Here is a 52,510-nt window from a genome sequence, read left to right on the forward strand (position 1 = left end):
GTAGCTGGGACCACAGGCGCCCGCCACAACGCCTGGCCATTTTTTGGTTGCAGCCGTCATTGTTGTTTGGCGGGTCTGGGCTGGGGATTCGAACCCGCCACCCTAGGTGTACATGGCTGGCACCTCAGCCGGCCGAGCTATAGGCGCCGAGCCGAGTTTCTTATTTTTTATCATGTTCATCCGCAGCAAATCCTTATTATTGCCAATTTAGCATTATACAGGAGGATAGTGCTAAACAAACACACAAAAGCCCTTCCAAATTAGTTTCTAAATGGTTCTGGTCAAAATGCCTTTAATTATTTGTTGTAAAGCCTTTAAGTTTTTTCTTTTGTAATAATCGTTAATGGCCATGGAAAGATGCTGACGATTCATTATATACAAAAAGCAGCTGAGAATCCCATATGCATAGTATCATCTATCTTATTGTAAATAAATGTATCTGAGAAGTCTGGAAATGTGTATGCAAATCGATTAAATGGTTGGCTCTGGTAGTAGGTTTTTAAAAAATCACCTACAATTCAAATTTTTCAATGAATATGCAACATCTATAAAATAAAACATAAAGTTTATTCTCATAATTTTTTAAGAGATGGGGTCTTGCTATGTTGTCCAGGCTGGAGTGTGTCATCATGGGACATTTCATCCTCCAACTCCCCAGCCCTGCAATCCTCCCAAGTAGCTGGGTTTATAAGCAGACACCACTGTGCTTAACCTAATAAAGTTTTATTCTAACCCAGGTACCTCATTTTCCCCACTACCTTTAACATAAGGCATGTTTAAGGAGTGTGAAAATACACAAATTAGAAAACTAAAATTTTGCTACCTGGGATCCACCTTGGGTATTTATCCACCAAGTGAATAAAGAAGATCTGCTTCTGTCACTAACCCACAGTTAGCAGCTTTTGCTTTAGTTTCCTCTATCTCAGGACCCACCCAAGAAAAACATGTCACAGGACAAAGTTTCATTTTGCCCTGTCAGACTGGAGCATGCTGTTTTCTCCCTTAAATCCCTAATCTCTCAATACAAATGAAAAGTTTCAAATATATATAATGCTCTGTGACTGTGTTGTTTTTAAAGAGGGGTATTAAAAGAACCAATTAAACTGATCAAAACACCTTTAATTCAGAATGCCAAAAAATTACTAAATTCAACATTTTTTTTTTTGGAGACAGAGTCAGTCTCACTTGTCACCCTTGGTAGAGTGCCATGACATCACAGCTCACAGCAACCTCAGCCTCTTGGGCTCAAACAATTCTGTCTTAGCTTCCTGAGTAGCTGTGTCTACAGGTGCCTGCCACAATGTCCAGCTATTTTTAGAGACAAGGTCTTGCTCTAGCTCAGGCTAGTATTGAACTTGTGAGCTTAGGCGATCCACCCACCTTGGCCACCTGGAGTGCTGGGATTACAGGCATGAGCCACCCCAGCCTTAAATTCAAGATTTAAAAAATATCATTCAATGTGTCCTTCTCCTCCCCCAGTTAGGTATTTCAGTGGCCTGAAAACAATGAGGCAGAAGCATGGGCATCTTCTGCAAGGTACAGCTAACTCAGGTATAAACAGATAACCAAACTGTGGTATATATGCTGAACTGATTCAGCCACACACACACAAAGAAAATGTAGTGATACATGCAACAGTGTGAATGAATCTTGAAGCTTTGAAAACATCATGCTAAGTTAAAGTAGTTACAAAATGCTGCATATTGAATGAGTCTAATTAAATAAAATGTCTAGAATAGAAAATCCAGAAAGATAGAAAAATTATGCTTGTTAAAGGGTGAGAGGTTTGGGGAATGAGGAGTGACTGCTAATGGGATTCTTTTGGGGGTGACGACAATGTTCTAGAATTAGATCATAGTGATGGGCATAGAACTCTATGAATTTACTGAAAGCCACTGAATTGTATATTTTATTTTATTTTATTTTGAGACAGAGCCTCAAGCTATCGCCCTGGGTAGAGTGCCGTAGCATCACTGTTCAGAGCAACTTCCAACTCCTGGGCTTAAGCAATTCTCTTGCCTCAGCCTCCTGAGTAGCTGGGATTACAGGTGCCCACCACCATGCCTGGCTATTTTTTTTTTGGGGGGGGGGGTTGTAGTTGTCATTATTGTTTGGCAGGCCCAGGCTGGATTCAAACCCACCAGCTCTGGTCTATGTGGCTGGTGCCTTAGCCACTTGAGCTACAGGCATTGACCCTGAATTATATATTTTAAAAGAATACATTTTATGATATGAATTATTGGGCTCAAGAGAACCTCCTGCCTCAACCTCCCAAAGTGGTAGAATTACTGGTGTGAGTCATAGCACCTAGCCTTAATAAATGGTGGTTTTATTTTTATTTATTTATTTTTGAGACAGAGTCCCATTATGCCACCCTTAGTAGAGTGCTGTAGTGTCATAGCTCACAGCAACCTCAAACTCTTGGGCTTAAGTGATTCTCTTGCCTCAGCCTCCTGAGTAGCTGGGACTACAGGTGCCCACCACAACGCCTGGCTATTTTTAGTTGCAGTTGTTTAGCTGGTCTGGGCATGAACCCACCACCCTCAGTGTATGTGGCTGGCGCCGTAACCACTGTGCTATGGGTGCTGAGCCAAATGGTGGTTTTAGAAGGCAATGAAGCTAATGTTTGCTGGGTCAGCTGGTATGCTGAGCATCCTTCATGCTCTTTTTCACTGATTCCCCATGAAACAACTACCAAGTTGGTTATTAACCTCATTTTCTAGATTAAAAACAAAAATTAAACTCAACCAGGGTAAATGTACATAAGACAACACCAAGGGGCAGCATGGAGATTCATACCAAAATCTAAGAAACTTTAAAATCCATGCCCTTTCATTATACCAGTCTGTAAATGGGCAAAAGGTACACAATTTGCAAAGTTACAGAACTTCAAATTTTATAAGCACAAGTTTACTTTTGATGATTGAATCTTTATTCCCAAACTGAATTGTATATGGGTTTCTTCAAAACAGACAAACAGAGACTAGTTTAAAACAATTACTTTATTAAAAATAGCAAATCTCACAAATACAGATTTAACCTTTTGTTGTCACTGGCCACTGGAAAACCCACCGGTGTGTGTACTGATTGTCTAACGTAAACTGAAGCTGGGCTGCCACGAGGAGCCTGTGCATCACCGACTTGTGATCAACACTGGAGTACGTCTGGTGAGCTCAGGAAGGATAAATCCTTCAGCCCTGTCAAGAACATCAGCACAATGCACTTCAAGTATAACCCCGTAAGGCAACAAAATATAAAGCATAGGCATAGCAGCACAACCTCTGCCCACGTTTCCTGATTAAGCCTTCAACAAGACCAAGGCCTGCAGTTACAGTAAATTACAGCGAGTCAAATTGACTAAAAGCAGGATGTGAAAAGAATCATTGCACTTGCACTTTAATTACTTCAATTCCTTATTGTGGAAGGTGATTCTGCTACTAGATTTGGCTGAAGTAAAGACTGCTGCTTCTCTTCAACTCACGAGAAGGCAAACTGCATTTCACTTTAGCTGGTAGAAGTATTTGGAACATCTTGTGCATCTGCCAAATGAAGTTTCTGTCTGAATTCATAGGTTAAGAAAATTTTCATTCCGTAAGGAGTTTTTGTTTTGTTGTTGTTGTTATCCTGTTTTTGTTTTGTGTGGGGTTTTTTTTTTTTTTTTTTTGAGATAGGGTCTTGCTCTGTCGCCCAGGCTAGAGTGCAGTGGCATCATCCTAGCTCATTGCAACCTTGAACTCCTGGTCTCAAGTGATCCTCCAACCTCAGCCTCCCCAGTAGCTGGGACTACAAGCAGCAAGTGCCTCCATGCCAGGCTAATTTTTAAATTTTTCTATAGAGACAGGATCTTGCTGTGTTGCTTAGGCTGGTCTCAAACTTCAGGCCTCAAGTGATCCTCCTACCTCAGCCTCCTAAAATGCTGGGATTATAGGCATGAGCCATGGTGCCTGGCCAGGAGTACTCCTTTAAACTTCCAATAATCACACTTAGGAGCTAAGAGATGGAGGTATTTTAAAAAAGAAAAAAGAAAAAAACAAAAAATGAAAAAAAAAAAAAGAAAGAAAGAAAAGGAAAAAATTATGCTGAAAGGGAAAGCTACTGTGTTGCTTGAGTTGCTTGACTGGGGGAAGACAATTTTTAAATGTAGTGAATTACACTGTCTAGAATTTAAAGACTATTTTTTAAAAAATCACTGACTATTTTCGAGGTTCCAAGAGAGCACAGAGTTATTTTCAATGCACCATGAAGCATTTTCGTGGTAAGGAGCTGATCAGAGACAAGTATGAAAAGAGAATGGATTAAAGAAATCATTTGAGAAGATAACAATTTTATCATCTTAGGGAAAACGATTCTTTGTAAAAGTCCAAAAATAAAATAAAGTCATCACAGCTCTAAAATCTTTTCTATAATCTTAATTATTCCTCAAGGCGACTGACAATAAGATGGACATTGTCCATATATGATTATCTTCTTTTTCCATCAACAACGCCTTTCATTTTCTTCTTGCGCCTGTATTTATCCACCTGTAACCTATTTTTCAAAACCCAATTCAAGCAATGATATAAATACATTAATGGCACCTAAATGCTACCAATACATGCATGGCAGAGGTTGCAAAAATGTACAGATATAAGGGGAACCATCAAAGACATTCTCAGTCAGAAAGCTGAAATTTAATATACGTAAAAATCAACAGATCGAGCCTGAGGTACAAATGAAATGCTTTATGGAAGTGGGCAACTTGAGTGTAATTTGATAAGGAGAAGAGGGAGGGCAGAGCAACTCTACAGAGGAAGCACAACCTGAACAAAGGCATTAAGGCGAGAATGAATGTGCTATGTTCTTGAGCATCTAGAAAACCAGCCTGGGGAGAATGAGAAATAATAAAAGCTGTGACAAGATGGATAGGTTGAGACCAAATTAGTGAGTCTTTAAAAGGTTTGACATGATTCAAAAAATCAGTAAGAAATAGGAATGGCAAGAAGAAAGTGATGTTTTAGGAAGATTAAGTAGCAATATCTAAAGTCTAGAATAATATATCTAATAGGAATATAATGCAAGCCACAGATAGAATTTTTTATTTCTGGTTGCCACATTAAAAAAGGAAAAAGAGGTGAAACTAATGTGTTTTTTTTTGAGACAGAGCCTAAAGCTGTCGCCCTGGGTCGAGTGCCGTAGCATCACGGCTCACAGCAACCTCCAACTCCTGGGTTCAAGCAATTCTCCTGCCTCTGCCTCCCAAGTAGCTGGGACTACAGGCACCTGCCATACGCCCAGCTATTTTTTGGTTGCAGCCATCGTTGTTTGGCGGGCCCAGGCTGGATTCAAACCCACCAGCTCAGGTGTATGTGGCTGGTGCCTTAGCCACTTGAGCCACAGGCACCGAGCCAGAGGTAAAACTAATATTAATAATATATATTTAACCCAATATATTTAAAATAATCGTTTTAAGATGTACTCATCATACAAATGGAGATATGGTAGAACCTCTATAGTTGACCATCTCCCCTATACTGACCACCTCCTTGAGTTAACCTAACTTTCAGAGACTGGACATGCATCACATGTACGTATCAGTACAGTAGGCCTAGTCCCTTATGTTGACTACCTCTGTGTGTTGACCAGTTTGTCACAGTCCCTTGGGTAGTTACCTTTACATTCTTGTTTAATATTAAGTCTCTGAAACAGATGTGCCTATCACATTCATAGCACACTCCAGATTAGCCACATTTCATGTGCTTAGTAGCCACGTGGCTAGTGGCTGCTACATTGAACAGGACAGCTCTAGAGCTGGAATAGAAAATTGAGAAGTTACAGAATCAGGTGACAAGGGCCTGTATTATCATGTAGAGAATGAAGGAAGAATAAAAGCAGAACTGATGATGCCTGACTAGTGTACTAAGGAGAAGGAAAATAAATTTCATGTCCATATCCAGTCTCAACGGCAGAAAGTGCCATGACTGCTGAGCAATGTCTGCCATGGTCATAGCAGGAATTTATATATAATCTTGGAGACTGAAATAACAGAGGCAATAATGACCGAGAAGGAAATTAGCAGGGGAAAGTTTAAGTACAGAGAGAACATTTATTAAAGATGAGGAAACTAGGGTTGCCAGGCTTTGTTCAAGGTTACACAGTTGCTTGCCAAGATTTAAAACCAAGCATTCAAAAACCTACACTCTTTCCTGCATTATTTCGGGGTACCATGTTGCTTTGTGGTGGATAAATTCTACCACAGGTTTAATCATGGAAAGTGTGAACAAATCTTAATGTTTAACAAAACTTAAGAAGATAGAAGATACTATGTGTCACAGAACAGAAAGAAAATAAAGCATATAATATAAAACATTGAAGGAATGTAACAGAAAGAACAAAGAATCAAGAACTACTTCTAGGAAAAATTCCCAGATTAACTCAAATCTTAACCCCCTTCTTTCTTAACAATAATATATTACATTAATCTCTCCCCAGATTATATAGCTTCTCAATATATTTCCTTCATCTGAGAAATGAGGGAGCATACCACAACCTACTTCCCAGGGTTAGATCAAATGAGATATACAGTGCACGTATTATCCTTCCCACAGTGCTTGGCAAATGGTAAGTATTCCTAAAGATTAGCTATTCATTGCTATTACTGGATTTATGTATGCCTCCCTATTTCTTAATTATTGTTACTGCACAATTCAGCAATTAACAATAGCATGTACATGTATAGCAATAATAGTAGTTTTTATATATAGTATAGTTTACAAAATTTCATATTCACATTATTATTTATAGCAATTACCCTATATTACAGAGGACACTCCAAGACGTTAAACAAATTTGCCCGAGGTTATATTATCAAAATGTAGAATCAAATATCAAAAATCTAATCTCTAGACTCTTTATAATCAGTATCCCTTCTATCTCAGTAACTGGCTCAAAGAGGATGTCCTACTTCTCAAATTAAATTATTTTTTTATAGGCAGGATTATCTTTTATTGTTCTTATGTACCTCACTATTATATCTATCATTATGTGCAAAAGTACATTTTGAAAAGTTACTAAAATAATTGCTCTAAATTGAAATGTCAAAACCTGAATATTCTATATGTGCCATTGTAATTCCCTTTAAGCTAATCTTATAATATACCAAGTATACTTAAGTGTGAAACGTCACTTCACAAGCTACCTTTGAAGGCTGCATTTAAATGATGTTTAATTTTTAATTTTATGCATTTAAAATATTCTATAAGATGATATTAAGCATATTATCTCTGAATATCTAACTGCCAGTTAGCCTCAAAATCCTCAGATTTTGGCCAGGTGTGGTGGCTCACCCCTATAATCCTAGCATTTGGGAGACCAAGGTAGGTGGACTGCCTGAGCTCACAGGTTCAAGATCAGCCTACGCCAGAGCAAGACTTCATCTTTAAAAATAGGCAGGCAGGCGTTAAGGCAGGCGCCTATAGTGCCAGCTACTTGGGAGGCTGAGGCAAGAGAATCACTTGAATCCCAGAGTTTGAAGTTGCTATAAGCTGGGACACCAGGGCACTCTACCAAGGGCAACAAAATGAGCCTCTGTCTCAAAAAAATAATACATATGTATAATTTATATGTATATAAATAAATATATGCTCTTAACCTGAATCATATACATAAATCCTAAGATTCAAAATAATTTATATAACAAAATAATTTGTATAACAACTTAGTCCTTAATTCTCAGATTAATAATAAATTTGTTTTAAAAATCCAAAAATAATACAAAGTAAGGCAGGAAAAAACCTGAAATAAACAGAATTTCAGCATACAAAACAATGAGAAAATTGTACTTGAAAACCAAAAGAAAGGCGTTATAGCCCCAGCAAATACTACATATGTCTTTCTTTACTATATCTAAATAATACTAGTTTCTAAAACTTGATTGGGACTCTTCACCAGAAATGGTAAGTTGTAAACTTCAGTGCTGAAAAGTAGTAGGCAAAGGATACATGGAAGAATTCAATTCTTCTAACTGTAACACAAAGAAACAAATTCAATTTTAATTTTTATAAGATATATACAGAGTTAGGTGTATGTTTTCAAATAAATTATTTTTCATATAAGCTTTTTTAAAATGAAAAGAAAAATATTAAACATTTTCAAAACATTTCCAGGCTAAGAAATTTCTTTTTACAAAATAATTATAAAGTAACTTTAACACTTATGAAATAAGAATACAAGGAAAGAAGGCCAGGCACAGTGGTGCATGCCTGTAATCTTAGTGGGAGGCTAAGGCGGGTGGATCACTTCAACTCCTTAGTTAGAGACCAGCCTATGCAAGAGTGAGACCCTGTTCTCACTAAATGGAAAAAAAAAAAAATCTGAAGCAAGAGGATTGCTTGAGCCTAAGAGTTTGAGGTTGCTGTGAGCTATGACACCATAGTACTCTACCAAAGAGTGACAAAGTGAGACTGTCTCAAAAAAAAAAAAAAAAAAAAAGAATATAAGGAAAGAATGAAATCAGGTGATAAAGACTAACATTTTTTTAGTATTCCATAATTACAAACATCTCCAATAACAATTTTTTGTTTTGTATTTTTAGAGACAGGGTCCACTCTATCATCCAGACTAGAGTGCAGTGGCCGAGTCATAGCTCAGTGTAACCTCAAATTTCTGGGTTCCAGTGGTCCTCCTGCCTTAGCCTCCAAAGTAGCTGGAACTACAGGCATGTGCTATTATGCCAGGCTAATTTATTTTTAAATTTTTTTTTGTAAGTGGGGGTCTCACTCTGTTGCCCAGGCTGGTTTTAGACTCCAGGCCTCCAGGGATTCTCCTGTCCCAGGTTCTCATAGTGTTGGGATTACAGGCAGGAACCATTGCACCTAGCCTCTAGTAACAGTTTCAAAGAAAAAAGTTGCCATTTTAGTGAACAAAATCTTTAAAACCTTTATGGATTACAAAAAAGTTTTACATATCATTTAGTTTTCTGTCTGAGGTAGAATTTATCACCCCTTATCTTAGTCTGTTTGGGCTTCTATAACAAAATATCATGAACTGGTAGCTTATTATGAACAGAAATTTATTTCTCACAGTTATGGAGATTGGTTAGTCCAGGATTAGGTGCCAACAGGTTTGGTGTGTGGGGAGGGCCCACCTCCTCATTCTTAGAATGGTTCTTCTCACTGTGTCTTCAGGGAAGACGGGGTAAGGGCTCTCTCTAGGGCCATCTTCATAAGAGCCCTAGTCATACTCTTAACCTGATCACCTCCCAAAGATTCCATTTCCTACTACCATTACCTTCAAGGTTAGGATTTTAACATATGATTTCTGGGAGGACACAACAATTCAGACCACAGCACTCCTGCTTCACAGAAGAAAAATTCTGAATTATAGAAATGGGAAAACTAGGCTCAGCGCCTGTAGCACAGTGGTGACATTGCCAGCCGCATACACCGAAGGCAGCGGATTCAAACTTGACCCAGGCCAGCTAAACAACAATGACAACTGCAACCAAAAAACAGCCAGGCGTGTGGCGGGCACCTGTAGTCCCAGCTACTTGGGAGTCCGAGGCAAGAGAATTGCTTAAGCCCAAGAGTTTGAGGTTGCTATGAGCTGTGACGCCATGGCACTCTTCCAAGGGCCGACATAGACTCTGTCTCAAAAAAAATGAATAAATAAAAGACATGGGAACTAAATTGCTCAATGTAGCACTGTTACACCCCAAACGCAAACCCTAGACTAAACAAAGGCTTTCTGGTTTCAAATTCAGTGTTCTTTTCCCCATACCACAGTTATTCTCCTAAATGCACAGCAAATTAAGCTTATATTTGTTAAGAGAAATAAAACATGAACTGATAAAAGGAAATACTTGCAAAACTGAACATGGAAGACCTGAAATTTTTAAAAAAATGTTTTTAAAGGGTATACAATGTCCCTCACATTAACTTATTCACAAGATAGAGAAAAAACCCAGAAATGAACCTTTTTATCACTGGTAAATAGGGAACCTAAAACTAAAGTGTGTTGAATTCAATTTTATTTATTTTTGTTCCATAAGTTTAAAGAGTAAAGCTAATTGAACACTTCAGAGTGAAAACATGGTGTTGTATACTGCAGAGGGTCCCACTGCCCACATTCGTATGTTTTAGTCCTCAGCCCCAGTATGTGAGAATGGGAGTACATGTGGCGATAAGGCCTTTAAAGAGACAATTAAGTCAACATGAAGTTGTCAGGGTGGGCCCCAATTCAGTGTGACTGGTACCCTTGTAAGAAGAAGAAATTTGGACACAGGTGTGCATAAAGGGAGACTGCCGTGTGAACATCAAGATGGCCACCTACGAACCAAGAGAGGCCTCAGAAGGAATCAAGCCTACCCACACTTTGATCTCCAGCTTTTAGCCTCCAGAATTCTAAGAAAAGAAACTTCTGTTATTTCAGCCACCCAGTCTTGGGTACTTTATTATGGTAGCCCTAGCAAACACAGTTCTGTATTTTAAAAGAAGTGACCACACTTGAGTAAATAACATAAAATTTACTAATCAAGCCAGAAAAAGGACTACTATTTTCTAAATCTTAAGATCTTATTATATACAGAGGGTTCCCAAAAAATGTATACCCAATTTTAAGAAAGGAAAAAATTGTAATATTCAAGTCACATTTGACTTCTGCAATTTTTTTTTTTTTGAGGCAGAGTCTTACTTTGTCACCCTCAGTAGAGTGCTGTAGTGTCACAGCTCACAGCAACTTCAAATCTTGGGCTAAAGTGATTTTCTTGCCTCAGCCTCCCAAGTAGCTGGGACTACAGGTGCCCACAACAACACCTGGCTATTTCTTTGTTGTAGTTGCCATTGTTGTTTAGCTGGCCTGGGTTGGGTCCGAACCTGTCAGCCTTGGTATATGTGGCCAGCACCCAACCCACTGAGCTACAGGTGCCATGAACTTCTGCAATTTTTGACAAGAGAGACAAGATATAGTATACAAGATAACAAACATTATCTATATACATTTAGTATTACATTTTAATAATTTTTCCCTTCCTTTTTTGGGGTGTAACCTTAAAGTGCGTATACATTTTTTTGTCACCCTTTGTATATACAGAAGCAATTAGTATCTGTAAGTTGACCATCCAAGGGACTGTAACAAACTAGTCAACACACAGAGGTAGTCAGCATAAGGAAATAGGCCTACTGTACTGATACACAGGCATGGTACATGTCAGGTCTATGACAATTAGGTCATCTTAAGGAGGTGGTCAGTGGAGGGAGGTGGTCAACTATGGAGGTTCTACTATATTTCACCTTTCAATTTGCCAGTATCTGTATTCTGAGAATACATGCTTATTCTCAGTAAATATTATACTTTCCTTAGAATATATTACTTTATAAAAAGAGTAGTTTTTACAAAGTGGATGAAACTTGAAAACACTAAACTAAGTGAAAGAATCCACTTAGCCACATGTTGCATAATTTCATTTATATGAAATGTCCAAAACAGGCAAATCTGTACAGACAGAAAGTAGATTAGGGGGTGCTAGGGGACAGGAGGGACATCAACAGGTATGGATTTCTTTTCAGTGATAAAATACTCTGGAAGGGGAAACCACTGATGACGTCTGCTTATGCACAGTGTTATCACTGTGAATATATACAAAACCCACTGAATTGTATATTTTAAAATGATCTGTATTGTATATTTTAAATACAGTATTTAAATCTGTATTATATGTTTAAATATTGTATACTTTAGTTGGAGATACAATTCAATTTTTTTTTTTTTGAGATAGAGTCTCACTGTGTCACCCTCAATAGAGTGCAATGGTATCATAGCTCACAGCAACCTCAAACTCTTGTACTTAAGCGATTCTCTTGCCTTGGCCTCCCAAGTGGCTGGGACGACAAGCGCCTGCCACAACACTGGGCTATTTTTTGGTTGTAGTTGTCATTGTTGTTTGGCAGGCTAGGGCAGGGCTTGAACCCGCCAGCCTCAGTAAACGTGGCTGGCGCCCTACTCATTGAGCTACAGCCACGGAGCCTAAAGATACAATTTTAAAATTGCATATTTTAACATTGATCTCCAACTTTTAGCCTCCAGAATTGTAAGAAAAGAAACTTCTGTTATTTTCAGAAAAAGGTGAATTTTTGCAATAAAAATTTTTTAGGAATAAAGAAGAAAACTATACTTACATCAGATAGAAGTCTATCCAGATTGGCGTCACTGGCTGTTTTTCTTTTATCCTCAGGAAGTTCCTCTAACTCCCCATAGAGCTCCAAATTCAAGCGGGCTAATTTCTCCTGCATTCCCCGAACATGTTCCATCTGTTCAATGGAACATTCATTTCCTGGGGAACATTCCAGAACATTAATAAAAGGATTAGGACAGATCAAACCAACAGCCTAAGGAAAAACTTGTAAACTCTAGGTGCTCTAAAAGAAATCAGTTTCCTTTCTTTTGTAGATTGTTAATGATTGTATTTTCTGTGTCTAATAAAAAATCACATTTCTGACGGGAAAAGCAAAAATGACCAACCTAAGAAATGACCTTGGGCACTTAATAAAATCATATAGGAAAGATTTTTTTTAAAGCAACAGGAAATAGAAATCAGGAATGGCACCGTGGCTCACACCTGTAATCATAGCATTCTGGGAGGCTGAGGCAGGAAGATCCCTTGAGTTCAGGAGTTTGAGACCAGCCTAAGCAAGAGTGAGACCCTATCTCTACTAAAAGTAAAAAACTAGTCAGGCAGGAACCTGAAGTTCCAACTACTCAGGAGGCTGAGGCAGGAGGATCATTTGAACCCAGGAGTTTCAGGTTGCTATGAGCTAGGCCGATGACATGGCACTGTAGCCAGGATAACAGAACGAGACTCTGTCTCCAAAAATATGTGAAATCATCTTTTAAGGAGAGAAAACATATTTTCTTCAATAGCAATGTCAAACATAGAAGCAATAGCATCATCTAATGTTGTCTAATTTGCCAATTGCTGTTTGAATTGAGTGATCCAACATTTTATAATAACCTGAATGAAATTAAGAGCGCTATAAGAATTTTGACCATGAATCATTTTGTCAACCACTTATGTTGTCTTCCTTTAATAAATGCAAATTAAAATACTTTCGAAGCACGAAAATGTTATAAAGCAAGAGCAACACAATGTAAAAATCTTGATGGTATGTACAGTAGTACAAGGTAACTTCATTGCTAAGGGGTATCTCATTATTTATTGAGTAGAATCCTTTGACTTGACATTATCTGTCCAGAGTAACTCATCTATGTATATGCCATATTTTCAGCCAGTTTAAGTACAGACTCTGCAGCCTCTTGAGACTATAATTTTTCTTAAACTTTTGGTTTTTCCGAAAGGTGTTACAAAGGTTCAGCTAAAGCTGAAGTACACACCTTGAATCAATATGAATTAATGTAAATTATACTTACTCCTTCTAGGCAGCTTTATAACATCTTCATAAATCAACCAGACTACACTGTGCTACACAATACTAACACCGAAGCTCTTTCAAAATCATTCCTTCTTCTTAACAGTAAGATACATAGGTATCACATTTCCGCTACTTTAATATTTTCCAACTATTAGTAACCTGGAAGGTCAAATGAACAAACAGAAATACCTTGAGGTGTGTATATGTGGGTTACGTGCATGTGAAGAGAGAAATACAATGAAAATAAAAAGATAGAGAAATCACAAGGGAAAAGATAAAAGTAAGAGGATGGTCTAGGTGACCTAACATGAGAACAACAGAAGCTCCAGAGAGAATAAAGAGAAACAGATGGAGGAGAAATAATAAACAATAGCAAATGTGTTCTGTAAGATGAAAAATGAGTCAGCAGACGATTCTCAGGCAAGACTGATGAGAAAAGATGCAGTTCTAAGCATATCCTGGTAAATTCCTAACCTTTAAAGAAAAAAGAAAATAATCTTTTAAGCTTCAAAACAAAAAATAATAAGTTGCCTAGTAAGAAATAATCTGACTGGCAATGGAATTCTCATTTACAACCCCTATAGAGAGCAATCAGTTGAGTAACAGCAGATGATATGACTTCAATCCAAAAATACACAGTCACCATAGAGCAGAGGCAGGGAGGGTGTTGGGATCAAGGGGAGAAGTGAAAGTAGCCCAGAAATTTCATCTCTGGAAGAGAAGAGAGGCGAAGGGGAAATAAAAGTACTCTGAAAAGGCCACCTTGGGCTAAAGCAAGGAGGTGGGGGTATAATAAAACAACGTAAAATAAATAATGTGTTTTCAGTGTCTTCTTTCAAATACTGGAAGACACTGTTTTCAGTGTCTTCTTTCCAAGACTGGAAACCCAGAAACTATAAAAGATAGATATATTTAAGTATGTAAAAATTTAAAACTTTGGCCAGATGTGGTGGCTCACACCTGAAAATCCTGGCACTCTGGGAGGCTAGGGTGGGTTGATTGCCTAAGCTGAGGAGTTTGAGACCAGCCTGAGCCAGAGCAAGACCTTGTCTCTAAAAAAAAAAAAAAAAAAATAGCCAGGCATTATGGCAGGTGCCTGTAGTCCCAGCAACTCAGGGGGCTGAGGCAAGAGGATCTCTTAAGCCCAAGAGTTTGAGGTTGCTGCGAGCTGTGTTATCACAGCACTTTTACCCAGGGCGACTGACTGAGACTCTGTCTCAAAAAAAAATTTAAAACTTTTACAAGTTTAAATAGACCATTAACAAAGTTCATAGACAATAAATTTATTATAAATAAATGAATAATAGAGGTTAGAGGGTTAGTATCTAAAATATGCAGAGGATGCTTAGCAATAGACAACAACAAAAGGAAAAATAACCCAATAGAAAACTGGGTAAGGATCCTGAAAAGAGCAATCCAACAATAGCTTATAAAATTACAAACTTTACGTGAAAAATCTGACAATATCCAAGATAAGGGTAAGGGGCAGTCATCTTGATACGTTTCCAAAGTAAGACACAAACTGACAAAGACTGTCCCTTTCATTTGTTCAACTTTTATTCTGTAATAACAATCCTACTTTAACACTTCACTAACCTCTTGTAAAAAAAAAATTCTCCCAGAAGTTTTAGAAGGCAAATGATGAATGAAATCTAGCATGACTGTATTTTATGCCTCTGGGCTCGCTCTCTCTTTTTTTTTTTTTAATAAAAGAAAATGATACTTTAAAAAGGAAGGGCAAAATAAATCCAGAAAATAGGATGCAGACATCTTAGAGAAAAAAATAATAGAGAAACATCTCTTGCTCACCAAACGCTTGAAGTTTTCCAGAGTGGAAATCATTCAAAAGACTTAGGAGCCCTCTCTCCATCTCCTGAACGTCCGAGACATCAGTGAGGAAGGAGTGCTGAATCGGAGTGGACTGAGCACCTTTTCCTTCTCCACCCTGCGGTTTGGTCTTTTCTTTCATCACTCTGCAAAGATGATGCAATTACCTTTGATTACAGTAGAACCTCTGTAAGTTGACCACCCCAGGGACTGTAAGAAACTGGTCAACATACAGAGGAGGTCAACATAAAGAATGAGGCCTACTCTGTGTATGAATATGTGGCGCATGTCTGGTCTATGAAAATTAGGTCAATGAAGAGAGGGGATCAACTATGGAGGTTCTACTGTATTTCTTTTCAGGCTGTTCTAGATTAAACTTCTGCTTAATATTTTAGTGAATTAAATGAAATTCTCCTTAAAAGCAAGAAATCAGAATAAAGTCAAAACTAAATAAATTAGTAACTTCAAACCAGAGAAGAGATCATGAAAATCTCAAACAAATGTATAAAATAGAACTATTAAGGCATATAAAAAGTGTGGCTAATACATTTACATAAGTTACTCATTCTCTGGATTGCAAAAAACTGAAAAGAGAGCTGTTATTAAACTATCCTGTACTTCACATTTCATTTCTCAGTAAAAAATACTACACTTCCCTTCTAAACTTTATCCAATTTGTTCCAAGAACTACCAGTAGTTCAAAAGTGGTTATGAGGTCCCTAATCTGTAACTGACATGATGGCAGACATGTCCCCCAAAGAAAGGAAGACGTTGACATTCCATAATCACCATACAATGGAAAGCTAAAAACCTGTTATCTTTGACTCCTATAACTTCCTAAGGCCCCCATCCTATTGATTATACGCCCCTCCAATACCTAATCTCTCTGGTTCTCTCCTCCACTGCCCCCATTCTATCTTTGACCAAACAGCTTCCCAACCAATCTCCCTGCCTGTGTGTGTGGTCTGTGGTCCTCCTTCTCTTCCCACAGCCAAGTCCATTTCTAAAAAGTAAAACCAGATCATATAATTTATTGAATTCAAACTTTTCAGTAGATTTGCACTATCTGCTGGATCAAGTCCAACATCCTTAAGAAACCCTATTCTCCCTGTCTATCGCTGTACTGAATCCCTTCAGTTTCCTAGAAATCTCTGCTCTTATCTTCTTACATGCTCATCCTCTGCCTATGTTAGCATCCTTCCACTTACTGCCATCTTTGCCAGGCTACCTCCCACACTTCTTTCAAGTCTCAGTTTAAATTCCCTCAGGAAGGCCTTTTTTGGAACCCCTACACTAAATTAGTTCTCATTATACATGTCTAGCCTATAAAAGGCTCCTAAATAGTGCAGTGATGATGGTGTGCACACTGTGATACAGAAAGGGAGGAAAAGAGCAGTTCATTCAGCCTGGGGCTAACCAGAAAACGTTTCTTAATGGTGATATGTGAGTGAAGGCTTAAAGAACAAGTGGGGGCCAGGCATAGTGGTTCATTCCTGTAATCCTAGCACTTTGGGAGCTCGAGGAGGGAGGACCAGTTCAGGCTAGGAGTTTGAGACCAGGCTGCCAATAGTGAGGCCCTGTCTCTCAAAAAATAAATAAACAAACAAATAAAGAACAAGAGGGGGTTAAACAGGCAAAAAGGAAAGGTTGTGTGGTATCTTTATAACCCAATGCATACTACAAATCCTGACATGTAGTATGTATATTCAGTACTCAATCTTTACATACTGCTGAATGATGAGATCTTCCCTAGTACCATATAGACTACAATAAAGGTAAAATCAACAGGGAAAATATATGCCCAGGGAAGGCAGGGAAGCATGAAGAGGAAACTAATACTGTTTTGTTTTGTTTTGTAATTTTTTGCAGTTTTTGGCCAGGGCTGGGTTTGAACCCACCACCTCCAGTATACGGGGCCAGCGCCCTACTCCTTTGAGCCACAGGCACTGCCTGAAACTAATACTGGTCTGTTTGAGACAGAGTATCACTACATCGCCCTTGGTAGAGTGCCTTGGCATCACAGCTCACAGCAACCTCAAACTCTTGGGCTGAAGCAACTCTCTTGCCTCAGCCTCCCAAATAGTTGGTTGGGACTACAGGTGCCCGCCATAATACCTGGCTATTTTTTTTGTTGTAGTTGTCATTGTTGTTTGGCAGGCCCAGGCTGGGTTTGAAACCACAGATCCCAGGGTATGTGGCTGGTGCCCTAGCCTCTGAGCTACAGGCACTGAGCCAAAACTAATTCTCTTAACAAGAAAGAAACTTGGAACACATGGGCTGTTGACAGTCCATGATGCATTTTATATACATGGTGTTAAATCACACTATTTGCTACCTTGCTACTCAAAGTGCTGTCCAGGCCCAAGAGCTTATTAGAAATGGTAATCTGGGCTTGGTGCCTGTGGCTCAAATGGCTAAGGTGCCAGCCACATACACCTAAGGTGGCGAGTTTGAATCCAGCCCAGGCCCACCAAGCAACAATAAAGGCTACAACCAAAAAAAATAGCTGGGCGTTTTGGCAGGCACTTGTGCTCCCAGCTACTTGGGAGGCTGAGGCAGGAGACTTGCTTGAGAGTTGGAGGTTGCTGTGAGCTGTGATGCCACAGCACTCTACCCAGGGGGACAGCTTGAGGCTCTGTCTCAAAAAAAAAAAAATTAAGAAATGGTAATCTGAAGTCCCATCCAGACTCACTGATTCGGAATCTTCATTTTCATAAAGCTCTCCAAGAGATACTTATTTATACTAAAATCTGAGATAAACTACCACAGATTGTAAGTTTTCAGTATAGCAAACACTGGTTTTCCTTTCAACTTTAGAAGTTTTACCCACGTAAGCATTTCCTATCAGTTCATCATTTAATGACCCTCTTAGGAAACAAACAAAAAAGATAAAAACAAAACCCTGTTTATTCCTACTTCAGTATTTTTGATTATATCACATTTTCTCATTTTATGTTAAAATAATTCGATAGCAAAAAAGCACACAATAAAATGATACTATGCACAATGCTCCACTGTAAGTATTGTCAGGCACACATGATGAGCAATACAGTCCCACACTCAGGAAGCCTACATCTAGAAGAAGAAATAGAAATAAAGTTACCAGGTTAAACATGACAATGACAATGATACAAATAAACTACTTTTAAAAATTTAGAGAGGGGTGGTGCCTGTGGCTCAGTGGTTAGGGCGCCGGCCCCCTATATCCAGGGTGGCGGGTTCAAACCTGGCCCTGGCTAAACTGCAACAAAAAAATAGCTGGGCCTATAGTCCCAACTACTCGGGAGGCTAAGGCAAGAGAATTGCCTAAGCCCAAGAGAGCTGGAGGTTGCTGTGAAATGTGATGCCTAAACACTCTACCGAGGGCGACAAAGTGAGACTCTGTCTCTAAAAAAAAAAAAATTTTTGAGAAAAAGGTATTTATCTTTAAATCTCTTGGCTTTCCTTTTCCACCAGCCATAACTTTCTTCAAGATCTGTTTCTAAATTAAACTCCTCCAAGAGAAAAACTCCTTCTCATTCTGATCAATTATTCAAACAAATAATTTAGTAAACAAATTTACTACAATAAAGGTACAATAAATAGGGAAAATATATGCTCAAGGAAGGCAGGGAGGCACTCATTTACCCTTGTTGTTTATCATTTAATACTTATTGGAATACTTTTTTTCCAAATGTTCTCATGTCTTTGGCTATGTCATTTTTATTTCTTCAAAGAGGGATCATCAAGGCACCAATCTCTTCTTTTCTTTTCAATAAACCCAATGGCTTAAGAGTGCTATAGCATTTCCTCAACTGATCATCCATGATGAGCTTGTATGAGAGAGTAAATTATTTAATAATTAAAAGAGGATAGAGATTATACAATGCTTCTTTCTCTAAGGTTATAATCTTCACTTCTAAATACCTAATACTACAGAATACTCATACATATGCAACAGTACTGTATAACACCTTTAAGCTTTTCATTTCTTTCCTTTAAGTATCCTAAAGACAAATGATATTCGTTTGTTTGTACTCAAATATTAATAATGACTATTTCCAGATGGTGGAAATTTTGTGCTTTGAATTTCTTCCAGTTCTTTAGACTAAATACAAATCATTTCTACAAAACAATGACATAACTCTTTTAAAAATAAAAACTACAAGCTAGGTATAGTTGAGCATGCCTGTAGTCCCAACCACTCAGGAGGCTTGAGGTGGGAGGATTGCTTAAGCCTAGGAGTTTGAGGGCAGCCTGGGCAACATAGTGACACCCCCATCTCTAAAAAATATACGATAAAAATAATATCAAGGCAGATACACTCATCTTAGTAAAACAAAAAGAGACCTTCTGACTTTTTATCATTTTCCCCATTTCTGTCTAGCTCAACATTGTTCCAAGGTTCTTGCTCTGTGTATTTTAACATAAGACAAAGTAGGGGCCTTCAAGCCAACAGTTCATTTCATATTTTCCGTCTCTATACACTGTAACTTTCATAAATGTTTGTTTATAAGTCACATATAATGGATGCTCAATTATTCCAAAACTCAAAGCAAGAGAAAAAAATGTCATAAGAATAAGTGGACTCAAGATTTACTTTAATAGTATTTTACTGTGAATATGTGAAGGAAAATAATTCACCTTTTTAACTTTGGTCGCTGTGAAGTGGACTGTGATGCAGGATTTGAAAACCCTGTGCTTTTACTAACTGGAATGGCATTTTTTTTGGCATTAACAACCTGAGTACAGTGGGCACTAAAAGACTTAGGACTCCTCCTCTTCACTTTCCGCTCTTCCATTGTTTTAAGATCCTTATTGCACCAAAGCCAGCTTCTTAAGACCTAAATAAGGAAATACAGCAATCACACATGCATGCTATAATATGCAAAAAGAAAAGAAATTTAGAAACCCATTTCGCAGGCTGAAAGAGGATCAAGAATTTCAGAGGTCATAGGAGAAAGACAAAATACAGATTTCTTGGGTTTTTTTGTTTGTTTTTTTGAGACGGAGTCTCACTTTGTCACTCTCGGTAGAGTGCCATGGCATCACTACCCCTGGCTAAATACAGTTTTCTTAAGGTTAATCTACTTTGCTATATCCACAGGAGCCCTTAGCAAAACTGTCTAGTAGACAATTTTTTTTTTACCATTTTCATTATTCACTTATCCTATAATATTTATTTCCTCTTTCCCATAAGCCAGGTAATATTGTGGGTTTTGAGAAGCCCACACTGAACAGAGCAGAATCTTTGCCCAAGAAGCCTATATTCTACAAGTGGAATGATACACAATAAACAAATCATCCATGTAATATTCCCAGCCTGACTCAAGCTTCGGCTGGCCTTTAGGTTTGTCCTCAAAAATACATCCTCAGGAAGAAATGACTAGATTCAAACAGATGTATAATTGTCAGGGCATCAGTATTCTAAACACGAACCGGAAGCCTTATTTTAACTACCTACTCAGTTTCTGCATAGGCCTAACACTGAGTCTAGTTGGATGACTAAAGATCTATCAAATCAAACTTTTATTCCTTGTCTGTTTTGAATATATTTTCTCTACCCATTTATAAGCAAACATGAATCTTTATGATGTATGCTTAGTTTTGCCCATATCAAAAAAGTTAACACTATGAAGTTACTGATGGCCTTTCCATGTGGAATATGTGTAAGACCTTCTCTTTATCCTTGTCCCTTCCCCTTAGTTTATGTATTCACCAGCTTTATTTTCCTAACACTCATCTATCTAAAAATATCCTTCTGCATTTCTTTTTTTTTAAACTGACTTAGAAACATTAAGCCTTTTTTATACTTGTGGTGTTGAATTTAATCATAGTATGACTATTCAAAAAGATTCAAACCCATTACTGTCACTCTCAAAAATAATTATTTGAGAATTTTAATGAAAATAAATGTTTTGCTATTGTCTTTATTCAGAGCTAATAGCCCTGGAATTTAAACCGCTGAGTTCAAATCGGCTCAAGTTAACCCCAAACAATCACAACTGGAGCTACCATACCATCAAAGAACAAAAAGCTTTCTGGGAAAGGCTCTAATGCTGTCCTAATCCTGGAAACCAATTGTAAATTTACTTAAACCCGGCTAACAATTTTTCCTTTAAGAAGCATTTTTAGGCTCGGCGCCTATAGCTCAACCGGCTAAGGCGCCAGCCACGTACACCTAAGGTGGCGGGTTCGAATCCCCAGCCCGGACCCGCCAAACAACAATGACGGCTGCAACCAAAAAAAATAGCCGGGCGTTGTGGCGGGCGCCTGTGGTCCCAGCTACTTGGGAGGCGGAGGCAGGAGACTCGCTTGAGCCCAGGAGTTGGAGGTTGCTGTGACCTGTAAAGCCACGGCACTCTACCCAGGGGGGACAGCTTGAGGCTCTGTCTCCAAAAAAAAAAAAAAAAAAAGAAACATTTTTAGTAACAAAGCAGTCATTTAGGGGTTCTTTCAACATGCAGCACAAATTAATGGAACTTTAAAAGACCAATAAATAGAGACGATGGAATATCAGTTCTTATATACATTTATGATACACATAAACACACTGGCCTTCAAATTTAAAGATGCTAATACACATTTGGAGATACAAGAAAAAGAAAAAAAAACAAATCTGGGAAGTAAACCAATGCAAATAAACCAATGGTGGTCTAATGTACGATATTCTGAGGGGACAGGGCGAGAGATTTATCTAGTTTAGGAAGGTAACATCTGTCACAAGAGCCAAAATCTTTCTTGCATACCAACCAGCAAGGGTTGTCTAAGAGAAGGGGTAAACTGTTCATAGTTACTGACTCACGAGCTAGTTTTGAGTACTAGGTCCTGCTTTTGAGCATGACCACTGGGAAGTCCCTCTTGACTTCACCTCATCCCCTTTCCATAATTTGCCGAAGCGATGACTATTCACAGCCCAGTACCCAGCAGTGATCAGAGTGGGTGGTGGGAAAGGCTAAAAGGGAAGTTGAAGGGGTTCCTTTCCTTCCACCACATACCTGAAAAAGAAGGAGATCGGGACCCCCTTCCTCACCCTGCAAAGATCCAGGAGCCTCCGAAAGTACTGCCGCAGTTGCAGCAAGAGCGCGGGTCACATCCCGAGACCCGCGCCTCCGTAACTCCCTTTGTTTACGGAAGTGACGTAAGGAGGCGGAGCCCCAAGCTCTGGGCGGGAGTCCCGCCTCTTCCTTCTTCCGCGGTGGCGCTTTTGTCTCCGGCCTCGGCACTTCATCGCTTCTCCTGACCTGTCTTTAGCTGTAACTCCGGCAGGTGTGGAAAAAAAACCTTATGGGAGTTTCTTTTTAGGCTCTGTAACTCAGAAGCAGGGCTCTATAAGGGGTTGGGACGTAGTAGGAAGGGGAAATGTAGTACTCTCTCCGGAAGCGTCCCCGCCCCCTCAGTGCCTGTCAGATCCCACGCACTGCAATTCCCAGCATGCTATGCGAGCAAACCCGGAGGCGGAACCAGAGTGTCGCTATAGCAACTGTCCTTGATTGTTTCCGATTCGCTGCCTGGACTTCTCTCAGCTAAACCAACTTCGACTTCCAAGGCAGAGAGAAAATCGTGATTCTGTTCAGCGACCCTCTTTGAGCCCGTAACTGAGATTCTGTTACTACTACTGTTCATAGCAGCTCTGTTCAGGGACTAGAGATATGTTATGGTTAAACCTCGTCACAATTCTATTAGGCAGGTTATTATCCCCTGTTTTAGAAACGAAGAATCCGAGGCTCAGAAAGGCTAATCGGTCCAGATGTCTCTGTCGCGAACACAGCTCTCCATCCACTACACTGACTCTGGAAAAAGAGTGCAGGTTAAGAGAGAAGGATTATTCTCAAATGAGGGAAGAAATCCACGTTTCATCCCCTGGTCTGGGTAGCCCTCCTGGTGTGGGGGTTGAGAGTGGGAAGATTTTACATTCATAGGCTGTTAGATTGAAGGGGCTGGAGGTACCGCATCTACTAATGAGGAAACCGTACCTGTAGATTCTATCTACGAAAGAGAGGCCGAGCAAAGGCGAGCAGTCTTCGAGTATAGGATGTTTTACTACTATCCCCGATTTTTGAAAAATTCTGACATGTTTTGGAAAGCACAGAGCACTTATGTACCCGCTATCCAGAATACACAGTTGTTATATTTTGTCATTGCACGTTTTTAAATGAAGGAAATAGATCATTCATAGATAAGGGGGTTACCCCTTATTCCTAGTCCCACTCTACCCCTTGCCTTCTTAAGAGCCAACAAGGATCATGAATTTGATATTTACCTTGCCAATCTAAGTTTCTATGCTATGTATTTATAAACAGTAGGTAGAATGGCCTTGAACTTCTGAAGTTTTAAATGAATATTTATTTGATGTGTTGATCTGCAACTTGATTTTTTCACTCAACTCTATGTTTCTGAGATCTGTCCACATTGGTAGGTATGACTAGACTTCATTTGTTTTAGCTATGTAATATTATGTCAAATAAGTCTGCCACAAATTATTTGGGAATTCCCAGGGATGTACATTTAGCTTATTTCCCATTGTTCATTACAATACTGAACTTCTCAATACCTTTTCTCAATGTCTCTTTTGAAGTAATCTCTAATTGTCTTGTTATATGAGCAGAGTTTGCAAACTGGTGATTCACATGCTCTTTTTTTTTCAAATTGATTGCTAACAATTAAAATTGAAGGAAAAAAAGGATCTTTGACATCTCATGAATAAATGGGAAGGTCTGACCTCACTAGAGCCTTATTGTAGCCTGGAAACAGTGGTTCAAGTTGAACCACTGCCTCCTTTAGAACAGTTCAGATGATATCTATTAAGAGTTTTTCTTTGCCTTTAGCCCTTATCTGAGCTCTGTGGTATTTGAGTTTGCATTCTGCTATATAATCTGGGGACATGGGGAAGTATTCTTATCAATGTAAATATTTCGGGTATTCAGAGTTTTGAATACTTATTTGAGTCCTTATTTAGGCCAGACCTGTTGTAGGAGGTCAGGATCATGTGAACAAAAAGGACAAGAACCTCATTGTCAGACATCTTAAATTCCTGATAAAGGAGACTGATAATAAATTAGTATATGAATAATACAGTTTCTCATTTAGTAATAAGTACCCTGAAATAACAGCTTAAGTTCACAGGGAGTTACTGTAAGGGTGGGGAACTGAAGGAGGAGTGTCAGAGAAGGCCTTCCTGAAAAGGCGACTTTGAGGTTAAGAGGTGAATGAAGTACATGAGCCAGCATGGAATGGTCTCGGGAAAGGGCATCCTTGAAGAAAACTTATGGCTGAAATACAGGTCTGGAGGCACAGAGGAGTTTGGCATGTTTAAGGAAACGAGGGGTGAGTGTGGCTGGATTATACTGTACTAACCTACACTAACAGATATGTTAAGATGCAGAGGTACAATTTGACTATGATTTCTTTAATCTGGAACCTGGAATTCCTCTTTGAAAGAAATTTTGTTCTTTCAGATTTACTAGATTTTCTTTTAAACTGCAAACTTCCCTCCTTTGGATTGACTGTTAGAGTGATACCTTGTGTGAATTGCTCTAATTAGATACTTTCTTCCTAAGCGTGATATTTAGAGGATGAGAGCCTTGCCTAACAAGACCTTCTCCCCACCCCCTAGTACTGATGCATAGGTAGGCAATACGAGTAGTGTTGATGAATCTCCTAGTAGTGGTGGTGATGCAAACCCAATAGATTCACAATGACCCCAAATCTTGGGGTCCCAGGAATCTCTATTGTGGGTTGGGTTTTTTTTTTTTTTTGGCTTTTTAAAAAGGTTTTATTTCACTATCAGTAGGAATCTCTATTGTTATGAAATATTTTTCTTGTGGAAAATGTCAAACATGTACCAAAGGAGACAGAAGAGTATTATGAACCCCCCTCACACAGCTACTGACTCTGGCTAATGAAGTCACTTGTACTTGATGTTGACGCAGACCCTACGTGGAAAGTCATACTTTTTTCTTTTTCAGTTTCCACACACAACACTGAGGAAAGGAAATTTTGTCCTGTCTTTTTCCCTACATGTTTTATTTAGCTTCAGTGTACCAGTCCTGCCACCGTTGTATTTTTAGGGTGCTATGGAAATAATGAAAAGACAGAGAGATTTTTAGAAGAAAATTGTAACAAATTCATACTGCGTATGATTTTTGGTATGATTGCAGGTGATTCACATGTACACACATAAACACACACACAAGTGCAGCTTGAAGTAAATCACATAGAAACTTTCATTGTCTTTGTACACCATGTATCCAATGCTGGAACTTCACACTTTAGAAAATCAGAAATCTGATTCCTAGTCTTGCAAAACTACATGTCGTTAGATGATGTGATAATATCTAATACTCATGTTTGCCTGGTAAGTATGTACTCAGATGAAACCTGTAAAAAATACCCCTCCCTTACATTTCCCTCTCTCCAAAGCTTTATTCAAGCATATCCCAAATACCATTTATTCCCTAATATTTTAATATGGATGTCTAAAAGACAAAAACTTCTGAAACTTTGCCACAATGTCTTTACTATCCCTAGAACAGCTGTAATTGCTTAGTATTATTAAGTAGCCCATCAGTATTTAAATTTACACAAGCATCACGTGTCAAGATTTTTTCACATTTTCTTTGAAACAGGAATCTCCCTTTCTGTAAGATCCTCAGGTGATGAGCAGGTTTGGAAGGCACTTTTGTGGATCCTTCTTTGTAAGTCACAAATATATATTGTCCTTTCCCTTGAGAAGTTTACACTCTAAAGGGAAAGGCAGGTAGGTATCTCGACTCAAAGCGAATAGGTACTCCACCTTAGTGCCTGAAAACAATCATCCCCTGATTGCCCCTTTCGTTCCTTTGTTTTTGTTCGCTTTTACTTGGAAATCGTTTGCTAAGTGCCTTTACCTACTTTTCCTCCCATAGCAGAGTCCCTTGGCCAAGACAGGTCACTGTTCAATGCTGCTTTGCATGCCTAGCTCAGGAGACAGCTAGAGAAAGAAGTGGTACAGCAGAAAGGAGCTTTGCATGTTCATGGAAGTGAAAGAATGCCCGGAGTCTGGAGTGCAAGAGGCAACTAGAGGTGGTGTGAAATGAAGTCCCCCAGGTTGTCAGGGATCAGGTCCGGAAGGGTTTTAAATCAAGGTAAGTCGTCTTTTCTTTTTCACCTAACTGCAACAATAAGCTTTTGGAAAGTTTTAAAGTATGATGTGGTCTGAGTTACTTTTTTTAAAAGGGTATTCTGTAGAAGGATAGAAACAGAGCCCACTTAGGAGGAACAGGCTACAATGTGGGGTTATGTAGGTTTGCTTCATGGCTGAGACTTGAAAGGATGCGTTATTCCTAAGGCGACTGTTATACAGGCTAAAACTTCTGCTTTAAGGCACACTCTAAAGACGGTGGCGAGAGATCAAATCTGTACTAACCAGCACTGAGGACCTCCAGAGAACTATACTATTGTTGAAGAGATGGGTGAGCCATTTGGAAACTGTTGGAAACTGCTAATGCTGAAAGGGGGAATCATTGGGCCAAGAGCCATGAACCACCATTTTTAAAGAAGAATGGTGTGGTGTCATGGAAAGTGCAGCAGACCCGGAGTCAGGAGAAATCCTATGTCTTGTATGCTATACAAATTTTTTTTTTAATTGAGACAGAGTCTCACTTTGTTGACTTCGGTAGACTACTATGGCCTCACCGCTCACAGCAACCTCAAACTCTTGGACTTAAGCAATTCTCTTGCCTCAGCCTCCCAAATAGCTGGGACTACTGGCGCCGCCAACAACACCCAGCTATATTTTTGTTGCTGCAGTTGTCATTGCTGTAGCTGGCCTAGGCTGGGTTTGAACCCTCCAGCCTCAGTATATGTGGTCCGCACCCTCTGGACCACTGCTACGTGAATTCATAAGCACTCATATTCTTAATGAGGGGTCTGAAAATAAACACAGAGGCCTTTGTCATTTTAAGTATGTTACTACTAATTGCTTTGGAAACATGGGGTAAAGAACAGACCTGAAAAGTTATAAATATTTACAGTATTCTTACATATATGGTTTTTGATAAACTTGCCTCCCTCATTAGGCTATAAGTTCCTTAAGGGAAAATATGTTGTTGTTTTTTTTTTTTGGCCGGGGCCAGGTTTGAACCTACCACTTCTGGTATATGGGGCTGGTGCCCTACTCACTGAGCCATAGGCACAGCCCATGAAAATATGTTTTATTTCTTTTTAGAGACAGAGTCTTGCTCTGTGGCTGGAGTACACTGTCATAGCTCACTGCAGCCTGGAACACCTGGGCTCTAGTGACCCTCCCACCTCAGTCTCCTGAGTAGCTGGGACTGCAGGTGTGTGCACCATAATGCCCAGCTGAATTTTTTTTTTTTTTTTTTTTTGCAGTTTTGGCCGGGGCTGAGCTTGAACCTGCCACCCCCCGGTATATGGGGCTGGCGCCCTACTCCTTGAGCCACAGGTACCGCCCCCAGCTGATTTTTTTCATTACTTTAGAGAAGTGGTCTCCATTTGTTGCCTGATTTTGTATGTTAAGCACATTACATAGAACATGGAGTAAAATAGGTGATCAGTAAATCTACTTATAAATGGATAAGTTCCCTGATTTTATTTCTGAAAGTAAAGTGATTCAAGCAGTCCCTCTTTAAACCCATGCAGGCTGCGTTGTAATGCCAGTCATATGGCATCACTACTGCCAAGACAAATGCTCTTTTTTTCCTGGCAGAGTAGTTCGTGGTTTTTTACACCAGCCTTTCTGCCAAGAGGTGTGATGAAGGAACTGATTCAGAAGTTAGGAGAATTGTTGGCTGATTGGCTCTTCTTACTTTGTTAGCTAAAGTCCCTCTTATAATTGTGTCCCACGCCAAAAGGTGTACCATATGTTGTAATCCCCACCCCCTTCCCTCCTCTCCTCTCCCTGCTCCCTTGTTCCCTAACCCCCACCTTGAATTGATTTGAGTTTTCCTCTTATGAGGGTATGTTTTAGATTGTCTCCTGGCTTCATATTAGAACTGAGTTCACTGGATTCTTGCTTCTCCATTCTGGTGACACTTTACTAAGAAGAATGTGTTCCAACTCAACACATTTTATTTTATTTTATTTTTTGAGACAAAGCCTCAAGCTGTCGCCCTGGGTAGAGTGCCGTAGCATCACAGCTCACAGCAACCTCCAGCTCTTGGGTTTAAGTGATTATCTTGCCTCAGCCTCCCAAGTAGCTGGGACCACAGGCGCCTGCCACAATGCCTGGATGTTTTTTGGTTGTAGCTGTCATTGTTGTTTGGCAGGCCCAGGCTGGATTCGAACCTGCCAGCTCTGGTGTATGTGACTGGCGCCTTAGTTGCTTGAGCTACAGGTGCTGAGCCAACACATTTTATTTTTAATCCAATTTCAAGTTCCCACTTCCTTTTTAATTAAGGCCAAGAGTAGTTAACAGGATTTGGGAATGGTTACCAGCAGGATATGAGAATCTTTCCAATATCCTTCAAGTTCTTATCATAGGAATACTCGAACTTTAGAAGGTTTGTATATAGACTTAACTAAAGAACAAAGTATACCATGCATGAGTCAGCAGATTGACTACACTGTGTTACGACTCATCCTTCAGATTTCTTTCCTTTTCTTGAATTTTAGTCCAACTTGAACAGTATTAACATGGAGTATCACAAGACCACTAAGAAATACCTTAGGGATAACTTTCAGTACAGCAGAGAAAGAGGAAGGCAAGGAGGGAGAAAGGCAAGCAAAGGAAGGGCTTGCATTACACTTAGTGTATGTATCTGCACAAGAAAATTTTGAAATGTTATTTAAAACCCAAACTGCTACGACTCTTAGTTTGGCATAATTCCTATCAGTGGGGAAATCTTAAGTAAAGGGGCAAGAACATGGATGAGACTCTTTTAGGCCATCATTTTATCCTAATGAGAGTTGGACGTACCCAGGTGGGCAGGAGGCTGAATTTGAGGGTGAGATTGAGAAAGTTGAATTGCTCTGTATAATAAAATGGGAAGAACTGTTTGCTGGGGTAGAGTGTAGGGGGTGGAAATTATTGTGAAGAGACAGCCAAAAAGGGGGACAGAGGGAGAAAGGCCCATTGAAATAGTGGAAAGGAGGAGGACTTTAAAAAGGGCAAGGAAGGTGACACCTGTGGCTCAGTAGGTAGGGTGCCAGCCACATGCACCAGGGTTGGCAGGTTTGAGCCTGGCCTGGGCCAGCTAAACAACAATTACAACTGCAACAAAAAAAATAGCCAGGTGTTGTGGCTGGCGCCTGTAGTCCCAGCTAATTGGGAGGCTGAGGCAAGAGAATCGCTTACGCCCAAGAGTTTGAGGTTACTGTGAGCTGTGACGCCACTATGTCTACCAAGGGTGACACATTGAGACTCTGTCTCAAAAAAAAAAAAAAAGGGCAAGGAAGTCTGTTATTCAATTTGAATATGTTAATGTTGCTGTAAATGACAACACACAAACACATGTATGTTCCCAAACATCCAGATAAAGCCTCTGCATACTCAGAGCTTACGTGAATGAGTCATTATGGAAATCAAGGGAAAGGGGTTATGTTCTACATCCTTGGGAGATTTGGTGGAGATCAAAGATGACATGTATATAATAATAAAGGCATCTGTAAAATGAACTGTGTCAGGAGTTTAGAGTCCAGGGTGAATGGGAAAATCATAAACAACCTTCTACCTTATAATCTTAGAAAGAGGGAGAGATATGCATTTTACATTGTATAAAAGTGGTGTTAGATTTAATTGCATTTTAATCTTAAGGGGCAGGGCCCTGGGATGACATCTGGTAATTTATCTTTCCTACTAGTCTATTAGCAGCTCAGAGGAAGGAACTAGGTTTTATACATCTTTATACTCCCAAAGTGTAGCATAGTGTCTGAAATATAATAGAAACTTATTAATTGTTCATTAAATGAATAAATAATAAGAAATACATGCATATGGGCAGTGCCTGTGGCTCAGTGGGTCGGACGCTGGCCCCATATACCAAGGGTGGCAGGTTAGAACCCAGCCCTGACCAAACTGCAACAAAAAATAGCCGGGTGTTGTGGCAGGTTCTTGTAGTCCCAGCTACTCAGGAGGTTGAGGCAAGAGAATCGCCTAAGCCCAGGAGTTGGAGGTTGCTGTGAGCTGTGATGCCATAACACTCTACCGAGGGTGATAAAGTGAGTTACTATTATTTTTTATTTCAGATTAATGTGAGGCTACAAAAAAACAGGTCATGATATTTAAATTTGATGGGTAAAATCCCTCTTTTGGTTATGTCCTGCACCAAAAAAGATGTGCCGTAAACCCCTACATTGTACCCATTATTTAATCAAATATTACCATAACTCAGATTTCTTATTCCACGATTAGAAATCAGGTTGTACTTAGTCATACCTGTCTCTGATCTCCAGGTGGCAGTATTTTCTCATATTAAATTGTTTTGCAGCCACCAGATTCTATTTACCTTTTGAGAAAAGAAAATATAATACATTAAGATAAAAATTGAGCTCTGTAGCTAATTTATGTAATTATACAGAAATAAGAGATAAAATTAATTAAATGATATTATAGATTTTTTCTCCCAATTTCAACACAAAAGAGAATTATTGGTAGTTCTTGAATGCAACCAATTTCCACAATCTTGAGAGTAAATACAGATTGGTGTACTATGTTTATGAAGCACCTGTATTCCTCTAAAACATGAAAATCTGTGTGGGTGGTGTGAGGGACAGAGAGAGAGTGTGTGCACAGTAGTATGTCTAGCAATAATTCATTTCCCAAAGAATAAGGTGACCAGATTAAAGTGGCCAGTTAAATTTGAATTTCGGATAAACTAGGAATACTTTTTTAGTATGCACAGGGAACATATTTATACTGAAAAAAGTATTCCTTGTTTATCTGGAATTCAGATTTAACTAGGGGATCTGTATTTTTCTTTACTAATTCTGGTTGCTCTAACAAATGTTCTGTGGTTGTTAATTCAAAAATAGCAGAATTTCAAGTCTGCGAGGCAAAAGTGGTGCTTCTTCATTTGGAGAGATAAAAAGGAAGTAGCTAGTAGGATCGGTTTCCTTGTAAGCCTAATCTTATTGCTCTTTGTACTCTGCCCAGGCAAACTAAAGTTCTTCAGCTGAATAACTTATCTTTACGAAACTAAGCCCCCTAGAAAGTGCTGATGGTAAAGCCTAAAGTAGTTATTTTATATAAACATGGTGTTTTGTGGCACTTGTGAGTCTGGGTGCAAGAGCCAAGCCCTGTGAACAATCAAAGACACCCCAGAGCTCTTCAACTCTGATTTGTATTTTTTAGGGCTACCTGATCCATAGCAGCTATAGCCACAGAAAATAGATGAATTGGTCATGAAATAAATTTCATTTCAAAAAAAGTAAAGCATTTTCTAGAATATTAGATAAGATACCATAGATTTATATGCATTTGTACTTTTGTTATAAATATTCCTTATCTTCCAGGTAAATTGTGCTTCACATTTTTATTTATAAATTTCTGGATTAAAAATAAAATTTCCTTAGAAACAATATTATGATTGGTTGTTAGTTCTCCCAGTTACCTAGTAAACATGTATACTTAATTGATTGTATGGCTGAAACTTTGTATTTGCAGTTAAAAAAAAATTTTTTAATAAGTTGTAAAGAGAAAACATTTTTTAAATATTAACTATTCATGGCTAAGCACAGTGACTCATGCCTATAATCCCAGCACTTGGGAGGCCAAGGTGGGTGGATTGCCTGAGCTCACGAGTTCGAGACCCACCTGAGCAAGAATGAGACACTGTCTCTAAAAAATAGCTGGGCATTGTGGCGGGCACCTGTAGTCCCAGCTACTTGGGAGGCTGTCTGGCTTCAAATAGTAGCTGTGTAATTTGGGGCAAAAAAGAGGATCGCTTAAGCCCAAAAGTTTGAGGTTGCTGTGAGTTATGATGCCATGGCACTCTACTGAGGGCAGCAAAGTAAGACTCTGTCTCTAAATAAATAAATATAAATAAATATTAAATATTCGTGTTTGAAAAAAATATCAATAACTCATGTTTATTTTGCTCTTGCTTGACCACAAAAGCCATTCTGAGTGCTTTATGTAAGTTAACCCTTTTTATTCTTATCATAACTCTAGGTGGTAGATTCCACTTGGATTCCCTTTTACAGATTAGGAAGCTGAGGCAAAGGTTAAATAGCTGCCCAAAGTTGCAGAGCTACCAAGTGGTAGGTCTGGAATGTGAGCCAGCCCACGGCTAAGCCAGTGTACACCACAGCTTCACCAGCTTAGAGTAAAGCTGTAAGTGAACCGTTGAGAAGATTGTGACGGGGACATCTGATCACCATCCACGATGGTACATGGTATTGTTCTCTGAGCCTAGAACAATTCAGAGTGAGTGGTTATATTCTTTTTCTTCAATATAGGTGTATTATAAACATTACTTTTGTGCTTACCAACCAGAATGGAGCTGTTTTGGAGTTTAAATATGGAACAAAGCCTGCCAGAAAGAGAAAGATTTACCTAAAGTAACTGGATAACAGTCAGTAAAAGGTGAAAGGGGACTAAGACTACATTTGTGCTGTGTGAGAAAGTGATTTCTCAGGTGAAAATAACTGAGACAGAACAGAAAAACAAAAGACAGAAAATTTTGACTTTGCATAATGATCTATGTGAAAAGGAAGGGGAAGTGGGGACATTACCCTGCAGTGCAGTTGATTCTGACCAGCTTAGATGTGTGGTAACCTGACGTGGTTCCTGCACTACAGTCCTGGTGATAGTGAGTTTCCCAAAGGCCCCTACTCAGGATGATAGTCTTGTGTGCTAAAGGAAGAGTCACCTTTGAACCTCAAATCAGTTGTCTTTGGATACTCTTTCTACCCTCTCTCCTCAAGAGTTAGACATGAGAGAGTGAGGGTGGAGGGGAAAGAGTCCTGGGCTGATTGTTAGGGGAACAGAGTTTTAAGCTGCTACCTAACTAGCTGACTTTGGGTGAGTAAAAGTGTCTGAGGCCCTGTCTCCTAAGCTGTGAAAACAAGGATTATTTTATCCACTTCACAGTTTTGTGTTAAGGATTAGGGGGCTGCTGAATGTGAGAGCATTGAATACAGAGCCTGACGGGAGGCAGGGGTTCCATCCTGGGATCCCCACTCATCTGTGACCTTGACAGGGTCACAGTGATCACTGCTGATGTTCGTTAGCTATCTACTTGCATACAGTAATAGGTTAGTATTAGCCAGGAACTTGGGTTCAGAGATGGGCTGTCTGGCTTCAAATAGTAGCTGTGTAATTTGGGACAAAAGCTTGACCTCTTGGTACCTCATTTCCTTCCTGTGAAGTGGAAGTCAAGTCCTCAGAGGTTTGCTGTGAGGTGGGAGGCATAGTCTATAGGACCTCATAGTCTAATGGAAGAGACAGGTGTGTAAACAAGTACCTATAACATGCCACATGATAAGTACAGTATTAGATGAATAAAATGTTTTGCTAGCACAGGGAGAAGAAGATGGGAAAACAGAGACTAACCTGGCAAAAATATTCAGAGACATAAAAGACACACACACACACACACACACACACACACACACACGGCCAAGGCCAAACAAAACAGTGTCTGCAGTTTCTGCCCTTGGGCCCAAGGATAAAGTCCACTGGCTAACCAGTCCTTTATGCCCAGGCTCTGTGACATCCACTGAGCTCTCAGCCTCTACCTGTCATTCTTTGTCTGTGGAGGCCTTGACACGACTCTATGCTTTTGCACATTGTGTTCCCTGGCCTCGAATGCTCTTCTGTATCTAAACACCCCTTGAGAGCTCAACGGTAATAGTGATGATACTACGTATTATATTATTGTGAGAAGAATAGCCAAATAAACAATAAAAATAATTTCACCAGTTTAAATGTAATAAATACCAGTGATTCACAGCGCCACAGGTGCTGAGCCACTAATTTTTTTTTTTTTTTTTACCAAGTCTCATTATGTTGCCCCTTCCTATGTCAAACTGAACTCAAGCGATTCTCCTACCTGAGCTTCTGAAAGTGCTGGGTTAGGTTTAGTGCCTGTGGCTCTAGTGGCTAAGGCACCAGCCACATACACCTAAGGTGGTAGGTTTGAATCCAGCCCAGGCCCGCCAAACAACAATGACGGCTGCAACCAAAAAATAGCCAGGCATTGTGGAGGGTGCCTGTGGTCCCAGCTAGTTGGGTGGCTGAGGCAGGAGACTCGCTTGAGCCCAGGAATTGGAGGTTTCTGTGAGCTGTGATGCAACGGCACTCTACCCAGGGGGACAGCTTGAGGCTCTGTCTCAAAAAAAAAAAAGAAAGTGCTGGGTTAGACATAGACATGAGCCACTCACTGCACCCAGCCTTTAACCCTATTTTTGAAATGAGTATATTGAGGATAGAAGATACTCAATAGCCTTCCCCAAATCACACACTAGTCAGTAGGACAGCTAGGATTTTTACCTAGCTCTGGCCAGTCCTAGAGACCACCTCTTAAATTATGTTGACTCTCAAAATGCACTGCTTCGTGGTATAATTCCACAATTTAAATACCTTAAAATTGTTCCTAATATGAATTTTATTAGTTTTAGCTCCTCACTTATTGTAATACCCATCATAATTCCTTTTGATTTTTATTTTTAATTACAAAAGCGATGTTTATTATAGAAAATTAGAAACTATTTTCTTCAAGATAACAAGAGTAAGGAAATTATTACCCATAATGCCACATTCTAGAGGGGAAATAATTTTAATCAAAAGGGTACATCCTGTATGATACCATTTATATGATGTTCTGGAAAAGGCAAAAACTATAGGAAAGAAGCAGTGGTTTCCAGGGGCTGTCCTACAAAGGGGTAATGGAAATGTTCTATGGCTTGATTGTGATAGTAGTTACACAACTGTATACATTTCTGAAAACCAATAGAACTATACACTAAAATGGTACATTTTCCCATATGTAAATTATACCTCAAAAAATGTGATTGAAAAAAATTAACACTTTGCTATGTATTCTTTCATACTTTTTCCTATACATATATATGTATATATAGCATATGTATATTATCTTCTAAAAATAGTTTATACTATTTTTATTTATTTATTTATTTTTTGAGACAGAGTCTCACTTTGTTGCCCTTGGTAGAGTACCATGGCATTATAGCTCACAGCAACCTCAAACTCCTGGGCTTAAATGATCCTCTTGCCTCAGCCTCACAAGTAGCTGGGACTAAAGGTGCCCACCGTAACACCTGGCTATTTTTCAGAGTGAGCCGGTCTCACTCTGACTCACGTTGGTCTCAAACCGATGAGCTCAGGCAATCCACCCACCTCAGCCTCCCAAGTGCTGGAATTACAGGTGTGAGCCACTGCACCCAGCCTATGCTATTTTTATTAAACACCTTTTATTTTTAGAGCATTTCTAGATTAACAGAAAAATTGCAAAGACAATACCAAGTTGTATCCATCCCCCCAAGTTACTTACATTTTACATTAGCATGATACATTTGTTACAATTAGTGTGCTAATATTGAAACACTGTTTACTAAAGTTCATAGTTTATTCTGATTCCTTAGTTTCTACCTAATATCCTTTCTTTCCCCCTAGAATCCCATCCAGAATCCCCACCACATTTCTTGTAGTTGTCCTATCTCTTTAGACTCCTCTTGGCTGTGATAGTTTCTCAGATCCTTGTTTTGATGACCTTCACAGCTTTGAGGTCAGGTATTGTAGGAAGCCACACCATGGAATTTGTCATGCTTTTCTGATGTTTAGCCTGAGGTTACAGGTTTTGGGGGAGAAAGACCACAGAGGCAAAGTACCATTTTTATTACTTCTATATTATGTTTTATAACCTAACTTTTCATTCAAAAATGTGTCAAAGGCATATTTTCTACTTGATAAATATGTAAATCTATAGTCTTCTTAACAGTAATGATAATATTCTGTTGTATGAAGATAGAAAAATTAGTGTTACCCACAACCTATTATTGGACACTTAGAGATTCACTGTAGTGTTTTCACTATTACAACAAATGTTACAATATATATATTTGTGCAAACATCTTTGCAAATTTGTTTGATTATAAAGGAAGCTTCTTTCACTTTTTAAAAAGGGCTTTTGGAACATGGTATTAATATTTTATTTCCCTTCAATAAACGTTGTTACCAATTTGAGCTTCTAATTTCAATACTCTGCTTTCTCACATTCTAGCTAAAACTGGATATTATTTTTCTTTTCCACCTTTGTCAATTGTAGTAGAACAATGTATTGTGTTGCAGTGTACTGAATTGTTTCCCTATTAGGATCTCCTGCTAGACAGTGAGCACCTAAAGGAAAATGATTAAGTCCTATTCATTCTGGGGTACCCAGAGTCTATAAGTTACTGCATGAAAAAATAAACAGACTCAGCAGAAGGGAGAGGTGGAGAGAGGGAAGGTGGGAATCCAGAAGTGATTGTGTGATCTGATAAGACAATCCATGCTAAGGAGAAGAAGGTTTTCCCCATCGCTGGGTGCAGTTGTATCCTCTGGGCCAAGCCTCCATGTGTATTGTGTAATATGAAGGTGTGGCTGCATTCATGTCAGCTTCAGACCAGGCAGGAGAGAAATCTACACTAGACCTAAGAGGGTAAACAGGATCTTGCTATTTTCCTCAAATAATAAGAACAATAGTGGGGATTTATTTTACCAACTCTGAAAGGGAGGATCACCTTATAGTTCCTTGAAGCTGAAATACCATTCATTATTTTCCCATACCACAAACTTTTCTAAATGATTATATATATTTGTGATTTTCAGATCTTTTTCTCTTAGGCAATACTATATTATTTGTGATTTTGCTAATCATTAGTCATGGCTGCCCAAAATTTTATTGTTCTTTCTTTTTTTCTACACACTTCCCCAATATTTTACTTACATCCCTTTTTATAAAACACTTGCTTCCTCTCCTTCCCCATACTCTGCTCTTCCTAGATCTTGATGTTACTTATAAATGTGCCATACAACCATAGTGATAAATGTTACTGTTTTAATTTGTTGCTCATTGGAAGATGACACTACAGAAAGAAAAGGAATAGGTGTTTTTATATATATATATTTTTGTTTATTTGTTTTGTCTTTCAGTTTTGCAAGGTTGACTCATTTAGCCAGGTCTAAAAAAAGAAAACTATTCTTGGAGGCCTGATGACAAATTCTGAATTTGTCAACTTTTTCAGTTTTCAGTGGAAGACTTTCCTAAGGTGATGCTATTTGAAGTATACCTCACATCTAAGAATTTCCCTATGTGCCACATCTCTGCCAGTTATCCCATTAACCACTCCCAAGAGTGTGGGAGTGCCCTTCCAATATAGTCTGACAAAGACTAGACCCCAAGTTGTGAGATAGAATCTATTACCTTGGAAGTAAAATAATCTTCCACAAATTAACAATGTGTGAGAGAGAGAGATACAGAGAGAGATTATAACATATATTAGGGCAGGATGAAGAGAAATTCAAAGAGCCAGACAAGTTGCTGGAGTAAGAAATTCTGCAATATTAAAATTAATTTTATAATTTGGATCTTTCTGTGGTCTGTAATGAATCTCTCAATAGCTAAATTTGTCAGCAGAGGGAAATAACTTTATTATGTAAAAGAGAGTTTACAGAATAGTGATAAAATATTAAAACAAGCATTTTGTAGTACATGAAACCATTAGTCCTGATTCTTCATCAGCTAATTTATCATAGAATTATTTTTCTGCAAAAGAAATTATTTTTCTGTGTCACATAAGCATTTAAGTTGAATGCTTTAAAATATATGTCTTTAGAGTTTTTTCTTATTTGAAAATAATTTTCCCTGTTGTCTTAGAGTGATTACTTAGAAATTATTCAGTAATTTCTTTCACTGAAACATTGTCAATAATAATTATGTTTCCTGAAACAGTAACATTCTATATTGAGGATAAATTAGCTGACGTTCTCATAAGAACTTTCTGTTGCTCTGAATATGTTATATTAGTTGATCTTAGCCTAGACAGTCTTACTATTAACTCCAGTAATCTAGAGGATGGAATGTTTTGAGAAGAAAGCAGTCAAAAGAGATAGAAAGTGAAAATCAATGAGGAAATTAAACATCATCTAAATTATCAACATGTTCACCTGAGACTGTAACTGAGAAGGAAAAAAGAAGATCAGACTTGAGTTTCAAGAAGCAGCCTCTTACTTTCCTATCTTTAAAGGATCAAATTTGATAAGGAATCTAGAGTGTTTCTTTGACATTCTGAGGAAAGGAACTTAAGAGTTTAGGCATTTAATAATCAATTGATAATCATTAGGCATTTAAGTAAACTAAAGTGAACATATCTGACTGCATTCCAGAATGTTAAATCCTTTAGAATAACCAGATATTACATTAAACCTTTAATATATTAAGTTAGGCATAAGCGTTCCTAGTAATGTATTTCAGAAGACAGGTTTCCCAGGCCCTTATTGGAGCAGCATGCAGAGTGATTTCAGCTTAGTCAAATGTTTTGATAAAACAAGACCTTCACATAGAGTAAGTTCAGCCACTGTATTCATATAAATCAGTCAAGATAATTTAAACATCTATGAAAACTCAAGATGGTGGAAGCAAAATTTCCCTCATAAAACAGTAAGAGAACAATAAGAATTATTCTCTGTCTCCACCATGTGTTTACTTTGCTCAAAAATCTGTCCTTTCCTACTTCTTTTTTTTCTTTTTTTTTTTTTTTAAGGCAGAGCCTCAAGCTATCCCCCTGGGTAGAGTGCCCTAGCATCACAGCTCACAGCAACCTCCAACTCCTGGGCTCAAATGAGTCTCCTGCCTCAGCCTCCCAAGTAGCTGGAACAACAGGTGCCCACCACAATGCCCGGCTATTTTTTTGGTTGCAGCTGTCATTGTTGTTTGGTGGGCCTAGGCTGGATTTGAACCTGCCACCTTAGGTGTATGTGGCTGGTGCCTTAGCCACTTGAGCCACAGGCGGCTCTTTTTTTTTGAGACAGAGTCTCAAGCTATCATCCCTTGGTAGAGTGCCATACCATCATTGCTCACAGCAACCTCAAATGCTTGGACTCAAGCAATTTTCTTGCCTCAGCCTCTCAAGTAGCTGGGACTACAGACACCCACCACCATACCTGGCTATTTTTAGAGACAAGGTCTTGCTCTGGCTCACGCTGGTCTCGAACCTGTGAGCTTAGGCAACCTACCCACCTCAGCCTCCCAGAGTGGTAGGATTACAGGTGTGAGCCACCATGCCCAGCCTCCTTTTCTACTTCTTAGAGAAGAATTTCTCCAAATCTGTGCATGGTACTCTAAAAAATATTAACAGATCTTGCTGAAAAAGAGATGCTTATGTAGTTTTTCCAAAATGTGTCTTTAAATTTATTATATGTAAGAAAATTTCTAAACACTTTTAAGAAATAATTAACATGAAATAATTTGCCTTTAAGAAATGAAATGCGCAGTGCTGGCTCTGTGGTTAGGGTGCCAGCCACATACACTGAGGCTGGCGGGTTTGAACCCGGCCTGGGCCTGCTAAAACAACAACTGCAACAATAACAACAAAAATAGCTGGGCCTTATGGCAGTTACTTGGGAGGCTGAGGCAAGAGGAATCACTTAAGCCCAAGAGTTTGAGGTTGCTATGAGCTGTGACGTCACAGCACTCTACGCAGAGTGACAACTGAAGACTCTGTCTCAAAAAAAAAATAAATGAAATGAAATGCCAGCTTCTGTTGATCAAAAATCACTTTAAAAAAGTTACAAGACAAGGCTGAGCATGGTGGCTCATGTCTGTAATTGTAGCACTTTGGGAGGCCAGGGTGGGAGGATCACTTGAGCCCAGACTTCAAGACCAGCCTGACCAACATAGTGAGACACCATCTCTACAAAAAGTTAAAAAAAAAAAAAATAGCCGGGCATGGTGGACTGAAGTACCAGCTACATGGGAGAGTGAGGTGGGAAGATTACTGAGGCCTAGGACTTTGCAGGCTGCAGTGAGCTATGATCATGACTCTGCACTCCAGCTTGAAGGGCAGAAGGAGACCCTGTCTCAAAAAAAAAATTATTGTGGACACTGGAGAAGATACATGCTACACATATAACTGACAAAAGTTTGATTTCCATAATATATTAAAAATGTTGGGGTGGTGCCTGTGGCTCAAAGGAGTAGGGTGCTGACCCCATATGCCAGAGGTGGTAGGTTCAAACCCAGCCCCAGCCAAAAACCACACACAAAAAAAAGTAGGCAAAAGATGTGTAGTATAAGCATATAATTTACAGAGGAGACATTAAAATGATAAATAAACAGATGAAAAGATATTCAGACTCACTGGTAATTGGGTAAATGCTATAAAAAATAAAATACCATGTCTACTCAGATTGGCAAAATTATTTTAAATCTGACAATATTCAGTACTTCCGAGTGAAACAGAAGTCTCATACCTTGCAGATGGGAATTCAAATAAGTATCACTTTGGAGAGTTAACTGGTAATACTTAGTACATCTAAAGATGTGCTTAACTCATGATATAGTAGTGCTACTTCTAGATAAATTCACATGTGCACAAGGAGATATATACAAAAAATTTTCATCACATCATTGTATCAGCAAAGATTGGAAGCAATATACATTTCTGAATGGACATATGATTTAGTGAATATTTATTGAGCACCTGTAGTATGCCAGTGCTGTTCTGGGTATTGGGAATACATTGACAGACAAAACAAAAATATCTGCCCTCACAGAGTTTGGTGTTATTGGTCTGGAGGAAGGGAGTGAGGAGTGGAGAGATTTATTCTATTTTATTTTTTCTTTAGGCCATGGTGTCAGCCTAGCTCACAGCAACCTCAAACACCTGGCTTCAAGCAATCTTCCTGCCTCAGCCTCCCAAGTAGGCTGAGACTACAGGTGCCCACCATAATACCTGGCTAATTTTTCTATTTTTAGTAGAGATGGGGTTTCACTCTTTCTTAGGCTGGTCTCAAACTCCTGAGCTCAAGGAATCCACCCGCCTCAGCCTCCCAGAGTTCTAGGATTATAGGCATGAGGGTTTTTTTTAAATAGGAAAAATATGAGGGCAGCACCTGTGGCTCAGTGGGTAGGGTGCCAGCCCCATATACCCAGCGTGGTGGGTTCAAACCCAGCCCCAGCCAAATTGCAACAAAAAATAGGTGGGTGTTGTGGCAGGTGTCTGTAGTCCCAGCTACTCGGGAGGCTGAGGCAAGAGAATCACTTGAGCCTAAGAGTTTGAGGTTGCTGTAAGCTATATGACGCCATAGCACTCTACCAAGGGCAAAAAGTGAGACTCTGTCTCTACAAAAAAAATACATAAATAAATAAATAAATAATAAAAATTAAAAAAAAGAAAAATATAAAGAGATGATGAAGTGTGCTATGGAGAAAAATCAACTAGGGAAGGAGTGTTGGTTCTTGGGTGATAAACAAAGATCCCATGGTGAAGGTAACATCTGAGCAAGACCTGGAGTGGGGAAGGAGCCAATCACATGATCTGAGAAGAGCACTGAAGACACAGAAGCTACACATGCTGAGACCTTGAAGCAGCCAGATTCCTCGTGTGACCAAGAAAAAGCAAGGGGAGCAGGCACCCAGAGCCAGGTAGGCCTGAGCCCACGTTCTCTGCTACCTGGAGAAAACATACACTGAGTGCTCATGACATGCCAGGCACCATGGGGAACTTTTGACACATATTTTGTCATTTGATGCTCATAGTCTTCTTAGGGAAGCGCTAGTCTTTAGCCTCATTTATAGATAGCCTCTTGATGAGTGAAGAGACAGAGTCACAGAGAGGGTGACTGGCTCCAGATCAGTGAATTGTGTTGTGCTGATTCAAACCCACAGAGGCTGGTGGAGCAGATTCTCTTATCGACCAGCTGAGCTTCTTGCATTTGTTCCCTCAGGACTGTTCCTCTAGTGCCATGTGTCTTTCTCATCATCCCAGGCTACACATTAGGTCACTTAACTGTGCTTGTCCACTGTTGTCACCTAGGATTTGGAGACCCTTCTGTCTTAATCTTTTTCATGTTTCTGTAACAGATTACCACACACTGGATAATTTATAATGAACAGACATTTATTTGAGGCTGGGCACCTATAGCTCAATGGTTAAGGCACCGGCCACATGCTGGTGGGTTTGAACCTGGCCCAGACCTGCTAAATAAACAAACAAAAAAATAGCCAGGCATTGTGGCAGGCACCTGTAGTCCCAGCTATTAGGGAGGCTGAGGCAAGAGAATCACTTGAGCCCAGGAGTTTGAGGTTGCTGTAAGCTGTGATGCCACAGCATTCTACCAAGGGTGACAAAATAAGACTCTGTCTCAACAACAAAAAGAAGCTTATTTGACTCATGGTTCTGAAGCCTGAGAGGTCTAAGACCATGGGGCATCAGGACCTGGTGAAGGCCTTTGTGCCGCATCACCCTGTGTTGGAAGGTGGAAGGTCAAGAGAGTGCAAGAGCAGAGGAGACCAAAATGGCTTTTGACCAGGAACCTACTCCTGCAATAAGGCTATCAGTTCATTCATTACCTCATCACCTATTAATGTTCCACCTTTTAATTTCATCACAATGGCAAATAAATTTTAACATAAATTTTGTAGGGGACATTCAAACCATAGCACCTTCTCTTCTGGAATCTGGGAGGAGATGAAGTGGGACAGTACCTCTTTTGCCTGGCCTCTTTTTCCTTTCCCTCTCTCTAGCAGCAGGCAAATTTCATTAGTGAAGATTGGGACAATTTTACAAGGGAAATTTACAAGTTGAATTTCTCTTGAGTGTCAAAAGAGAACGCAAGTTAAGACATAGGTTCTTTTTTTGAGACAGAGTCTCTTTTTTATTTGTTTTTGCAGTTTTGGGCCAGGGCTAGGTGTTGCCTTAAGGGTCTCATGGAAAAGTAATGTTGTGGAGAATAAGCACAATAAGCTTATTGAAATTGTGTTTTAAATAAAGGTGACCATCTGCTCGCTCAGGCAAAATGGCGAGCCTTCTTTATTTGCTGTTGGTTTATATAGGCAATCTCGTGCCTGGGCACTATACAGCAATGACCTCATTAACATTTGTTACAATCCCTCTGCACGTGTGCATTGGACATCAATGACTTCATTAATCCATTTAAACATCTTATGACCACCACACTGTAAGTAGCTCCTCCCTGGTAATCTGATAATCCACCCAACATACACCTTTAAGTAGAACCCTTTCAACATAACCCGGTTTAACATAACTTAATGAAGAACATGTTGTCAGTTATTACTTTCTTTGCTCTTATCTGATGAAGCCTGAGGCTACGGGGAAAGAGATGATTTGAATGTCTGTTTTATTGACCATGCCATTTGGAGGCAGTTACTTCGAATCTTTAAGCAAAGCACAGAGAAACTTCTTGGGCATACAGGAATTTGTGTGCAAACCTCTGCTCCCATGTAGGCTTAAGTCAGTGGGTTTTTGCTAGAGCCTTTTGTAAGGAATTCTCAGGCTGGATTGCTCAAAAGCCTTTCATGAGCCCAGGTTTCATCTGTGCCATTAGATACCTGTGTGCATTGGGTAAATTCCTCTTCTCTTGAGGTCCCCTAGCACATTTCCATTCCCAGACCCGTCAGCAAGTGACTTTTGTTACTTACCATAGATCAGGAAAGGTTACTGATGGGTATCTGGCCAGTTTTCCAAAGGGATTTTTCAATGGCCTTATAAAGTCAAACTTAACTCCTTAACACAGTCTGGAAATGCTATTCCAGCCAAAGCCTTGGTCATGTTAGGCCTGCAACCAACCTGGCCACATGAGATTCTGCCTCAGTTTCTCACAAGTATGCCTGCACAAAGTCTTTTCACTGCTCTCTCTCAAACGGCTTTTTTGGCCAGAGGCATATAGGCGTTTCACCTATAGCTGGGTTTGAATCTGCCGATGTCACCCTCAGTAGAGTGTGGTGGTGTCACAGCTCACAGCAACCTCAAAGTGTTGGGCTTAAGTGATTCTCTTGCCTCAGCCTCCCATGGAGCTGGGACTATAGGTGCCTGCTACAATGCTTGGCTATTTTTTGGTTGCGGTTGTGTAGTTGGCCCAGGCCAGGTTCTAACCCACCACCCTCAGTGTATGTGGCTGGCACTGTAACTACTGTGCTACAGGCACTGAGCCTACAGTGTACATATGGTTCTAGGTACTTGATATATTTTGCAATCCAAAAGGTAGGGTCTATTATCATCCCCATTCTGAGGAACATGAGAGACAGAGTAAGTTGCTCACTGACAGAGCTTGTGAGTAGTGGAGTAGCCTGTTTGCAGAACCTCAGCTTTTTTGTTATGGTTGTTTAAGACAGAGTCTCAAGCTGTTGCCCTGGGTAGAGTACTGTGGTGTCATAACTCACAGCAACCTCCAACTTTTGGGCTCCAGCGATCCTCTTGCCTCAGTTTTTCTATTTTTAATAGAGACAGGGTCTTGCTTTTGCTCATGTTGGTCTCAAACTGCTGAGCTCAGGCAATCCACCTACCTTGGAGTCCCAAAGTGTTAGGATTACAGGTCTGAGCCTCTGTGCCAGACCAGACCACAGATTTTAATATTAACTTTGCTATCTTAGTAATTTATCATGAATTCTTTCATGTCTCAGGCCTGCAGTTTTTAGGTAAAAGGTCAACAAGTGTTAAATATAGGTGGCACCTACTGTTTTCCAATCATGTTTGTTTCCTGATCCAAATATGGTAAATTTACTCAGCTTGCATCCCTACATTTTTCTAGGTAATTTACACTGTGTATTTGTTTGTTTGTTTGTTTTTGAGACAGAGTCTCCCTATATCACCCTCGGTAGAGTGCCATGGCATCACAGCTCACAGCAACCTCAAACTCTTAGGCTTAAGCAAGTCTCGTGCCTCAGCCTTCCAAGTAGCTGGGACTACAGGCGCCCGCCACAGCACCCAATTATTTTTTGGTTGTAGTTGTCATTGTTGTTTGGCAGGCCTGGGTTGGATTGGAACCACCAGCTCTGGTGTATGTGGCTGGTGCCTTAGCTACTGAGCTACAGGCACTAAGCCAGTAATTTGCACTTTGTAAAAATTTCCTCCTTCATGAACATTTGGATTAGAAATTAAATTTGACATTTGGGTTTCCCAAGGACATGTGTTTACTCTATTTGTTAGTATTAGATTATCATCTTTATAAAATACTTAAATATATAAAATAATAAATATATCTGGTTGGTTACATTTGGGATGATTTTTGTATTTTTTTACCTTTTCTTTCTTTCTTTTTCTTTTTTTTTTTTTTTTTTGCTTGAGACAGAGCCTTGTTCTATTTTTTGATCCTCTTTATTGTTGGGTGTTAAAAAGAACATGTTTATAAGATCAAGAGCTATATGCCATGTGCCAGAGTTTTGCTGATCTCTTCTATTAAGGATACTACATTCCACCCATCAGCTGCTGTTGGAGCTACCAAGTAGTTAAGTTTAATATATCCCCACTGACCATCATGCTTCATCTGGTTTATGCAGGGGTCAGATAGGTAAATGAAACAGGAATATGATAGAAACCAACACCTCTGCCTCCTTTTAGTAGTTGAGAGTAGAGTTGATTTCTAAAATTCTTCTTGGAATGGGTATCTAATGTTCTATCTTGGTACTTCAGTGACAGGAGAGCATTTTCAGGGACTTTTCTTAGCTCTTCATACAACAATAACTTTTACACAATAGGTCAGGGACTGTGCAAGTTCTGCCAACTGTTAAGTGTATCTGTTCAGATTTCACATTTGAGAACTGGGGAAATAATCACAGAATAGGTTATTTCCTATTCTTCAGGATTCTATTCTGCAGAATATTTGGACTCACAGTAATATGGACCAGGGCCAGAACTGTATTTATCACCAGGCCTCCGTTAGTCCTTATTCTACCCAGGAGTATATGTTGCCATTGGAGTTTGTTTGTTTCAGCATAGGCCTGGGAAGATCCCTTTCCCCAGTGTAGAGTTTCTCTAGTAAATAGCTGCAAGAGCTTTGGGGGAATAATTGGGGAAAGGTTTATTGTGCATACTTGAGCCATTTTATGGTCCTTCCTCAAGGAGACCTATACTCCCTTTAATCATGGGCTCTGGTCTATGAACTGGCTTAAAACTGGATGGGAGACCACAATATTTTTCCATTTTTGCAGCTGATGTCAGTTGTCTCTGAAGTTGTTTTGTGTTTTGTTTTACAAGGTAAATAACACCTTGATTATCTATCTGTCATGCTTGTAGGAACATCATAATATATATATATATATTTTCTTTTTTTTTTGAGACAGAGACTCAAGCTGTCACCCTGGGTAGAGTGCTGTGGCATCATAGCTCACAGCAACCTCCAACTCCTGGGCTCAAGCAAGTCTCCCGCCTCTGCCTTCCAAGTAGCTGGAACTACAGGTGCCTGCCACAACACCTGGCTATTTTTTGGTTGCAGCCGTCACTGTTGTTTGGTGAGCCCAAGCTGGATTCAAACCCGCCAGCTCAGGTGTATATGGCTGGCACCACAGTCGCCAAGCCTCATAATATATTACCTATCACCACAGATTTCTTTACATCAAGACATTCTGATTAGGCCAGGCCCGGTGGCTCACTCCTGTAATCCTAGCACTCTGGGAGGCCAAGGCGGGTAGATTGCCTGAGCTCACAAGTTGAGACCAGCCTGAGCAAGACTGAGACCCAAATTCTAAAAATAGCCCAGCTTTGAGGCAAGTGCCTGTGTAATCCCAGCTACTTGAGAGGCTGAGGCAAGAGAATCACTTGAGCCCAAGAGTTTAAGGTTGCTTTGAGGCCAGCTGCAGGGGTTCACGCCTATAATCCCAGCACTTGGGAGGCTGAAGCTGGCAGATTGTCTAAGCTCACAGGTTCGAAACCGCCCTGAGCCAGAGCGAGACCTCATCTCTAAAAATAGCTGGGTGACAAAGTGAGATGCTGTCTAAAAAAAAAAAAACAAAAAAAAACAAAAAAAACAGACACTCTGATTGCCATTCTAACCTTGTGGACAATTATGGTGATCCTGTTCTTACTGCCTCTGTCAGTTTAGGTGTTGGCTTCTGCCATTCCTGAATCTTATCATCTCCATTGATACTAGCAGGCCACTTTCAAGGCTTTATCTCTTCTATATATAGAGGAAATATATTATTGAATTTCTCAAAGGTCCCAGTGCAAACTCCCTTGATGGGTTCCTTATTCCCCTAGTGAAGCAGGTATCTTTTAGAGCTTCCTGGGAATTGCCACATGTAGTCAGATAGTGGGTTTTCTGATCAGAGGGAGTAAGTGTAATACATCTACTTCAACTGCTTCTCTACCCTGAGCCTAGGACTCCTTCCTCAGTATTCTGCTGACGTAGTTCTGGCATCCTCACCTCATTTGAGGTTCCTACCTCAATACCTCATCACCATAGCCAGGTGCCAGGACGCCACTTCAGGAGTCTACTAGGATGACTCCAGGTTTCCTTCCCAGGAGGCTAAAGCCCAAGTCACAGGAGAGTGTGCCAATGTCAGCAAGCTCTCCACTAGGTAGATTGATTCTCTATCTTGGTTCAACACCCTTCAACATCCACTCTCACACGTGTTCTTCCATTCTTGCCAGTACTTCTTACTCTGGTCTTGTAATTGTTTTGATTATGTAAAAGACATTTTCCCCACTAGACCCTTGTTATTGCCTGAGGCAGTGATGGGTGTGGTGGCAGATTTTAGAGAGAGGAAAAAATGCATCATCCGAGATAACTGACTCAGGTGAGGTTTTTGCAAAGCTTCCAGGGATTGTGAAATTTTCCTCTCTAGCAAGGGGATGAAGACTACTTTTGGCAGAAAATGCAAGGGAATCTGAGGCTTTAAGATAGTTAGGTTTGTGCACCCCAATACCACCATCCCAGATGTCAGGATACAACTTTTCCTGTCGATGTGTTAACTTTGGCATGGAAAACTTTTTGAGTTTGTGCATTCAGTGTCTTTTGCAGTTACTTTTGCCACTCTTACAATTAAATCCAGGCCTGATTGCTCAGCCTATATTGCCCTTCAGCTACAGGAAATGAGGATCAGTTTATTTTCATTTCCCCCTTTTCTCTATTTACTTTTTTTTTCAAGATATGACTTACATGCCACAAAGTACACACATCTAAATGTAGGGCTAGATACATATTTCTGTGTGTATACACCTTTACAATTTCTACTCAGTCTAGATACAGACCATTTCTAGTATTCCAGAAGGCTTCTTCACGGTTTCCCCCATCAATATTACTCCTCCCAACGGCATCATTATTTGAACTTTTTCACCCTAAATTCATTTTCCCTATTTGTTAATTTTATATCAATGGATTCATGGCTCGTACTCTCCTCTCATCATTATGTCTGTGAGACACATGCGTGTAATGTGAAGTTGTAGTTCTTGTTCACTGCAGTCCAGCATTACATAACATATCATAATTCTTCTATTGATGGACATTTAGGTTATTTCCAATTTGTACTATTATGATAAAACTGCTATGAACATTCTTACATAGGACTTTTGTGGACATAAATTCTCATTTCTTTCGGGAGTAGAATTTCCCAGTAGAATTTGCTTAGTCATTGGCTATATGTGCCTATAACTTTAAATGAAAACTGCCAAGTGGTTATAGTGACGTAAACTTCCCGACCAGCAACATAAAAGGTTCCAGTTGTTCCACATCTTCATCGTGTACTTACTTCATACGGGCAGTCCTTTCCATTTGCCATTCTTATGAGAGTGTGATAGTATCGAATTATAGTTTTAAGATGCATTTCCTTGGCTCGGCGCCTGTGGCTCAAGCAGCTAAGGCACCAGCCACATACACCTAAGGTGGCGGGTTTGAATCCAGCCTGGCCCACCAAACAACAATAATGGCTGCAACCAAAAAATAGCCGGGCATTGTGGCGGGCGCCTGTGGTCCCAGCTACTTGGGAGGCTGAGATAGGAGACTCACATGACCCCAGGAGTTGGAGGTTGCTGTGAGCAGTGAAGCCATGGCACTCTACCCAGGGGGACAGCTTAAGGCTCTGTCTCAAAAAAAAAAAAAAGATGCATTTCCTTGATGAATAATGATATTAATTGCATTTCATATGCATTTTGCCATTTGTATATCCTCCTCATGCAGAGAATTTGGGGGCAGCTTTTAGAAAATGGGTTTTTTCTTACTGATTTGTAAGAATATTTTATGTATTAGATCTAAATGCGTTGTTGAATTGTGCTTCAAGTCTTTGGCTTACCTTTTAATTCTCTTAATGTGTTTTGATGAACAGAAGTTTCTAATTTTAATGCAGTCCAATTTTTCAGCTTTCTCTTACAACTAGTGTTCTTTATGCTTTGTTTAACCCCAAAGTCATGAATACATTCTCCTCTGTTTTTTCTTGGAAGCATTATGGTTTTTTACCATTCACATTTAGGTCCATGATCTATCTAGAATTAATTTGGGGAAGTTTGTTTTTCCCATGTAGATATCCTCTACCAATTATCAGAGAGACCCTTCTTTTATTTGAGTGTCTCTTTAAACTGCCACGGAAGAGTTGAGATTTGTGTGTATAGGGTTTTTTGTTTGTTTGCTTATTTTTTGAGACAGAGTCTCACTCTCTTGCTCTGGGTAGAATGTAGTGGCATCATCATAGTTCACAGCAACCTCAAACTGTTGGACTCAAACAATCCTCTTGCCTCAGCCTCCCAAGTAGCTGGGACTACAGGAGTGCACCAAGGCCCTCAGCTAATTTTTCTATTTTTAGTAAAGACAGGGTCTGTCTCTTGCTCAGGGTGGTCTCAATCTCCTGATCCCAAGTGATCTTCCTAACTTAGCCTCCCAGAATACTATGATTACAGGTATGAGCCACTGTGCCCAGCCAGGACTTAATTTTAAAAAATGACTATTTATCTCATCACCAATTACTTAGCAATCCATCTTTTTCCCCTGGTTTAAAATGCCAATATTTTTAATATACCAATTTATTATATAGACCCATGCACACGTACACATGGTAGTGTGTATTTGTAGTACTATTTCTGAACTTTTCCATTGGTTAGTTCATATATGTAATGCTTCATAGCTATTTTGTATGAGAACAAATACTCTATTGGTTTTAAGTTCCTTTAAGAAACAGCCAATAACATATGTGTGTTTATATGTACATATACGTATACCTAAAATCTAAAAAAGATTTTTATGCATAGTAATGATAATGGTTACAATTTACATATAGGAATATCTATGCATGATTAAATATAAAATATATGGATTATTTTATCATTTTCAATGTGCTGTCATAAATTGCACCTCATCATGAAAAGATCATATTAGTATATTGATACATTTTTCTGTATGATAGTTTCCTTGGTAACTTGATAAATTGTATTATTGTTTTAAGTAATTTTCCTTCTTGTAAGAATATTATACATATATCCCTGCCCATTGTAATTCACAGTTACAATGGAAGGAATAAACATTTCTGCCTATTGACGTTGGTCTCAGTTATGTAGCTCTTGTGGGCCAATGGCTTATGAGTGGATATGACTTATTGTGTCTAATTAATAATGTTGATTATCACTGTATGTTTTTGCCAACTCTCTCCCTCTTTTTCCTGTGTCCTGAGAATAGCAGATCTCAGATATTGAAGAAGACTCAGGAAGCAGGAGAATTGCTGTTACCCCATAGCTATTGAGTAATGTGAATGAGAAAGAATCCTCCATTGTTTTGAAGCACTGTGATTTGGGAGTTGTTAAGGCAGCCTTACAAGGAAAAGCTGACTAATACGTCTGGCATGCTCACTGTGGACAGTCACTTTTTTTTTTTTTTGAGGCAGAGTCTCACTATGTCACCCTCGGTAGAGTGCTGTGGCATCACAGCTAACAGCAACCTCAAACTCTTGGACTTAAGCAATTCTCTTGCCTCAGCCTCCCAAGTAGCTGGGACTACAGGTGCCCGCCACAGTGCCCGGCTATTTTTTATTGAAGTTGCCATTGTTGTTTTAGCAGGCCCATGCTGGGTTTGAACCTGCAAGCCTTGGTGTATGTGGCTGACGCCATAACCACTATGCTACGGGCACCAAGCCAACAGTCACGTTTTGATTGTAGTTATTGGTTAGGTCAATCTGGCTCAGATTGCTACCTTTTATAACAACCCAAAGCAGTTATTTAACTCAAGAGTTTTTATAGGGCGGTGCCTGTGGCTCAAGGAGAATGACGCCTTCTGCTCCCTGACCAGAAGCAGTGGAGTCAAGCCCAACCCCAGCTAAAAACTGAAAAAGAAAAAGAGTTTTTATAAATTAAAAAAAAAAAAGATTAATTAGAAAAACTGTGACTTCAAGGAGCATAAACTATGCAAGTTTTACTCAACAGTTATCTTAAATATAGTCAAGCTGTTAAGCTCTTTAGGTTTTAGGTAAAAGTTACATCCTTCAACAAGGTCTAGTGTTGGTGAGTATTATAAATATATATTTGTCAAAACCAGACATAGAATCTCAAAGAAACTTAAGACCAACAGATATCTTCAGGATCTGGAACACGTCCAAGACATCTACGGGGACAGCACTTTACCATTGTCACTTGAGTGCTCTGCTGCTGCTAACATGACTCTGAGACTCCTGATCTCTGCTCTTAGTGTTTTTCACTTCTCTTTCTGCTAACAACTGCCTTCCTTACAGTCCGTCCATACTTTTTCTCAAAGCTGCTGCTGTATCTATCATTCCTGATTTTCCATGCCATCTTCATCTTACTCATAAGTTGGATTGTTTCAGGCTCCTCTTGCCCCTTCCTTCCCTCCTTCTAGGGCAGCTTTTACAGCTTCCAGTGTTAGTTGACTCAGGTATACTCTCCTATATTAAATTTCTAGGGTATTATTTTGTTTGACCCAGCTATAGTTATTTGAATAGTGTTCCCCCAATATTTGTGTCCACTTGGAACCTCAGAATATGACCTTATTTGAACTAAAGTTTTTGTAGATATAATTAAGATAATGATCTTGAGATGAGATCCTGGAATAGAGTAGACCCTAACTCCAATGATGAATGGCCTTATAAAAGACAGGCAATAAGACACAGAAAAAGGAAGAAAAGGATATGTGAAGATGGAAGCCGAGATGGGAGGGCGGGGGCCGGAGCACAGCCAAGGAATACTAACATTGTCTGCAGCCACCAGAGACTACCCGAGAGGCATTGTATGGATTCACTCTCAGAGCTTCTAGAAGGAATCAACCCTGCTGACACCTTGATTTCACACTTCTGGCCTCCATAATTATAAGAGAATAATTTCCTATTGTTTTGAATCACCCCATTTTCAGTGATTTGTTATGGCAGCTATAGGAAACTGTTCTCCAGAAAAACAGAACCAATAGGACATATATGTGT

The 52,510-nt window shown here is 39.5% G+C and overlaps 1 protein-coding gene across 1 annotated transcript; it reads right to left on the reverse strand.

The window, feature by feature from the left end:
• Positions 1 to 2,987: 2,987 nt before the first annotated feature.
• On the reverse strand, positions 2,988 to 22,521 carry CCDC28A (coiled-coil domain containing 28A). Its single transcript, XM_023513529.1, has 6 exons — positions 22,205 to 22,521; positions 19,851 to 20,050; positions 15,210 to 15,373; positions 12,150 to 12,304; positions 7,977 to 7,999; positions 2,988 to 3,559 (listed from the first exon to the last, which is right to left on the reverse strand). The coding sequence occupies exons 2-6, from the start codon at positions 20,006 to 20,008 to the stop codon at positions 3,505 to 3,507; spliced, it is 555 nt and encodes a 184-aa protein (XP_023369297.1). The 5' UTR covers positions 20,009 to 20,050; positions 22,205 to 22,521; the 3' UTR covers positions 2,988 to 3,504.
• Between the last annotated feature and the right edge of the window lie 29,989 nt (positions 22,522 to 52,510).

Source organism: Otolemur garnettii, unplaced genomic scaffold, assembly GCF_000181295.1.
Source record: "Otolemur garnettii isolate 467f Iridium unplaced genomic scaffold, OtoGar3 scaffold00042, whole genome shotgun sequence".
Taxonomy (NCBI): Eukaryota; Metazoa; Chordata; class Mammalia; order Primates; family Galagidae; genus Otolemur; species Otolemur garnettii.

Coding starts and splice junctions, on each gene's coding strand:
- CCDC28A (XM_023513529.1), bottom strand. CDS start 20,008: ATGGAAGAGCGGAAAGTGAAGAGGAGGAGTCCTAAGTCTTTTAGTGCC. Junction 15,374..19,850: donor CAGCGACCAAAGTTAAAAAG/GTGAATTATTTT, acceptor TCATCTTTGCAG/AGTGATGAAAGAAAAGACCA. Junction 12,305..15,209: donor TGGAAAACTTCAAGCGTTTG/GTGAGCAAGAGA, acceptor AATGTTCCCCAG/GAAATGAATGTTCCATTGAA.